General features: G+C 32.0%; 3 protein-coding genes across 3 annotated transcripts; all 3 read left to right on the top strand.

Moving 5' to 3' along the window:
- The first annotated feature begins 982 nt into the window (after nucleotides 1-982).
- LOC110640359 (cyclase-like protein 2) lies at nucleotides 983-3,315 on the top strand. The gene is made up of 6 exons (XM_058151492.1): nucleotides 983-1,459; nucleotides 1,894-1,938; nucleotides 2,232-2,304; nucleotides 2,591-2,688; nucleotides 2,910-2,980; nucleotides 3,062-3,315. Exons 1-6 carry the CDS (start codon nucleotides 1,024-1,026, stop codon nucleotides 3,185-3,187), a joined length of 849 nt encoding a protein of 282 aa, XP_058007475.1. The 5' UTR covers nucleotides 983-1,023; the 3' UTR covers nucleotides 3,188-3,315.
- Nucleotides 3,316-28,476: 25,161 nt separating this feature from the next.
- Nucleotides 28,477-49,449, top strand: LOC110641221 (cyclase-like protein 2). Its single transcript, XM_058151493.1, has 6 exons — nucleotides 28,477-28,937; nucleotides 30,800-30,844; nucleotides 31,015-31,087; nucleotides 31,175-31,272; nucleotides 48,915-48,985; nucleotides 49,068-49,449. Exons 1-6 carry the CDS (start codon nucleotides 28,571-28,573, stop codon nucleotides 49,191-49,193), a joined length of 780 nt encoding a protein of 259 aa, XP_058007476.1. The 5' UTR covers nucleotides 28,477-28,570; the 3' UTR covers nucleotides 49,194-49,449.
- A 7,503-nt stretch (nucleotides 49,450-56,952) lies between these two features.
- Nucleotides 56,953-58,243, top strand: LOC131182105 (uncharacterized). Its single transcript, XM_058150754.1, has 4 exons — nucleotides 56,953-56,999; nucleotides 57,386-57,673; nucleotides 57,806-57,910; nucleotides 58,025-58,243. The coding sequence occupies exons 2-4, from the start codon at nucleotides 57,467-57,469 to the stop codon at nucleotides 58,241-58,243; spliced, it is 531 nt and encodes a 176-aa protein (XP_058006737.1). The 5' UTR covers nucleotides 56,953-56,999; nucleotides 57,386-57,466.
- Nucleotides 58,244-72,089: the final 13,846 nt, after the last annotated feature.

Consider the following 72,089-nt stretch of genomic DNA (forward strand, 5'->3'; position numbering starts at 1 on the left):
ATAAGGAAAATACTATTTTTTTTTCTATTTTAAAAATTTGTAACTCATTAATAAAAATTATAATAATATAATTTTCTCATAAGATAAAACAAATACAGATATAAATAATTAAAATCTTTTATTCAGAAATAATTTAAGTATAATAAAATAATCTTTTAGATAGTAATTAGTATTTTTTCTATTTTGAATGATTAAAGAAAATTTATGTAGTAGTGTTATTTTAGAAATTTATTATCCTTTTAGCTGCAGAGAAATTAAATCATCAAATATAAATGAAAGAATATGTCACTATACTAAACTCCGTTGATAGTAAACTCTATTGATAGAAGATTATTGCTCATACCTGAAGATTTAAAGTTTATAATTAAAAGAAACTAACGATTGATACTGTGCCAAATAACTCATTTAAATACTATAAAAAAAATACTAATAACAAAACTCTACTAGGAGAAAAAATAAAACCATAATAATGGGGATAATGGCATTTAATATTGGGTAGAGAATATTAAATCTATTCTTAAAAATATAAATCTACGGAGAGAAATTTAAATATGTTTTAAATGGATACAAATTTAAATGTTCATTAAAAATAACAATAAAATGAATAAAAAAAATTAATTTAGGAATTGTCACATATGAGAAACTTATTAGTAATAAAAAAAAATATGAAAAGAAAAAAAAATGAGAGAAAAGAGCAAAAGAGGAGAAAGTAGGACAGGAGAGTTTTTCGGAATTTATGTATCTTGTTAATTTTGCTTATTGAGTTGCTTTTCCCTAGGAAAACAGTATTTGTTCGCATACGTTAAAAAGATATTTTTCCTGATAAAAACACATGCATTAATTCTTGTATTTAATTTTTTATGAAAAATAATTTAATTTTGAGGTTTCATTTCATCAATAGAATGGTTAATTCGTTTAAATTAGCGTTAATTTAAAATAATTATGTTTATCAAATTTTATTTTGCTAATAAAAAGCCCTCAATGTAAAGCATACGCATTTGCTTCATTTCTTCATACTAAAGGATGCCATCGATCCTTCCTATGGCTGGAAACAAAAGAGGAGTCCAACTCATGCTTCTATTGCAACTTTGGACGGGGGTGCTAACCATTGCAGTACTTTCTCTGGATGAAGGGGTACTAACTCTGAAACCTCAAGTCCAGCCACCGGTCGATATTCCCAATCCCGACCCGCCGGTCAGAAGAGATGTTTATTATAATGGTAAAATCTTTGATATTACCCACTTGATCTATCCTGGAATGCCAAAATGGGGTGCTCCGGATGGGATGGGCGAAGTGGTAACGGTGACTGAGAGCATGAAAAGTGGTTCAGATTGTTATGTTTCTGAGATGAAGCTTCCTTCCCACACTGGAACACATGTTGATGCACCTTCTCATTTTTTTGAAGAATACTATGAAAAAGGGTATGACACAAGTACTCTTAATCTGAAGACTCTCAATGGTAATTAACAGTTCTTCATCCCCTATTCTCTTTCATTCCTTTCTTGTTTCTATGTTAATGCTTTAACTCAATGCTTTTGAATATACATGCATTCAATTATATATATATATATATATATATATATAAGGGTATGACACAAGTACTCTTAATCTGAAGACTCTCAATGGTAATTAACAGTTCTTCATCCCCTTTTCTCTTTCATTCCTTTCTTGTTTCTATGTTAATGCTTTAACTCAATGCTTTTGAATATAAATGCATTCAATTTTTTATATATATATATATATATATATATATATATATTATTTTAAAAAATTTTATTTATAGAATCTTACTTTCTTTACTTCTTCCAATGGGCTTTACGTGAAATATTTGCATAATCTCTCAATCTAATGATTATTATGTGTATTTATTTCTTCTGTAATTTTGTTAAACAGGTCCGGCGCTGGTAGTTGATGTTCCTAGGAATAGTAACATTACTGGTACGTTTTAATTTGTTCTTATTTGTTCAATTCCTTTTAATTCAATATTAAGGTATTCTCATATTGATTTTCACACATTATCTAATTCTAAACTAGCTGCTATTTATACAATTATTATTAATTATTATTTCTAAACTATTAATTTCAATTAAAATTTAAACTCAAAACTTCTCAGTCTTAAAGAAAACTCTACTAGCACTAAAGCCTCGAATAATCAAGCTGGGTTGCCCTCAGCTCCTGATTAATTCCTACTGAATTATATTAATTCTGATAAATTATGGTTGTTATCACAGCTGAAGTAATGCAGAACTTGCGAATTCCCCAAGGAATAGGTCGTGTTCTTTTCAGAACTTTAAACACTGATAGGTAAATTCTTATTTATATCTATACTCAAATTTTTAGCCCCATTCAGCTGTTTGGGACCTAAAATATTTAACATATCCAGATAATTTTTTTTTTTTAATTATTACTATTATATGATATTTTTTTATTATTTTTAAATGATTGATAAATAATATACATTCACATAGGAAGCCCCCAAACCCAATAATTCTAACTGTGAGATATGGCCTGCTGCTTTACAAAAAGTAACAGTGAATCTAGAATATGGAACAATTTATTTTTCATTTTTTTTTAAATGACTCTTTTTCAGGAAGCTTATGCACCAAAGTGAGTTCCATTCAGACTATGTTGGGATCATGAAGGATGGCGCAGAATGGATTGTAGATAACACAAATATCAAGCTTGTTGGTAAGATTAAATTAGATTGTGTTTTTCATTTCAGTGTTTTGCTTTTATTTTACTAGTCTTGGAAATAATTTCCACTGAGTAGGAAAATTTCCTCAATCCATATATTTAACTTTTTTTATGATAATTATTTCTAACTGGGACTTGAATTTAATATCTCACAATTTTAAAAATCACTACAGCATTCAAATATTTACTGATGAATTTTGTGTTGCAAAATATAGGCATTGATTACTTGTCTATTGCTTCCTACAACGATGCCGTTCCAACGCATCAAGCATTATTGAGAAGCAGAGTATGAATCATAAAGTTTTTTTCTTTTTTTCTTTTTTTACTTGACATAGATATTAATTCTAAAACTGTGAAAAATTTACAGAAAATTGTTGTTGTGGAGGGCCTAAACCTTGACAAGGTTACAGCAGGAATATATGATCTCCATTGCTTGCCCATAAGGGTGCTTGGTGCTGAGGGAACACCAACAAGATGCATTCTTATGAGTTGAAATTTGCAGGCCTGTGATTCTATGTGAAAGCGTAACCTGGACTTTGTGCCTTTGTTATGGAAATAAATCATGGACTTTGTGCTTTTACTATAAAAATAAATTATGGAATTTAAGCCTTTATTATCGAATTGGGTTGAATTGTTGATCAACTCTGTGATAAACATGCAAATCAACAATATTTTGTCCCACTTACCTTAATAATAATGATAATAATAATAATAAAAAAATTTATTATTAATTCTTATATTTTATTATTAATTATTATTTAATTCCTGCATTTTAAAAATTGAATGATTTTGTCGATAACGTTTACTTCCATCAAAATCAAAAGTCGTTCCATCAAATTAAAATCAATTTACTATTAGTCTAGCATGGAAGGAGACAGAAAACCTTTAAATGACTAAATGCCCTCTCCCTCTCTGCCTATTATTTTTCTTTCCCTCCCTCTCTTTTTACTGTTTCTCTCTCCAGATTTCTCTCTTCCCCATATTAATTTCTCCTTTCTCATCTTTATCTCTCCTCTCCCTTGTTCTGTCTCTTCAATTATAATTTCAACTTCAATGCTCATAAGTTCCATAACTTCGATTTCAATTTCCACGTTCACAAATTCATGCCCACAAATTACGTAATTTTAATTTCAATAAACTAATTGAAATTGAAGAGATAAAGGAAACTAATTCAATAGGAAGATACAGTCTCACAAAACTAATGAAACAAGAAAAAGAGAGAATGGCAGTGCTTAACAAAGTTATTGGCTACACAAATACAGATATAATCAACATCATCATCGCTATTTGACATCACAGCCACCATCTCAATTCCACCAAAAACAGGACCACTCTTAACAGCTTCAGTAGTGAAATCCAACACTTAGCTTCAATCAACCATTAGCATTAATCCACATAGACAGACCACTAAACCCGGGTGGAGCTAGAAAATTTTTTTTGATGGGTCTAATACAATAATGAAGCTACATGCTCATAAAGTGGTAAATTATAAAAGAATAAAATTGAGATCAATTTTATATTTCAACTTAATATATTTAAAAAGAATTTAAGTAACTATGTAATTTATTTTTCTAAAAATATATATATATAATTTATTTATCAAATTTTATTTTTAATGTTTTAAATGATATATAAACATTTAAGATATACATAAAAATGATCAATTTTTTTTATTTAAGATATACAAAAAAAAGGATATCAAATTAATATATCTTTTATTTTAAATTATCAAATTTGCCTTTTGCCTTTTTTTTAATTCTTTTCAATTTTAGAAATTTATTTTATAATTAAATAAAAGATATAATTATCTTTTTTTCGCTTCAAACTAATGATAGATTGCTTTTAATTGGACCAAGGACTTTGATGAAAACAATTAGGGACTAAATAGTTTAATATCTAAAATACAAGGATCATTTTGTGATTAGAGGTAAAACCTAGTAACTAGATAGTAAATTCTCTAATAATAATAATAAGCTTTCATTCATTATTAGAGTTATTTTTAAATTATATAATTTTAAATTATAACTCTAATTAAAATCTAATAAAAAATATATTCATACTTAATTATATATAATATGTAATGACCCAGCCAGGGGACCGTTACCAGCACTAGAGATCGGATCAGTTTAATGCTACCAAAATTTGTAGCAAACCTAAAACCTGTGGACGTACCTTTAACATGTGTATTATTAACACTTGAGCATATAAATAAACCATTACATTTTAGTTTTTTTATCCATACATAAACATTTTTAACATAAAAGTAATTCATAATTTGAATCTTAATATACATAGAAAATAATTAAAGCATAATGGTTTCTCATATACACTGCCAAAAGAGTTAACATAAACATCTTTACTCATACTTAATATGTTACATAATTCTAATTTTCTATAATTACCAATACAACACTATCCATTCACATTTTATATGTCCGTCTATCTATACATCATACATAAAGACAAGTGCTAAAACTGTCCTTGATGACCTCTCTTCAAAAAACTCTTCTAATCCTGCAAACTTGCACCCAGGGTTTAGGGGAAAGGGGTCAGCTTAAACAAGATCAGTGAGTAAACTAATCAACATTAATTATATCATTCATTTCATAAATATGTAATACATTATTCGAATTTTCACATCATAAATATTTCACATAGGATGGACTTGTCACTAGTGACTCTCTAAATCTAATGTGCCCGGTCATACAGAGATTCCTCAGGACTTTCACTTAAAATATGACATGCATCATGCACCCAAGACATCGTAAAGATCTCCCCTGACGAGGGATCTTAAAGATCTCCTCATGGAATTTTTGTAGATCCACAATATACATAGCATAACATAGTCATAAACATGGGAGGAGTCAGTGGGTCATTCATCATCTATCAATGCACCAACAACAATTATGTAATTATGCATTATCTTTGTGTTCTAAATACATACATCCTAAATAAATATGACATGATGCATGAGAATGATTATAAATTAAATTTGAAAAGTTCACATTTATTAAAGTTAGAATTACTCACCTCTTATAGCCTATCAACCACCTAACTCCAACGGTTGCTATCCTCGGATCCTTTACCTTCTAAGTCCCTTAAGCCTGATCATATAAAATCATACTCTAGAAAATTATACAAGGCTCTAAAACTCTATACACATAATAAACAATTTATTCTAGGCCCTTAAGAATCATGAAATTAGGTTTTGGAACCTTAGAATCAAAAGAGAATAAAATGGGCAGAATCAAGTTTGACTGCCAGAGTCTTAGGCTTTAACTATTGAACCTTAGAACATTGGGTGCCCATTTTGGGTAGTAGCCACTGCAGCTACCAAAGTCTTTGACTTTGGCTATCGAACCTAAAAAATTTCTAAATTTTCCTGAGAAACTGCATGCTTTGGCTATCAAAACTATGGTTTCCAATAGCTGAATTTGGAAATTTTAAGAATTCCCAAGTTGAAAACCTACAGAATCCTTTTTCCTTTAATACCCAAACTCACTCCAAAGTTTAAAAACTCAAACCAAATATATATACTCATCTAGGGTCTAAAACAACTTGAAGTAATGTTTAATACCCACATACATCAACAAAAAACTCAAATCCTAGGTTTTCACTAAACCCAACATAACATACATGAGGATTCTCTCAAATCTATCAAGTGGAACTCGCTATTTAAGGCCCATAAAACTTAAACATAGCTAACCTAATAACAAAACATGTAATTTCAATATAAATCACAAAATCCTAACCCTAACATGCATAAAATTTTTAAAACTTTACATGAAATTGACGTTATATAAACCTAACCTCTCGTCAACTTTCTTAGATCTACCTATTAGATCAAAAAGAAAAGAATGTTACCTCTTTTCTTGGAGCTTAGAGTTGAGAAAATCAAAGCCCCTAAAGCTTGAATCTACTGTCCCAAACTTCTAAATGGAAGAATCCACATCTAAATTTTGAAAAACTCAAGAAAATCTCTTTAAAGAGCTCATTTTGTACTTCAGCAGTTGAGAGAGAGAGAGGGAGAAGAATAGAAAATGCAAGTATTTTAGGCAGAAATATGAGCCTTGTTTCCTTTTTTACCGTTGATAGTCAAAGGACTTTCGGCTGCTAGAAGCTATGCTTTTGGCTGCCAAAGTCCGTTTTGTCCAATTGGCATTTGAATCATAAAAAGGACTTCGGCTACTAATATTCCTTTTGCCCAAAACAACAACTTATAAACTTAGAGATAAAAACCTTTAAAATATTTTTCATTTTTTAAATACATTTTGAATACCTCAAACACACATATATAAATATATTTTCACATCTTACTACCACTCTCTTATCTGTGAAATTTTAAATTTTTACTAGAATATTCCATCAAGGATAGATATTCTGACATTGAAAATAGAGGTTATTACATTCTCCCCCCTTAAGAACATTCGTCTTCGAATGTTAAAACAAACACATAACAAATATAACTTACATAACATACCTAAAAAAGGTGGGGATATTATTGTATCATGGAGTCACAAGTTTTCCACATGCACTATTCCATGTTATGGGGATTCCATAACACCTTGACCATAGGTATCTTCTTATTCCTCAGCTTCCTTATCTGAGTATCCACGATCCGAATGGGTTGTTTAACATAAGAATGATCTTTTAAAATTTTCATCTCTAGTTCACTTATAATCTTGTTCGGATTTAACACGAACTTTCTCAACATAGAAACATGGAACACCGGATGGATTCTTTCCATTTCTAGTGGCAAAGCTAACTTAGAAGATACATTCTCGACCCTTTGCAGCACTTTATATATTCCAATATATCTCGGAGCTAGTTTGCCTCTCTTTTCAAAGTGGATAACACTCTTTATTGAAGATACCTTCATAAGCACCATGTCTCCTTCCTGGAAAATCACTTCTCTCCTATGGATATTAGCATAGCTCTTCTGTCAACTGGCTACTGTCTTTCACCTTGCCCTGATTAAAGGCATGGCTTAATTGGTGATTTCCACCAACTTTGCTCTTGCTAAAGCTCTTTCACCTACTTCTTCCAAATACACAGGAGACCTATATTTCCTCCCATATAGAGCTTTATGTGGTGCCATTTTGATGTTAGAGTGATAGCTATTGTTGTATGCAATCTCAACTAGGGAAGGTACTTTTTCCACGATCCTACAAAGTTAAGTACACACATCCTCAGTATATCTTCTAAAGTCTGTATTGTCCTTTGTAAATATCCATCTGTCTAAGGATGAAAAGCCATGCTGAAGTCTAACCTAGTGCCTAACTCATTTTGAAGATAGCGCTAAAACCTTGATGTGAACTACAGTCCTGTGTTAGAGATTATTGTCACTGGAGTTCCATGCAACTTTATTATCTCTGCCAGTAAACTTGAGCTAACTTATCCACAGAATAGTTTGCTCTAACAGGTATAAAGTGAGCAGTCTTGGTCAACTTGCCCACTATAACTCATATCGAGTCATTTCTATTGGGGGCTACTAGTAACCCCACAATAAAGTCCATGGCCACATTTTTCCATTTTCACTCTGGAATGGATAGTGGGTTAAGCTTTCCTGATAGCCTCTAATGCTTTAGCTTCACTCTCTGACAGACCTAACAAGCAGATACAAATTGTGCAATCTCTTTTTTTATAGAAGGCCACCAATATATCTTTTTTAAATATTGATACATTTTGGTGGCTCTAGGGTGCATACTATACCTAGCATTATGAGCATCTCTCATAATGTCTCCCTTGAGTTTGATGTCATTTGGTACACACAACTTGATGCCATACTTTAACACTCCTTTCCATTGAAACGAAACTCATTGATCTTATCTTTTTGTACCGCTTTTACTATCTTTACCAGCTCAAGGACTTCAGGTTTTTTCTTTATTATTTACCTTAGGTACACTAGTGTTACCTTCATCTGAGATATCCAAGTACCCTTAATTGATAACTCCAGCTGCAACCCTTCTCCAATTAGCTGGTGCAACTCCTTCAAGATAGGCTGTCTTTCTACTGATATATGAGCCAAACTGTCAAATGATTATTGGCTAAGAGCATCTACAACAACTTTGCCTTTCCTGAATGGTACTAGATTGTATAATCATAATCACTGAGCAGTTCTACCTACCTCCTCTATCTGAGATTTAGCATTTTTTGCTTAAAGATATACTAGAGACTCTTATGGTTTGTGAAAATCTCACATTTCGCTCCATAAAGATAATGCCTCTACATCTTTAGGACAAATACTATGGCTGCCATTTTTAAGCCATGAGTGGGGTAATTAGCTTCATGCTTCTTCAATTATCTTGAAGCATAAGCTATTACTCTTCTATTCTACATAACAACACATCACAAATCCACTCTGGAGGCATCATAGTAAACCATGAAATCTTCATTGCCTGTAGGTAGAGCTAGTATTAATGCTGAAATCAGACACTCCTTAAGCTTCTAAAAGCTCTCCTCACATTCATCACTCCATTCAAACTTCTTATTTTTCTAAGTTAACCTAGTCATTGGAGTAGCTATCTTAACCTAGTCATTGGAGTAGCTATCTTAAAGAAATCAAGTAATCTCCTATAATAGCCTATTAAACCTAGGAAACTTTTGATTAGAGTCACTATAGTCAGCCTTGACCAATTTGCCACTACTTCAACCTTCTTAAGATCCACTGTGTAACCTTTAGCATGAGATTGATCAACTAAGCTTGGCTAGAGGATGCACCTAGTAGTTTATTCTCTGACACTATATGGCCCAAGAAGTATATACTTTTTAGGTAAAACTCACACTTAGAGAACTTGGCATATAATTGATGCTCCCTCAATGTTTGAAGAACCATTGTTAGATGTTGTGCATGCTCTTCAGGACTTATGGCATACATTAGTATGCCATCAATAAAAACGATTACAAAGTGATCTAGATAAGGCTTGAACACCTTGTTCATGAGATCTATGAATGCAACTAGGGCATTTGTTAACCCAAATGGCATCACAAGAAGCTCATAATGCCTGTATCTAATCTGAAAGGCAGTCTTCAAAATTTATGTCTCTTTAATCCTCAATTGGTGATATATATACCTCAAATATATCTTTGAAAAATAACTAGCTCTAGCTAGTTGATCAAACAAGCCATCAATACAGGGCAGAGGATACTTGTTCTTCATAATAACCTTATTCAACTGCCTATAGTCAAAGCACAGCCTCAAGGATCCATCATTCTTATTTATAAATAATAGTAGCACAACCTAAGTAAAAGTACCTGGTCGAATGAATCCCTTATCCACTAATTCCTGCAACTGTTCTAACTCTCTCAACTCTATAAGAGCCATCTTGTAAGGAGGAATAGTTATGGGCATGGTACCTAACACGAGATCAATCTCAAAATCTATCTCTCTTTTAGGTGGCAACCTAGATAGTTCTTCTAGAAACACATCTGAAAACTTTCTTACCACAGGAACTAATCCCAGTCCACTTCTAATATCCACAAGCTTTTTAACATGGGCTAGGAACTCTTTACATTCTTTTCAGAGCATCTTTTGTCACGACCCAACCTATGGGCCGGACCGGCACTAGGACCTGGGCCAGCCTAAAGCCTCCGAGGCCCGTAGTAAGCCTTAACTATTCATTTACCCAACTCTAAGGCCCATTTGGGCCCAATTTCAAGAAACCAACCGGACAGAGTTCGGCCATAAAATGTACCTACCAACGGGGAGTTTTTGACTCACCCGACCTGTAAACACAATAAACAATCCATTGGGGAGCTCAGCTCACCCTCCACATACTCATATCATCATAATGATAAATGGGAGCTCAGCTCCCTCATCCAGTCCATCAAACATGCATATAATAATTTTTACAGGTCCACAATAATAATTTAGTTTACAGACCCAAATCAAATAAACATTTCTAACACATGCGGAAATTCTAGGAGTAAATAAAATTACACAAATATTGATAAACAACCTGCGAGGAAAGGAAGCAGGTTAATCTCAAAAATATCCTCCTGTGGCCTGAAAAAATATTGAACAGGAGTGAGCGTTCGACTCAGAGAGTAAAATATCAATTTTAACCATAATCTCTATAACTATCTAAAACTAATGCACCCTGTAGAGTGAAATGCAACATCAACAACATTTTCACATCATAACATCAAAAAGGTAAATTTGGAGCACTCACGCACCCTGTAACATCAATCATAATATATGGGAGCTGATCCCCTATACAGCTCTCTTAAATCCAACCTGGTGCCAGCGAAGAACTCAGCTCGGACTTCCACTTAATAACCAAATCGGGGTCCCAGCAAAGAACTCAAGCCGTGTCTACCCCGAAGGACCGGGTCCCAGCGAAGATCTCAAGCTGTGTCTACCCGTCCTATCCATAGTCCACACTACATCACACGCACGCCAACGCACGCACACCGCTCCAAATTACCACAACAACATCCATGGCACGCTAACAGTTATGAATGCAACATAAATCGTGCCTAGAGTTTAACTACATAAATATATGCATATAAGTGATGCATGGGCATGCTTGAACATATAATAATATCGAAATTACAATTAAAATTAATATTTTACTCACAGACTTGACAACGGTCACTGTGGCGGCTGGGCGGAGGAAGAAGGTGTCAGCTCACGACAATTTTATTACAATTATTTAATAAATTTGACTCCATACAAACAAAGAAAAAGACCAAATACGTCCTAAGTCGTGCCGAAAATCCGGCAGAGTCTCCCCTATACCTAGGACCTACCCAACCTGCAAAATGGCTCAAAACACACTTCTATATTCACAATCCATATGTCCACAACTCAATCACATCACACAGCCCCTCATGGGCCCATCAAATCAGTCATCCATCACAATATGTAAAATTTCAATTTAGTCCTTATAATTGATCATTTTTGCAAAAACTGCCCAAACAAGCTTTAAAAATTCTAAAACTTTGCCCTGCGGTCCTTAGCAATATTACTTGGCTATTGCAAAAAGAATCATAATTTTCTGAGCTACCACGAATATTTTATGGATTTTTAATCCTATTTAAGCACAAAAAAAATTACGAAAAAGCAAGGTTCGGGTTTACCTTTGCCGATTCCGACTTCGGGAACGCGCTCGGGATGCCTGACAATGGTGGGATAGCCAAAACCTCGATCCAATTCGGAGACTTTTTCGGTAGCTGGTCTGCATGCCGGAAATTCACGCATCCGACAAGCTGAATTTTCGCGAATTGAGGATACCTACACGAAGCCCAATAATAAAATATAAAAAAATCAGGGGTGTTACATTCTTCCCCCCTTACAGAAAATTCGTCCTCGAATTTTACACAAGGCAGAATAAAATACATGATTACACATTGAACAGATAAGGGTACTTGCTACGCATGTCCCGTTCTGACTCCCAGGTGCACTCTTCCACTGACTGGCTCCTCTACAAAACCTTAACCATAGGGATCTGTTTTGATCTTAGCTGTCTCACTTGGCAGTCCACTATGGCTACAGGTTGCTCCTCAAATGTCAAGTTCTCCTTTAGTTCTATTACATTCGATTGTAGTACATGAGAAGGATCGGGAATATATTTCCTTAGCATGGAGATGTGAAACACGGGATGAACGTGAGAAAGGTTGGGTGGTAGCTCTAGCCGGTAGGCAACTGCTCCAACTCTATCAGTAACCTCAAAAGGTCCAATATACCGAGGTGCCAACTTGCCCTTCTTTCCAAATCTCATGACTCCCTTCATTGGAGAAACCTTCAAGAATACATAGTCGCCTACTGCAAACTCCACATCCCTTCGTCTGGGGTCTGCATAACTCTTCTGCCTACTGAAAGCTATTTTCAATCGTTCCCTGATTAAAGGAACTATCTCTGAAGTGTACTGCACTAGGTCTACATCATGCACCTTCGCTTCCCCCATTTCTGTCCAACACAGAGGAGACCTACACCTTCTTCCATATAGTGCCTCATAGGGTGCCATCCCTATGCTGGAATGGTAACTGTTGTTGTAGGCAAACTCCACCAAAGCTAGCTGATCATCCCATTGACCTCCAAAATCCAAGACACTCATGCGAAGCATGTCTTCCAGTGTTTGGATTGTCCTTCAACTGTCCGTCATGCGAGGGTGGAAAGCCGTACTGAAGTTCAACTGTGTGCCAAGTGCCTCCTACAACTTTCTCCAAAACCGAGAAGTGAACTGGGGCTCTTTGTCAAATATTATGGAAGCCGGAACTCCATGCAATCTGACTATTTCTCGAATGTAGAGCCGGGTGTACTGTGCCACAGAATATGTAGTCTTAACAGGCAAGAAGTGAGCTGATTTGGTTAGGCGGTTTACAATTACCCATATCGAATCATATCCTCGCGTGGTACGAGGCAACCCAGTCACAAAATCCATAGAAATCATTTCCCACTTTCATTCTGGGATAGGAAGCTCTTGCAACTTCCCTGACGGTCTCTGGTGTTCAAACTTCACCTTCTGACAAGTCAAGCACTTGGACACAAAGTCTGCTATGTCTCTCTTCATGACATTCCACCAATAGCTATCTTTCACATCATGGTACATCTTGGTGGAACCTGGGTGGACATTGTACAGTGTATAGTGTGCCTCTCGCATGATTTCATCTCTGAGATTGTCCACATCGGGCACACATATCCTAGAACCTTGCACTAGGGCACCATCATTGGCAAATCCAAACTCACCATCTTCACCTTGCTGTACTCTTTCTATGATCTTCATTAATTGTTGGTCTCTGTGTTGGGAAACTCTAACTCTATCTCGCAAGTTTGGCCTCACTGAAAAATGAGCCAACAAGACCCCCTCATCTAAAAGATCTAGGATTAAACCTTGATCCATCAACTCATGTACTTCCTGAATCAACGGTCTCTTCTCTGCTGAAATGTGCGCCAAACCGCTGTAAGATTTTTACGCTAAAGCATCTGCTACTACATTGGCCTTCCCATGGTGGTACTGGATGGTGCAATCATAGTTTTCCAGAAGCTCCATCCATCTCCTCTGTCTCAAGTTTAAATCCCTCTGTTGGAAGATGTACTTCAAACTCTTATGGTCGGTGTATATCTCGCACACTTCACCATACATGTAGTGTCTCCAGATTTTTAGTGCAAAGACTACAGCCGCCATTTCCAAATCATGGGTGTGATAGTTCTGCTCATGCCTCTTCAGCTGCCTTGAAGCATAAACCACTACATTTCCATTCCGCATCAAAACACACCCTAGGCCAACTCTGAAGGTGTCACAGTACACGGTGTATCCTTCACCGCTCATAGGTAGTGTTAACACAGGGGCAGTGGTTAGACACTCCTTATCCTCATCATTATAACTGACTCTATCGAGCTCTCTTTCTGTCATTTGCATCTTATCCACTTCCCTTTTCCTATTTTTGGTATTGTTGGTATCTTTTCAACCTGCTGTACTTATTCCTTAATTTTAGTCCTATCTCATCCTTACACCTTTTCCTTCAAAGATGTCTATCCCATCATCAACTTTAACTTTCTTTTTATTTCTTAGTCTTATCTTGATTACTAGTTTCATTACTGAGAGAATTCTAACCCTATGATTTACTCCTACCAGCACATTCTTCACCTTATGTAACACTTATAATTACCCATAGCTTTCTAAACTTCAACCTCAAATTACCCATCAGCAACAATTTCATCTATTGAAACTCATCCATAAATAGTACTTCATCTAGCTCATAGTTTAAAACAGTCGCAAGCCTTAGTAGCTAACTCAATTTAACTCCTGTCATTACTCTGATCGTCCTTTCATACTTAACACTAGGTATGCACTTACTGTCATTCTCATATCAGGAAATTGTATATGAATTGGTGCCTATCAAAATCTCAAATAACTAGGTCTCCTTGCCTCAGTCTCTGCTCCTTATATAACGCTCTGGAATCAAAAACACGAGTTAAACTTGAAAAGAAAGAAAAATATCCTCTATATTCAACTACGCCTGATTGTCCATATAATAACGTTTAACCTATGTTTCTTAGTCTCTCTTCAAATTTCATCATCTCCTAGCACAATTGTGCTCTACCTATAAGGTATCATCTGCATGAACCCTTTACTGTACCATCGTCCTTCCTGACATAATATTTTATAATTTATTAACTTTACTTATACTCGACCTATGATTCATATCTATCATCATTTATATTGTGCCCTTAACCCTTGTTGAATCCTGAAAGATTTCTCTCGCTAATAGATTCTTTCAACACTAATTCCACCCTTATCTATGGTCATTAATTTGATCCTTAAACTTTCTAGTGATTTATTACCATCCATACTTGTTACTTTTTATTCTACCCCTCATTTGCTCTGTTGTTATTGCTTCACCGCAAAGTGATTACATTGATCACACTAAAAATGTTTGCCTGACATTCATAACGAACCTCTAACTACCTTCTCACTATCTCAAAAGTCTAACCTAAAACCTATGTGTCATTATCTATCATTCTTTTCCTCTCATCATACCTATTTGATCCCTTAGACTGACTTTTATTCAACTTACTGCTTACTAACTTCTCTTTCTCTACCTATTTAGGTAGTCCGCAATACCATCACACACCTTCTAACATTTACTCATTATTATTGTATTCCATACCTCCATCACTTTTCTCACTAATGTGGTCCCATTTTGGGTTTTCCATCCTTGTCATTCTCCTTGCCAAGAATAACACTTAGCCTATCCTATATCTTAACTTTGTTCCTTTTATTATGCGCTCTTTAGGTTGTCCTTTCATTTATTTCCTTTGTCTTACCCAAAATAGAACTTGACTATTCTATCCCTGGTTCCATTCTTCTTCCTAACATAACAGCTGTACTTGCTAACTATATCTTTCAGAGTCTCTATCGCGTTATCATATATATGTGCTACTCAGATTTGGTCCTTTGACCACTCTAGCTAGTACTCCCACTAGCACTTAGATTACATTGCATCTGTAATCAATTATCTCAATTTTCATTCTACACTTTCTCTGTCTACTGGCTTTCTGTGATTTATCTTCGCTAATTTATTACTCTTAACACTATTATAATTAGATTATACTACTGTTTGAACAATATTAAGTCAGAAAGGAACTCAGGAAATTGCAGTCATACCTTTATCGTATGATTTCTATTCTTATCCTTTAGCTTACATAATACCCTTACTACCTCGAGAACTGATTCTACAGTAATTTTATTTATTATTATTTTATTATTATTATTTTCCATGTTTACTCAATTCCAAAACTTAAGATTTCGGGCACCCAAACCCGTCATCCAATTCAAAGGATTTACATCCATCGTGATCTGATTATATATGATTCCTATAATGGAACTTGTATCCTCTCCAGATACCCGAGCCAACTACTCTCTACCACACTCTACAGTCCATCCGTACTATTTTGTGGGTCACCATTATTAGTAATAACTTTGATCCCTACTGAAAAGATAGGACTATACCTAACTTGCTGCAACAAAGGTACTACATTTACCACCTTGCCCAAAACCATGTCCAACTAATGTCTCTCTTATCATATCATAGCTCAGTAAATCATATATTCATAGTTTCACCTTCTCTAGGTAGTAGGGTTGTACTTTATTCCATCTTGATACACACAAGGTATACTATTCTCACTAAGCTCTAAGCAAAATGTTTGTCATCGCAAAAACCATCCAAAATTTCATACCAAGACTAGATGGTCTCACTCTATAGGTGTCACCTTTACTTTGCAACTAGTCCAAACCTGCAGTCCGATAGCAACTCTTCAGAACTCTAGCTCATGCTAGGGTAATCGTCACCGACTCTAGTTACCACCCAACCGTGACCTTCGATATTCTAGCTCTAGATCCCTAACCAAGAGTTCCCAACTCCTTTGCGGATATAGAACTGCTCGCATTCTTGTACCAAAGCAGACCGCCGCAACATCCTCATCATAAGCACTACAGGAAGTACTCTACACAATAATCTCATGTTGGTATCAGAATCTGCACTTACGGACATCGAGAATATTGTATAGTTACTACGATACGTCCTGGCAGACTAGGTCTCTTAATCTCTTATCTCTCTTGAATCTTCTATTATCATAAACTTATTCTGTCTGGGTCATCCACTGATGACTGCCAGCAATGGTATCCTCATCCTTATCTAGGGCAACTGTACTTTCAAGACTCACTTTTATGTACTCGTGCCTTGCACGAAATGGGCACACCAGTTACACCCATACTTGTAAAATATAGTATTTATTGGAGTACGTGTTTCCAAGGTAGATCTCAATAAGTTTCCTAAATCTATTTCATGTTTCTATGTACTCCACGAAAATCAAGACACTAACTGAGGTAATCTTATATTTCCCGAGGTATAACGTAGAATCTAGAAACAAAGAATTACAGGAAAAGACGAAATAGAATCCTATACTCCGCATGTGACTCCTAGTACTTCCCAACACTTTAGATGAACATTCCCTAAGAATCTGGAGCCTAAGCTCTGATACCACATTTGTCACGACCCAACCTATGGGCCGGACCGGCACTAGGACCTGGGCCAGCCTAAAGCCCCCGAGGCCCGTAGTAAGCCTTAACTATTCATTTATCCAACTCTAAGGCCCATTTGGGCCCAATTTCAAGAAACCAACATTACAGAGTCCGGCCATAAAATGTACCTACCAACGGGGAGTTTTTGACTCACCCGACCTGTAAACACAATAAACAATCCATTGGGGAGCTCAGCTCACCCTCCACATACTCATATCATCATAATGATAAATGGGAGCTCAGCTCCCTCATCCAGTCCATCAAACATGCATATAATAATTTTTACAGGTCCACAATAATAATTTAGTTTACAGACCCAAATCAAATAAACATTTCTAACACATGCGGAAATTCTAGGAGTAAATAAAATTACACAAATATTGATAAACAACCTGCGAGGAAAGGAAGCAGGTTAACCTCAAAAATATCCTCCTGTGGCCTGGAAAAATATTGAACAGGAGTGAGCGTTCGACTCAGAGAGTAAAATATCAATTTTAACCATAATCTCTATAACTATCTAAAACTAATGCACCCTGTAGAGTGAAATGCAACATCAACAACATTTTCACATCATAACATCAAAAAGGTAAATTTGGAGCACTCACGCACCCTGTAACATCAATCATAATATATGGGAGCTGATCCCCTATACAGCTCTCTTAAATCCAACCTGGTGCCAGCGAAGAACTCAGCTCGGACTTCCACTTAATAACCAAATCGGGGTCCCAGCGAAGAACTCAAGCCGTGTCTACCCCGAAGGACCGGGTCCCAGCGAAGATCTCAAGCCGTGTCTACCCGTCCTATCCATAGTCCACACTACATCACACGCACGCCAACGCACGCACACTGCTCCAAATTACCACAACAACATCCATGGCACGCTAACAGTTATGAATGCAACATAAATCGTGCCTAGAGTTTAACTACATAAATATATGCATATAAGTGATGCATGGGCATGCTTGAACATATAATAATATCAAAATTACAATTAAAATTAATATTTTACTCACAGACTTGACAACGGTCACTGTGGCGGCTGGGCGGAGGAAGAAGGCTGTCCCGGCTCACCTGACAATTTTATTACAATTATTTAATAAATTTGACTCCATACAAACAAAGAAAAAGACCAAATACGTCCTAAGTCGTGCCGAAAATCCGGCAGAGTCTCCCCTATACCTAGGACCTACCCAACATACAAAATGGCTCAAAACACACTTCTATATTCACAATCCATATGTCCACAGCTCAATCACATCACACAGCCCCTCATGGGCCCATCAAATCAGTCATCCATCACAATATGTAAAATTTCAATTTAGTCCTTATAATTGATCATTTTTGCAAAAACTGCCCAAACAAGCTTTAAAAATTCTAAAACTTTGCCCTGCAGTCCTTAGCAATATTACTAGGCTATTGCAAAAAGAATCATAATTTTCTGAGCTACCACGAATATTTTATGGATTTTTAATCCTATTTAAGCACAAAAAAATTACGAAAAAGCAAGGTTCGGGTTTACCTTTACCGATTCCGACTTCGGGAACGCGCTCGGGATGCCTGACAATGGTGGGATAGCCAAAACCTCGATCCAATTCGGAGACTTTTTCGATAGGAAATTCACGCATCCGGACAAGCCGAATTCCATGAATTGAGGATACCTACACGAAGCCCAATAATAATATATAAAAAAATCAGGGGTGTTACATCTTTCTAGCTTGCATCATAGAAATCATCCCCTTCACTGATGATGTTTGATCTCTCTGAAAAATTACCTCTGATCTATCCTATCCTCTGAACCTTACTACCTTATTCCTACAGTCTAAGGTGGCATAACTGGCTGAGAGCCAATCCATCCCTAGAATGACATTAAAATCCATCAATTCTAAGACCACTAGGTCAGCTAGAAAGCATTTATCCTCCACCATCATTGGACAAGCATAATAGATCATCTCCATCACTGAAGGATCATACTTAGGCCCACTAATAAGCAACAGACATTGTAGACTCCAAACTACAAAACCCAATTTTAGAACTACTTTTAATGAAAGAATGAGATGTATCAGGATCAATCAAAACACGCATATTGAAACTTCCAATTCAAAGGTTACCTGACACCACAATGTTGGAGGTATTGGCTTCCAGTTGTGTCATAGTAAAAATTCGAACTGGTGCCGTCGAACCCCTCCCTTGTGATCCTGTCATAGAGGAAGAAGAACCTCATTCTTTATCTTGTCCCCTTCCTGATTAAAGACCAACATAAGTTTGACTCACTACCACTTGAGCCACACTGCCTGACCTGATTTGTTGAGAAGCCATTCTTTTTATATTAGGACACTCCCTAGACATGTGCCCCTCATAACCACACCTGTAGCATTGGGAGGTTCCAAACTTACAAAGTCCTCGATGAGGCTTCCCACATCTAACACAACTAGAGGTATCCAATCCTAAACTAGATTCGCTTTCCACCGCAAGGCCTGATTTGATTTTACTCTAGAACTTATTCTTCTTTTGCTTCTTGTCAAACTTCGCTCCTTTATCTTTCTTAGTTGCAGATGAGGAAATAATCTTAGTTAAGTGACTAAACCTCCATACATCTATAGCCTTAGGAATTGTTGGATTGCTTGGCTTTTTTACTTTTCAACTCTAGGCTCCCTTCAATGATAGCCCTAGCCTCCATCTTTCTTGTAGCATCAACTATAGAATGGAAATTGTGAGTTTCTGTAGCCAAAATCAATAAAGAGTATTTGGAGTGCAACCTCTGAGTGTACCTCTTCACTTTCTTCTTATCAGTATCATACTCCTGCTCCACATACTACTGAAAATCAACAAACTTATTTGTATACTCATCAACACTCATATTAGTGGTCTGTCTCAACTACTCAAACTCCACCACCTTCAGTTCCCTAGAGCTTTTTGGGAAAGCCCAATTAGTAAATTATGCCACAAATTGAGACTAAGTTTTATTATCGACCTTGTTAACAATATAGGACTTGTACTAATCCATTGCTTTCTTATATTTCAAGGTAAAGTCAGCCATCTAAATGAGTCTACTATCACTGGCGTCTAATTCTTTGGCTATTATTTTGATTGCCTTAATATACTCGAAAGGATAATCTCATTCCTTGTATTTGGGAGCTTCCAACTTTAAGTAGTCTGTCATCTTTACTCTACCTTTAGTACTTATTTCAGTCTCTTGTGTGTGAACTATAAGGGCTATAAGGGTTGGTGGTGGCACTTGCTCTCTTATAACTCCCTCTATAGGATTTTGAGTTCCCATGGTGGTTGAAGAACTTTGGGGGTACTGTTATATAGGGTACATGGGATATGGGTTGAATGGTATGAAGTAAGGTGGGTAAGGCATGAAAGGAGGATATTGGGGATAACCCATAAATCCAAGGTTTCCAAAACTTCCCTATTGAGGATATTGATACTCAAACCCATACTCCAGTCCTGGCAGCAGAGAAGATATAAACTCTGACTCATCTTCTCCTTCCACAAAACTATCTTCTCCCACTCTTCCCATGCCTACAAACTCAGGATTCTCATGCTGTTAGGAAAAGCCATAAGAACTCCTTCGTGCATTTACATGCATTATGGGTGCATATGCAGTCTCCCCACTGACTTTAAAGGACTTTCTAGGACCTCATGAAAATTCTTCCCTTCCATTTATGCTGGCTCTCTCCCTGATAACAAGGTTAGCGGGTCGTGCTCCAATACCCTCATTATCGGGTGGAGCATTGGTCAACTATCTTGAACCTTGCATTTCTGAAAGCAAACAAAAAGTGTTGAGCATATAAAAAGTTCATGTGAATTCGCATGAACACACAACATATAATCAGACATAACATGAAACCTAGCATGCATATAACATTCTTCATATAATATACAAGGACTCAACCTTAATGGACATGTATTTCCCTAACTGTGCTGGTCAAAAAGTTCTTTTCATCTCTATTTTATACTTTTACTAGCATCTAGGTCCACTCATCTAACCTAGAACTCTGATACCAACATTGTAATGGCCCAGCCAGAAGGCCATTACTAGTACTAGGGATCGGGTCAGCTTAAGGCTACTGAAACCTGTAACAAGCCTTAAACTTATGGACATACCTTTAACATGTATACTATTAACACTCAAACATCTAAACAAACCATTAAACTTAGTCTTTTCATCCATACATAAATATTTTTAACATAAAAGTGGTTCATAATTTGAACCTTAACATACATAAAAAAAATCACTAAAGCATAATGGTTTATCATATACACTTTCAAAAGAGTCAACATAAACATAAACATCATCACTCATACTTAATATGTTACATAATTTCAATTTTCTACAATTAATAGCACAGTATTATCCATTCACGGTTTACATGTCCGTCTACCCATACATCATACATAAAGACAAGTGCTAAAACTATCTTTAATTAACTTTCTTTAAAGAACTCTTCTAATCCTACAAACCTGCACCTGGGGATTAGGGGAAAGGGGCAAGCTTAAACAAGTTCAGTGAGTAAACTAGGGTAAGCTTAAACAAGTTCAGTGAGTAAACTAACAACCATTAATTATATCATTCATTTCATACATATGTAATGCATCATTCAAATGGGTTTCCACATTATAAACATTTTACGTACGATGGACTTGTCACTAGTGACTCCTCAAATCCAATGTGCTCAGCTCATATAGAGGCTCCTCAAGATTCTGGCTTAAAATATGACCTGCATCATGCATCTGGAGCATCGTATAGATCCCCCCCGAAAGGGCATCTTAAATATCTCCCCATGGGATTTTTATGGATCCATAACATATATAACCTAACATAGTCATAAACATGGAGGGAAAAAGGGGGGGGGGGGGGGGGGGTTGTTTTTAGTGCGTCATCCATCATCCATTAATGCACTAACAAAAATTACGCAATTGTGCATCTTCTTTGTATTCTAGATACATACATCCTAAATAAATATGACATGATGCATGAGGATGATTATAAATTAAATTTAAAAAGTTTACATTTATTAAAATTAGAATTACTCATCTCTTGTAGCCTATCACCCACCTAACTCAAACGGTAGCTATCCCCAAATCCTTAAACTTTCGAGTCCCTCAAGCTCAATCCTATAAAATCGGACCTTAGAAAATTATACAAGGTTCTAAAACTCTATACACATAATAAGCATCTCATTCTAGGCCCTTAAAAACCATGAAATTAGATTTTGGAACCTTGAAATTGAAGGAGAAATAAAGTGGGTAGAATCAAGTTTGGCTGCCAGAGTCTTGGGTTTTGGTTGTTGAACCTTGGAACATTAGGTGCCCATTTTGTCCAGTAGCCACTACGGCTGCCAAAGTCTTGGACTTCGACTGTTGAACCTGAAAAATTTCTAGATTTTCTCGAGAAACAGCTTGCTTTGGTTGCGAAACTATGGTTTTTGGCAGTCGAACCTAGGAATTTCTAGAATTCTCAAGTCGAAAACCTATAGAATCCTTCCCCCTTCAATACCCAAACTCACTCCAAAGTTCTAAAACTCAAACTAAATACATATACACATCTATAGGGCTTAAAAAAACTTGAAATCATGTTTAATACCCACATACATTGACCAAAAACTTAAATCCTAGGTTTTCCCCAAACCCAACATAACATATATGAGGATTGTCTCAAATCCATCAAGAGGAACTAGCCATTTAAGGCCCATAATACTTAAACATAACCAACTGTCACGACTCAACCTATAGGCCGGACCGGCACCAGGACCTGGGCCAACCTAAAGCCCCCGAGGCCAGTAGTAAGCCTAACTATTCATTAACCCAACTCTAAGGCCCATTTGGGCCCAATTTCAAGAAATCAACCGAACAGAGTCCGGTCATAAAATGGACCTTTCAACGGGGAGTTTCTGACTCACCCGACCTGTAAACACAATAAATAATCAATTGGGGAGCTCAGCTCACCCTCCACATACTCATATCAACATAAAAATAAATGGGAGCTCAGCTCTCTCATCCAGTCCATCAAACATACATGTGATAAAAATTTTACAGGTTCAAAATAACAATTTATATTACAGACCAAAATCAATTAAATATTTTTAACACATGCGGAAACTCTAAAAGTTTATAGAATTACACAAACATGAATAGACGACCTGCGAGGGAGAAAAGCAGGTTAACCTTAAAAATATCCTCCTGTGGCCTGAAAAAATATTGAACAGGAGTGAGCGTTCGACTCAGAGAGTAAAATATCAATTTTAACCATAATCTCTATAACTATTTAAAGCTAATGCACCCTGTAGAGTGAAATGCAACATCAACAATAATTTCACATCATAGCATCAAAAAGGTAATTTGGAGCACTCACACACCCATTAATATCAATCATAATATATGGGAGCTGATCCCCTATATAGCTCTCTTAAATCCAACTTGTGCCAGTGAAGAACTCAAGCCGAACTTTCGCTTAATAAACCAAATTGGGGTCCCAGAGAAGAACTCAAGCCTTGTCTACCCCGAAGGACTGGGTCCCAGCGAAGATCTCAAGCCGTGTCTACCCGTCCTATCCATAGTCAACACCACATCACACGCACGCCAACGCACGCACACTGCTCCAAATTACCACAATAACATCCATGGCACTTTAACAGTTATGAATGCAACATAAAACGTGCCTAGAGTTTAACTACATAGATACATACATATAAGTGATGCATGGACATGTTTGAATATATAATAATAGTAAAATTACAATTAAAATTAATATTTTACTCACAGACTTGACAATGTCATCGTGGCGGTAGGCAGAGGAAGAAGGTCATCGACTCACACGACAATTTTATTACAATCATTTAATAAATTTGACTCAATACAAACTTAAGAAAAGACCAAATACGTCCTAAGTCGTACCGAAAATCCGGCAGAGTCTCCCTTATACCTAGGACCTACCCAACCTGTAAAATGGCTCAAAAAGCACTTCTATATTCACAATCCATATATCCACAACTCAATCACATCACACAGCCCCTCCTGGGCCCATCCAAACAGTCATCAATCATAATTTGTAAATTTACAGTTTAGTCCTTATAATTGATCATTTTGCAAAAACTGCCTAAATAAGCTCTAAAAATTCTAAAACTTTGCCCCGCGGTCCTTAGCAATATTACTAGGCTATTGCAAAAAGAATCATAATTTTCTGAGCTACCACGAATATTTTATGGATTTTTAATCTCATTTAAGCACTAGAAAATTATGAAAAAGTAAGGTTCGGGTTTACCTATGCCGATTCTGACTTCGGGGACGTGATCGGGACGTCTGACAATGGTGGGGTAGCCAAAATCTTGATCCAATTTGGAGACTTTTCCGGTAATCGGTCTGTCTGACCGGAAATTCACAGACCAGGACAACTATCGAATTTCTGCTAATTGAAGATACCTACACGAAGCCCACAACACGGGGGTTAGTATATAAATTTTATGAAATTTTCTAAGCTCATTTAATGCTGGGAAAAACACTACGAAGTTCCGTGGGACCCACCGAAAAACAGTGTCGGAAAAATTTGAAATTTATATCGCCTAGAAGCTCTCGACGAGTGGAGCGCTTTGGTACTCTCGGTTTTCTCGTGGGGTTCACGGTTTGCGAGAAATCTAGCCCAAAAGTCAAAATGGGCTAAAACTTCTCGGACAAAAATTGGACAACCGCTCGATGGATTTCGGTGTTCTTGGTGTTTATGGAAAGCTCTGGACGAGTAGATGGATTTAGACACAAGACCCGGTCCGATTGGTGGCCGGATCGACCGGATTTCGGCCGGGAAGACGAAGCGGCGCGCTTGCGCATCGCATCGCTTCGTGCGCCTTTTTCCGGCGTTCCAGGCAGCGGCCGACGAGGGGAGGTGGCTGGGGAGGCGCGCCGGCGGATTGGGGTGTCTGTGGAGGCGGCGGCGCGGCAAGGGGAGGAGGGAGGAGAGAGAAAATGAGAGAGAAAGAGAGAGGGGTCGGGACGCGCGCGAGGACGAAGAAAAAGGAAGAAGCCGGTCCTATTCGACTTGTTCGATCTGGTCCGGTTCGATTTAGAATACAAAATTTTAAATTTTTACTCTGCCTTGGGACCGAAAACGAAGTCCAAAAATTCCGAAAAAATTTCAGAAAATTCAGAAAAATTTGTAGACTCTAAATATATTTTTAGTTTTGCCACGTGGTTTTTAAATTAATTTTTAAAAATCATCAAAGTTTATATTTTAGGAAAATCGAACCCGATTTCTGAAATTCGAAAAATTTCAAATAATTTTCTAAAATTCAAATAAAATAAAATATCAATATTCACCCAAAAATAATGAATTTAAAAATTAGGAGTGTTACACCAACCTTATAAAAAAAATATATAATTTCAACATAAATCACAAAACCTCAACCCTAACATGCATAAACTTTCCAAAAATCATCTTAAAGACAACTTTATATGAAATTGACGTTAGGGAAACCTAATCCCTCATCAACTTTTTTAGATCTACCTATTAGATTAAGAAGAAAAGAATGTTACCTCTTTGCTTAGAGCTTGGAGGTGAGAAAATCAAAGCCCCCCAAGCTTAAATCTAGTCTCTCAAACTTTTAAATGAAAGAATCCACCTCCAGATCTTGAAAAACTTAAGAAAATCTCTTCAAAGAGCTCCTTTATGCTTTAGCAGTTGAGAGAGAGATAAAAAGGAAAAAAACCCAAGTGTTTTGAGCAGAAACACGGGCCTTGATTCCTTTTGTACCCTTGATAATCGAAGGACTTTCGGTTGCCAAAGTCCGTTCTGTCCAAATAGGCATCTGAACCATAAAAAGAATTTTGACTATCGAAAGTCCAGAATTTGGTGGCAGAAAGTCTATTTTTCGGTTGCCGAAATTCCTTCTGCCCAAAACAACCACTTAAAAACTTTTAGGGATAAAAACCTTTAAAACATTTTTCATTTTTTAAATACATTTTGAATACCTCAAACACATATATATAAGCATATTTTCACATCTTATCGCCACTCCCTTATCAGTGAAATTTTAAATTTTCATTAAAATATTCTATCAATGATAGATATTCTAACATAAAAAAATGACGAACATTACATAATATTTATATATTATTCAAATAATTTCATTCTATAATAAAATTTTATCATCACTAAATCATTAATTAAAATAAAAATATCAAAATTAGGGTTTTCCTTTTGATATATTCAAATTTCCTGATTGTATCTGAATTTTTAAAAATAATTTTTTTTAAAAGATGATGTCAATTCCATATCCTCTAACTCAATAATCTAGTTCTAGATCATTTAAATGTTGACAAATTTTTAGGTAAATTAACATTTAATTTTTAGCCATTATCATTATTTATAGTTTCATCTTTTTATTTTGACAATAATATTAGCACATCTATAAAGTTTGAAAATGTGGTCTAATGAGAGAGAATATCTAAATTGCTCTAAGACAATTTCTATGGGTTGGTTTATTGATCGGGTTTTAGCTATAATTACTTAAATTTTTTTTTTTCTAAATTTTTCATTTGATTAAATCAATTGCTTAAAAAAATTATACTAAAACTATTTAAGAAAATATATTGTTTTATTATTAAACTTACTTTTTATAAGAAATAAAAGAATAAAGATTCAAACCTAAAGTATTAAGTGATCACGCATTATTAGACTTGATATGTAGGCTTATATATAAATCTTTTGGCCGGCCTACGATTTTGTGCGCGTTAATAACAAGGGGATAACATAACGACAAGTGCCAGCTAATTAATTAAGGATTTATTATATATTATTGATGCATCAGATTGAAAGGATGAAATATCATATGTTTTAAAGATTGCGTTTGAAAAGTAAAAAGGAAAAATATATAAAAATTTAATTTTAATTTAATTAATTTTTTTTTTCTTGTTGACATGACATTCATATATTTGCTAAAATTTGAAGCCTTATCCACGGCATTGTACATAATTGGACCGTTGGATAAGAAATTCTATCCCCGCTCAATTTATTTTCTTTGATTAGATTTCATTCTATCCAACGGGGAAGCCATGAAGGGCCCAAAATTTTTCAACTTTTTTTAATGATCCCCTAATGTCCATAATTTCTTTATAATTTCTAATTTTCAAACTTAATACTATTTTCCTATTATATTTTTATAAGTTTCTCATTAAAATAAAATCTTATTATGATTACTTTAAATAAATCTAATATCATATACCTCTATCAAAAAAATTATATAATTAATTATTAATTTAAATAATAAAATTCATTTATTTATTATAATATTTTAAAAAATATGTTATTAATAATATAAAATTTAATATAACTCTAATTAAATAATTTATTAAAAATTACAATAAACATAATTATTTTTATTAAGAAATAGACCTAATCCCATTAAAAATCTAAATATTTTCATCATTTCACAATTTGATCCAATCCATTCATTTTTGGTTTGGCTAATTTTTTAAAATTTGAAGAAATGTTATTTAGATTTAAAATTGAATTTGGTTAGAGATCGATCCTACTTACGTGGCATACTTTTTTATTATTAAATGATAAAACTCATTTATCATATCACTTAAAATTTTTAAAAAATAAATTGTCGAGATGGAGGATTTTTATTTGAGAGTGTGTCCCTTCTCTAAAGTGAGGTTTTTTTGGTTTTTTTTTTTTTAAATTAAGTGATGTGTTATATGGATTTTACCATTTAATAATAAAATATGTAACTTGACATGTTACATGAGTAAGAGCATACTTTCTCTATAAATTTCTTTAAATTATGAAAATTGGTCGATTATACTAAAATTTAAATGATTGGATTAAATCATCAAATGGCAAAAATGTTTGAATTTTTAGTATGATTAAACCTAACAAATATATATTAAAAATTTAGTGATTTTAAATAAAATTTTTAAATAAAAATTTAAGAGTAATTGTTCAATTAATTATCCTTTCAAATAAAATATTCTAGCTCTGCAACTACATTTTCACTCCTTTCTTAAGAAAATTAAAAAAAATAAAAAAAAATAAATACACATGATGGCAAGGAGCTTTGAGCAAAATTTTAATAATAAGATCCTATTTCCTATCTCCCATATAAAATATATGCTTGCTTATAATGAAGGCTAGCCGCCTATATTGAAAAACTAAAACAAAGAAAAAAAAACGACAAATGGAAATCTTCCTTTCTTACCTAACAGCCTTTGTAACATATCATATATGACCAGTCAATGTCTAATAAATCATTAATATATTTATTTCCTTGCTGTTTAATATTGACTCTTTCCGCTAAGGTAAGCATATGCATTTGGTTGATGCTAAAAGAAGCCATTGATATCCTCTCCCAATGGCTAGAACCATGAGAAGAGTCCAAATCTTGCTGCTCTTGCAACTATGCAAATGGGTTATAACTCTTGAAGCTCGCCCACTTGCCGATGTTCCTATTGCGGTGACAAGAGAGTTTTACGGGAATGGCAGAATCTTTGATATCACCCACAGGATCAATCCTGAGATGCCAAGTTGGGACTCCAAGAATGGTGTAGGCCAAGTGGTGAAGTTGGTTGCTAGCATGAAGAATGGTTCCAATGACAATCTTTCTGAGATGAAGTTTTCTTCTCATACAGGCACACATGTTGATGCTCCATCTCATTTTTTTGAAGAATATTATGAAGCTGGGTATGATACTAGCACACTTGATATGAAGACTCTCAATGGTAACACCAATTCTTCTTTTCTTTCTGTCTATGCTTGTTATTTCATTTGTTGTTTTCATGAATATGTGAGTGTTGGGCTTTTGAAGATGTTTGCAAATGGGAAGTTAGCATTTAGACTGAAAACATAGTAGAAGATTAGCGATTTGAAATTTTGACTATCTCATAAATGTTTATTTTATAAAAAGAAAAAAACTTAACAATCACAATGATATCTTAGGATTAGACTGCATGCGTGGATGAATTTTATTTGTAAAGGTGGGAATAATTATCACATGTAACCATTTAATTTTATGAATATTTTTATAAAAATTATTAAAATTTAATTTTTTTATGAAATTTATTAAATTTTTATTTAATTTTATAAAAATTATTATAACAGTAAATTAAAAATTTTTTGATTAATTTATTAATTATTTTATAAATAAAATTATTTAACTAATAATATTATAAAAAAATTAAAAAAAAAGAGAAATTTGACTGTGAGAGGAGATAATTAAATTATTTTATTTATTTTTTTTAAATTAATAAATAAAATAATTTTATTTATAAAATAATTAATTAATAAGTTAATTTAAAAATTTTTTATTTTTTATTATAATAATTTTTATAAAATTAAATTAAATTTTAATATATTTTATAAAAAAAATTTAAATTCTAAATCATAATAAAATAACAATAATATCCTATGATTAGAAGCTAGCAAAATGGGTAGCAGTACTATGGGTTAGGTTCAGCCACTTTATTTGATTGATTGGATTCATTGACTTTATGTTCAATGTAGATATATATATATATATATATATATATATATATATATATATATATATATATATATATATATATATATATATATATATATATATATATATATATATATATATATATATATATATATATTTATGCTAAAAATGTCTTGATGAGTTTCTACTTAGAGTTTTTTATTACATACTTTGTCAAGTAAAATATTTGCCTAATTAGGCCGACCCATGTGGGATTTAAGCCTTCGATGGCAACATAAATAATATATAAACAGTAAAAACTTTGAAATATTCCTTGAGTCATGTGAGGTTATATTTAATATCAGATTTTTTTAATTTAATTTATCATAAATTTAAAATATAAAATATATAATAAATTTTTTTTATTAAATATATAAATTTTATATATTTATATTACATATATATCAATATAAATAATAATTTTTCATGTCTAATATAATGTATTTCTGTTATTTGGATTATCTGATATGCAATTAAACATGTTAATTAATATTAAAAGCCATTAAAATACTTTCAAAAATAAAATTAATATTAACATCCAAAATTTTTATGTCATTTAATTAATTTTTAACTATTTATAAGCTCATATTAATTTTAATTTTTCATAATTAAAAAAATCTCCATAATAGCTTCCCTTTTCCAATTTTATTTTTATAATAGTTTTTTCTTTTCCATTTAAACCTAATTTTCTTCTTCCATTAACTTAATACTTTAAGAAAATAGTTTATTTTCAAAATTATGAATAATTTTATGATACATTTATTTTCGTGGAAATTTTGCCTTGAATCTGCCCCCCAAGTTGACCAAGAATTCAACCACATGTTGTCTCAAATTAAAGAAAATAAAATAACAGTGTTGTTTTCTAATAATATATTTTGAAAAATTTTAAATAAAAATAATTATTAATCAATTCATGCTTTTGATCCCCTACATTACAACTACAAGATATTGGCATAGAGGCATTAAATTATTATGTCTGTCACTCAATAATGAATTAAATGAAATTAATTTCTCGTTTGATGTGGCCAATTAGCTAATGATTGTTATGTGTATTTTTTTTTTTTTTCTAATTTTGTTAAATAGGTCCAGCATTGTTGGTTGATGTTCCAAGGAACAGTAACATAACTGGTACGTATGTTTTCATTCTTTGCTCCTATAATAATAATAATAATAATAATAATAATAATAATAATAAGCTACATGACTTTCAAAATATTAACAATAATAAAAGACATATTTTTGTTTGGATAATTTTTTATTAAGTTATTAATTAATATAAATTATAACTGTTATTACAGCTGAAGTGGTGAAGTCTCTGAAAATTCCTAAAGGAATACATCGTGTGCTTTTCAGAACATTAAATACTGATAGGTAAATTTATTCGTTTTAAGTGATGGACAAATATTTAATTTTTCAACAAAATAAATAAATAAATAAATAAAAAGGGTCCATTTTTAGGAAGCTTATGTTCAAAAAGGAGTTCGATAGCAGCTATGTTGGGTTCCTGAGTGATGGGGCAAAATGGCTGGTACAGAACACAGACATCAAACTTGTTGGTAAGATGACCTTTGTGTTTTTCATTTATTAGAGGTTGATCTCTTACATTTAATTAAAAAGTAACTTGACACCTTTCTCTCTTCTTACTTTTATATTCTCATATTCCATTTGACATCTAACTTTTTATAAAAGTATAGTTATGTTACTTTTGCAATTAATGAATGCGCAGACCTTATTTTGATTTTTCATTACTCTTATAAAATTAAGGTGTTTAATAATTACACTTTTATAAGTTTAGGAATTAATAGTTATACTTTATGAAGTTCAATAATTAAATGAGGAGAATTTTTACCTAAACCTATATATTTAATAAGTGGGCTCCATTATATATTTTGTGTTTTAAATCCATAGTGAATAGAATATAGGCAAGAAAAATCCTTAAATGAGATGCAATGAAGAGAAATTATTATCTAGATTCGGTCTTTTATAGATCTAAGACACAAATTTATGAGATATGTATATTTAATAAGTGAGGATCACTATACATTTTATATCTTGAGTCCATAATTGTTCAAGTTTAAGCACAAAAAATTTTACAATTAAAGATGGATGTGTCTAGTGACTTGTCAATCAAAAAATGCTTTCAACTTTTATTACATTCGTTACTTTTCCATTGCTTAGACTTGTTAAGAAATTACTTAAGCCTAAAATTTTTAATTTATAAATGAAAGCTTTAAAAATGAATTTATATTTGAGTTGTGGTGTAAAGGAGAAAAATTTTATTCAAAGTCTTCTTGAGAGAATATCATACAAGGAGAAGCTAAAGGAAGTGCAGGAGGTAGAGCAATTTCCTGCTTATTTTCCTTTTCTCTTTGTTTTCTCAAAATTTCCAAAGCCATTTCATAAATTGGTAAAGGATTAGGTTGTTGTATTTCTTTGCGGATACCGATCCATGGGCCAGAATCTGGAGAAGAATCTCTTCGTGTTTTGTAGGTTTTGCAAGAAGAGAATCTTTTTAGCACTATTCATCTTTTATGGTGGCACTCATCATATTCTTCAATTTCATGGATGAGTTGCAATATTTATCACACATTCCTGATCCAGGGACATCCCAAACGAAATGTCCAATAATTTTATCAGTGTAAACAGGTGTTCCATTTATCATAAATGCATGCACAAGAATCTTGTCTCTCTTTTTTATGATAGGAGAGATCATCATAGCGTGAAAGACTGCTCATGAAGACTCAAAAGAGCTTCTTGGAGTTTTGAACACCATTTTAATAGTTCCATCAGATTATTTATGGAATGAAGGTTCTGTAGCTGTATAGGATGGAAACTATTATAGAGCTTCCCATAGTTGGTTAGCCCTTCCGTGAGGATTAGCTTCACCAAATCATCTCTAGATAATTGCCATGAAATTTGAACAATTGTGAGAGTGGACTCTATATCTGAAAGGATATACAGAGCGTCTGAAGAGACTCCTGATTAGGACAAATCAATAGCATGATCTTAGAGGAGATAAATGATTTGGTGGAGTAGAGTTACTACCATGGAGGATACTGTCTGTTCATCTCTAGCTAGCTGAACTTGAACTTTTAGGATTGTGGGAAGATTTAGATCTTGTAGAGACATATTGTAATTGGGGAAAAAGACAAGTACCATAGTCCCAACATGGAGAGTGGAGATATAAGTACCAATCACAACATGTTCATACTTGAGGAATCTGGTATCTAGTAAAGAGAGTCTGGCAATAGCTAGTAGTCCTCTGAAAAGAGGCCTATGTAGAATGAACTGAGAACACACTGCTTTGGCTTCCAATGGAGGCTTGAGGTAAAGATTATGGTTCACATTGGCTGTCCTTTAGTTTTTAAGCCACAATAAAGTAGGGGCAAACCATTCAAGAAAGTGTCATATTACTTTCTGTTAATTTTTTATGTCTCCAAAGAAATCGTAGAGCCTTAGGGTAGGAACATCAAAGGTAATGGTGTACAGAGTGACCATGAACTATAAAAACCAAATTTCCTCATAGAGCAAATCTTCTTAGAGGTCTAGACAAAAGGTAGTTAGAAATGGAGCATATGGACGAAACATAGAGTGTGTTTCTTGCTTTTGTCTAAGAACATTGGCAAGGTTTTAGAAATGGATGAGATGGTTTTTTATAAATTCAGTGATCTGGCTTAGTGTCATTGATGCATTGCATCTTAGTAGAAAACTTTCTAGTGCAGAAATTAAGAATGAAGGAGTTTTAGAGCTGGAGGTTTTAAAAGAGTTAGCCATGAAGATGAGAGAAATTAAGTGAAGAGAAGTAAGAAGTTGGATACAAGGTGGTCTACTAAGGAGATTAGGAATCAAGTTGAGGTCTCTTTTTATATGCTGGATAGTAAACTCATATTTGGAAAATTAATTTTTTAATCTCAAAAGATGTGATTCAGGAAGACTCTTATTTTTAAAGTATAGCGCCTTAAGAAAGGATGAGTTGTGATCAGGAAACAACGCCTTATGAAATGAAATTCAAATTTTTTAACTCCATTTTTTATTGTCAATATTTCTTTGTAGATTGTATGGTAGTGCTTTTTAGAATCTTTGAACTGTTCACTTGCATGACCACAGATAAGTCGTTTTTCTTTTAATTCTTTGAGAAGAATAACTCCTCACCATTCATCACTAGCATTAGTTTGTAAGATCCTTTTTTCTGTACTATATATCTTTAAGGGAGGTGGATCTTATGAGATTTTCTTCAATTTTTAAACAGCTGTCATTTACGCAGTGCTCTAAGGGGGGGGGCTTATTTTTTCAGCATTTTTGATAAGAGGGAAGTGTATATGGACACATGTGGAATAGAGTCTCTCAGATAGTTGACAATTTTAAGAAACTGTTAGATTTGTTTGGTAGTCAGATCCTTATCTGGAAACTTTAATAACTCCTGAGTAATGTAGGGTCCAGGATAGTATTTTCCATTTTCAAATTGCATTCCCAGAAATTCAATATTGATCCAAGCCCAGTGACTTTTTTTTTTCTGACAACATGATCCCATATTTTTATACTAGAGCTTGGAACTAGGCCAGAAGTTTCTTATAGGCTGAGACATCTTTTGAGAAGAACAAGATGTCATCAATGCAGATTAAGACACTGTGTAAGATGGGGTTCAAAAATCCAAAGCAAGGCTTTTTGAAACATGGAAGGAGCCACCTTGAGCCAAATGGCATTACAGTTCATTGGTACTGGGCATTTGAAATGCAAAAAGCTATTTTGTATCGATCTTTTGGACTATAAACAATTGCCAAAATCCTGCTTTAAGATTAAACTTTGAAAAGATGTGAGCCTTCTAGAGATGAGTGAACAGGGAGTTGATTTTGGGCAGAGGAAATTTGTTATCTCTCAAAAAATGATTTAAGAGCTTATAATCAATCACAAGCCTTTTCTTTCCTCTGATTTTTTCTGATCTTTTTTCCACATAGAAGGCCTGACATGCCATGCTGAGTTTGTGGGTTCAATGAAACCTTGTTGAAGGAGCTGTTAGCATTCTTGTTAGACCAAAGAGAGATCTGAAGGAGTCATTCCAGGATGGGTTGCCTTTGTGGGATTAATGTCTTCGTTAAGCTTAAAGAGAAGCTTAATAAAGAACTTTTCATTTTTCCATAATGGTGTAGGATGAAAAAAATCTGCGTTAAAGTCCGCACATGAAGGCATTAGAAGATCCCTATACTTTTAAAAGTCTGAAGGATCTTCAGAGAGCGAGAACATCTTCTGAATTGTGGTAAAACGTTTAAAAAACCTTTAATATTTTATCCCAAAGGGTAGAATTTAAAGCTTTTGATCTTGTTGATATACATAAAAAACAATCAGCTTCTTTGTTAGGGAGAGTTTTGCCGATTACTTTGTCCAGGTAATATAGTCAAGGAAAAACTGTATCCCAATGGGTTTTTTTTTTTTTTTTTTTTTTTTTGTAATAAGATCAGTCTTGAATACCTTTCCATCCACTGCATGAAAATATTCGGAATGAGGAACTCAGGCTTTTTTAAGAAGAACTGAAAGATTCATCATGCTTTTAATGAGCACCGATATTAATGAATCCAATGGCAGAAATTAGTTGCACATATTTTAATGGAAGAACATGAATCTAGACTAAAGGAATTATTGTACACTGCGAAAGCATGTAAACTACAAAGAAATAAAGTAAACACACAAAACACCAATATTTACGTAGTTCATCCTCTCAACATAGGGCTACATCAACGGGCATGCCATATTCTACTATCAACAATAAATAAATTATAATTACAAGCTCATAGCTATACTACCCATCAATCTAATTACACCCAAGAGAACCTATACAACATCAAACTGCTCATAGTAAATATATTAGTTAGTCTCTTTCAGTCTCCTCTAGACATAACCCAATATATTTACTATTACAACACTACACCACAAAGGGTGCCTTCAACTATATGGGTAAGAGCCCTCTCACCAATGGACAAGAATTCATTCCTCTTGAATTCTATATCGTTACTCCACCTTAGGCCGAAGCCTCTCTCCATTGCAATGGGCAAGTGCCCCTCATCAATGAGCAGAGCCAAATTCTTAGTAATTGGCAAGGTCCCTCTCTACAATGAGCAACAGCCTCACTCCATGAGCTGAAAGCCAAATAACTTTTTCCACCATTCTCCTATTTATAGTGTTAATTCCCTCAATTCTAATCTAATTAGGAGTCCCACTCAATTAAGGAATAACACTAAAATAAGAATTCTATTCTATATAGGAAATATTCCTCTATCCTATTGAGGAATATTTCTCCTACTCAAATTAGAAAAAGGTCTCTCCAAATCCTACTAGGATTTTGAGTCATAATTCTAACAAACTGCACCTTGAATTAAAATCTATCAACCATTGCATACCTCAAATTTTTTGGTATCATCAAATCATCAAATCTCCATGCTTGAGCTTGAACCCTTCAAATCTCTATTCTTCAATCTTCATCTTGGGTGCAACTTGCTTCTTTCTTTGAAAAATCTTCGCGTTATCAACCATCTTGATTTCGCATCAAGAGCTCCACATAAATTTTATCTCACCTTCACCTTGAACTTACATCACCATTGTTGCATGTGCAACTTTCCATATATCACAATAGCTCCACCTTCTACTCTATATAGGAAATATTCCTCTATCCTATTGAGAAATATTTCTCCTACTCAAATTAGAAAAAGGTCTCTTCAAATCCTACTAGGATTTTAAGTCATAATTTTAACAATCTTATTGCATGTGCTCTAATATCACTTGTTGTGAAAAATCACACCCACATAAAATAAAAAACACAAAATTTAACGTGGTTTGGTGTAAGCCTACTCCACCAAATAAATTCATTATCAAGGAAAAATAATTATAACCACTAATTATTTTTCTCACTCTCAAAATCACTCAAACAAAACTCACAGAATTCAACACACCTTTCCACTTTGTGGGCTCTCTGTAATACATTTCATATAATAGCCAACCAACTATTCGTATCTATGGGCCACTAAAACCTAGTCCTTTTAGGACTCTAATTATTAAACTTTATAATTTAAATTTTACTAAACTTCCTAAACTAATTATACTTTCTAAATTAATTATACTTCCTAATTTCAATTGGACTTGGACTGTAATAGGAATTGGAGTAGCTAGCTGAGCTGAAGAGCATAAAGAAGCAGCATGAATATTTAGAAATTCTATATCAGATATATCCGTATCAGTATCATCAGATGATGGAGACTTTGGTTTAGTAATTTCAAGAGCAAAAATACTCTCTTTCTCAGTTTCATCTTGTTCTAAGAATAGGGATTCAATGTTTGCATCTTTCAGATCTAAATGAGTGCTCTGATAGATTTATTGAATCATTTTTGTTTCTTTCTTCTAATTTTGAGGACATTATTTAGAGAAATGGCCTTCCTTTCCACAGATAAAACATTTGTTTGACTTTGTTTTGCCTCAAACGACTTTCTTCTTAAAGAATCAAAAAGATTTCTATTTGGGGCCTTTCTCTAGCTTGTGCATATACTTCTTCTGATAAAATTTCTTCTTGTTTTTATAGACACAACCTTTCTTTTTGCATTTGATCTGAAGATGAGACTTGCTGCAAGCTTAATGTAAAGACTTGGTCTTGTTTATGACTTCCTTGAATAATTTTATATGATTACTTAATTTGTCAAGAGTGGACAGAGTCATCAGGTAAATTTCTCTAATAGAGATTTTTGTTAGATCTCTTCCAGTTGCTTGAATTGTTCTATATAAATCAGACTGTATCTGTTCAGAGAGAGAGACAATATATATACTTTTGAGGTTAACATCATCTAGTCCACCAATCCTAAAAAAGAGTTGGGACATGCGCTGATAGTGGAACTTAAGATCTTTCCTTTATAAGGAACAACACTTTATTTCGAAAAAGTCTTACCTCTTTTGTTGTTCTGCTAGGTCTATGTTACTAAGGAATTCTGAATAAATAGTTCCTAGTAAGGTTTGAGTGTCTAGGATCTAGTAAAATTAAAGCTGGCTATAATGTCCCAAAGAAGAGAACCAATCTCAAAGTGATCCAGTCATTCTAGTAGCAAATTCTCGAGGAACTGCCGATAAATAGGCATTAAGCCTAGTCATCTGTATATCAATCTAGGCTCCAAATTCAAGCATCTTTTCTCTCTATTTTGATGGATGAACATCATCAAGTGTGAACCAGGGTCCACCAGTTAGATGAGTATAAGATCCTGCCTATGAACTTTAGCTAGGATATATTTCTTCTTCCATAATTTCTTTAGGAATTTCATTTGTATTAACCCAGTGGAAGTAGCTATGAGAAGATGGGTAATGTTTGTCAAGTTTGCTTCAGGGACAAAATCAGAATGTTCTTCCTTTAAAGATTTAAAAGATTCTTCTGTCTCATATTGTAGTATTTGGATGGTCATCTAAGGAGGTGGGTCTTGAGGATGCATAGGATTTTTTTTTTTTTGTGGTCTTTTGGTAAAGGCATTTCTTCTTCCATTGATTCAAAAGAAGAAATGCTTTTTGATGGTCGAGATTATGACCAAAAAGGATGAAAAGATGGTTGTTTAGGCATGGAAGTTTCCTAGAATAGTTTAGTAGGTGTATTAAAAATAAAAGGTCCAAAATACACGAATGGTTTAGGCTGATAAGAAGATAGTTTAGAAGATGAAAATAGAATATCAACAAGTGTATGGGTTTATTTGTGGTAGGCTATGTCTACTTCTATTTGAGCAATCTGAGATTTCAATCTTTTGATTTTTGACTCCTTTTACCTGAAGTATTGTTTGAATCTTTTTTGATGAATCATGGCTCTGAGGTTTTTGTTAAGCTGACTGATATGGGATTGGAGGTTCACATGCAATTGATGAACCTAGGTTGATAGAGTATCAACCTTGATTTCTATCAGTTGAGTTTGAGTAAAAACCAAGTCAATCTTTAAATCAATCTTCTCAAGGAAATTATTTTGGGCCTTAGCATTTAAAGTCTACCAATTCAACACTTCTTCAGCTTGGGATAGAGGTTTTGACTAGCCTTCTAGATCAATAATGGATAACTGGACAAAAGGATGAGAAGCTAACTTTTGGATGGGATCTATGTTGTGGCGTAAAAGAGGAAAATTTTCTTCAAAGTCTTCTTGAGAGAACATCATACAAGGAGAAACTAAAAGAAGTGCAAGATGTAGAGCAATTTTCTGCTTATTCTCCTTTTTTCTTTCTTTCCTCAAAATTTCCAAAGCCATTTCATAAATTGGCAAAGGATTATGCCATTTTGTTTCTTTGCTAATGTCAATCCATGGGCTAAAATCTGGAGAAGAATCTCTTCGTGGTTTGTAAGTTTTGCATGAAAAGAATCTTTTTGGCACAATTTGTCTTTTATGGTGACACTCGTCATATTCTTCAATTTCATGGAGCAGTTGCAACCTTCATCACACATTCTCCATCTAGGGACATCCTAAATGAAATGTCCATTGATTTTATTGGTGTAAACATGTGTTCCATTTATCATAAATGCATGCACAGAAATCTTGTCTCTTTTTTTTGTGACAAGAGAGATCATTATAGTGTGAAAGATTGCTGATAAAGACTCATAAAAGCTTTTTAGAGCTTTAAACACCATTTTAATAGTTTCATTAGATTTTTTATGGAACGAAGGTTTTATGGTCTGTACAGGAGGGGAATTATTATGGAGCTTCTCATAGTTGGTCAGTCATTCCATGGGGATTAGCTTCACCAACTCATCTCTGGATAACTATTATGGAATTTGAACAATTGTGGGAGTGGACTCTGTATCTAAAAGGATATATAAAGCATCTGAAGAGACTCCTGGTTAGAACAAATCAATAGCATAATCTTGGAGGCGATAAATGATTTGGTGGTGCAAAGTTGCTACCATGGAGGATACTATCTGTTTAGCTCCAACTAACTGAACTCAAACCTTTAGGGCTATGGGAAGATTTAAATCTTGTAGAGACATGTTGTAATTAGGAAAAAAGGTAAGTACTATACTCCCAGCATAGAGAGTAGAGATGCAAGTACCAATCACAGCGTTTTCATACTTAAGGAATCTGGTATCTAATAAAGAGAGTCTGGCAATAACTAGTAGTCCTCTTCATTTATGTAGGGTAAAGACTATTTTGATTACTCCAAAGTGCATATGAGAGTACCCATGTCTTTTCCACTGAGGGATAAAAGGAGAAAAAATCTCCAGAGTGACATATTGTTCAACAGTAGTGGATCTAAGAACACAATGGTCAAGGCGAGAAGTCTGTACATATTCTTTGATAACAAATCTTCTTGAAGAGATAAGAGAGCAAATATTTCAGGTAAGGGAATCAGATCTTCTATATAAATTATAAGGGCTTAAAAGGGAAAGAAGAGATTCTTCCACTTGAGCACCTTCAGGGATGTGAGAGATCTCAAAAAGATTATCTATTTTGGAGGACAAAGTTCTTCTACAAGAAGGAGATAGAAAAAGGAAAGAGGTAAGTTTAACTAAGCTAACAGAAGGTGAAGGCTTTGATACTAGAGTTGAAGCTGGCTGAAGTATGACACAAGACATAGCTGAAAGGTTCTCCCTATTCCAATTAGCTAAACTTGAACTTGTAGGGTTGTGAGAAGATTTGGATCTTGTAGAGACATGTTGTAATTAGGGAAAAGTTAAGCACTACCCTCCCAACATAGAGAGTGGAGATGCAAGTACCAATCACAGCGTGTTCGTACTTGAGAAATCTAGTATTTAGTAAAAAGATTCTGGCAGTAACTGATAGTCCTCTTTGTCCATGTAGGGTAAGGACTATTCTGACTGCTCTAAAATGCAGAAGAGAGTACCCTTGTCTTTTTCACTAAGGGATAAAAGGAGAAGGAATCTCCATAGTGACATATTATTCAACAGTAGTGGATCTGAGAGTGCAATGGTCAAGGCAAGAAGTCTGTACATATTCTTTGGTAGTAGATCTTCTTGAAGAGATAAGAGAGTGGATATTTCTGATAAGGGAACTAGATCTTTTATATAAATTATAAGGGCTTAGAAGGGGAAGTAGAGATTCTTCCACTCGAGCACCTTTAGGGATGTGAGATATCTCAACAAGATTATCTATTTTAGAGGACAAAGTTCTTCTATAAAGAGGGGATAGAGAAAGATAAGAGGTAAGATTAACTTAACTAGCAGAAGGTAAAGGATCAGATACTAGAGTTGAAACTGGTTGAGGCATGACACAAGACATAGCTGGAAGGTAATCTCCTTTTATATGTTGGACAATAAACTCATTTAGAAAACCAATTTTTTAATCTCATTACCAAACCACCATGTATCCAACTTCTTACTTCTCTTCGCTCAATTCCTCTCATTTTCATGGTTAGGTCTTTCAAGCTCTGTGGCTCTAAGACTCATTCTTTCTTAATTCCTACACTAGAAAGTTTTTCCACTAGGATGCAATGCATTAATAACACTCAGCCAGATCACTGAATTTGCAAAGAACCATCTCTTTCATTTCCAAAACCTTGTCAATATTCTCGACAAAAGCAAGAAACACACTAAAAAAATGATTTAAAGGCTTTTAATTAATCACGAGCATTTTCTTTCCTCTATGATTTTTTTTTTTTTTTTACATAAAAGGCATGACATGCCCATACAGAGTTTGTGGGTTCAATGAGGCTGGTCTCTTTTTTATATGATGGATAGTAAACTCATATTTGGAAAACTAATTTTTTAATCTCAAAAGATATGATTCAGGAAGACTCTTATTTTTAAAGTTTAGTACCTTGGGAAAGGATGAGTTGTTCATGATGATCAGGAAGTAATGGCCTATGAGATGAAATTAAATTTTTTTTTTCGATTTTCAATTTCCAGGAGGTAGTCAGATCCTTATCTGGAAACTTTAATAACTCCTGAACAATGTGTGGTCCAAGATGGTATTTTCCATTTTCAAATTGCATTCCCAAAAATTCAATATTGGTCCGAGCTAAGTGATTAGTTATACATAAAGACAAGTAACTTATTTGACTAAAAGTAATTATACAGATGTATATTTTTTCAGCTTCAGGGGGACAGTCTATTGCGAATTCACAAGGAGATTTAACTGGACTGTTATAGACTCAAAACCAATTCTATAAATGGAAGATCTATTTTAAAACTGTCAAGATAGGACAGAACCTTACACTGTAAAAAGAAAGTACTACTCATCTCTATGAAATTAATAACTACAGGCCCAATGCTAGACTTGTTGATTAGTTTTAATGTACATCAACAAGCTCAAAAGCTTCAAATTCTACCCACTAGGATAAAATATTAAAGGTTTTTTAAACCTTTTACTATAATTTAAAAGATGTTCTCACTCTACGAAGCTCCTCCAAACTTGTAAAAGAATTTTGTTCTCCAAAATAAATAATCTTGTTGAGATCTCTCATATCCCTGAAGGTGCTCAAGTAGAAGAATCTCTTCTTCCCCTTTTAAGCCCTTATAATATATATAGAAGATCTGGCTCTCTTACTAGAAATATCCACTCTTATCTCTTTAAGAAGATCTATTACCAAAGAATATGTAAAGACTTCTCACCTTAGCTATTGTGCTCCCAGATCTACTATTGCAGAACAATATGTCACTCTAGAGATTCCTTCTCCTCTTATCCATCAGTGAAAAAAACAAAGGTACTCTTATCTGCACTTTGGAGTAGTCAGAATAGTCCTTACCCTATGTGGATGAAGAGGACTATCTACTATTGCCAGACTCTCTTTACTAGACACTGTGATTGGAACTTGCATCTCTACTCTCCATGCTAGGAGTGTGGTACTTACCTTTTTCCCTAATTAAAACATGTCTCTGTAAGATCCAAATCTTCCCATAGCCCTAAAAGTTTAAGTTCATCTAGTTGGAGCTGAATAGACGGTATTCTCCATGGTAGTAACTCTGCACCACTAAATAATTTATCGCCTCTAAGATCATACTGTTGATTTATCCCAATCAAGAGTCTCTTTAGATGCTCTGTATATCCTTTCAGATACAGAGTCCACTCTCACAATTATTCAAATTCCATGATAGTTATCCAGAGATGAGTTAGTGAAGCTAATCCCATGGAATGGTTGACCAACTATGAGAAGCTCCATAACAATTCCCATCCTATACAGGCCACAGAACCTTTGTTCCATAGACAATCTAATGGAACTATTAAAATGGTGTTCAAAGCTCAAAAAGCTCTTCTGAGTTTTCATCAGTAATATTTCACACTATGATGATCTCTCCTATCACAAAAAAATGAGACAAGATTTATGTGCATGTATTTATGACAAATGAAACACCTGTTTACACTAGTAAAATCAATGGACATTTTATTTGGAATGTCCCTAGATCGGGAATGTGTGATAAAGGTTGTAACTGCATCCATGAATTGAAGAATATGATGAGTATCACCACAAAAGATGAATAGTTCCAAAAAGATTGTTTTCATGCAAAACTTACAAACCACGAAGAGATTCTTCTCTAGATTCTAGCCCATGGATCAGCATTAGTAAAGAAACACAATGGCATAATCCTTTGCCAAATTATGAAATGGCTTTGGAAATTTTGAGGAAAGAAAAAGAAAAGGAGAATAAGTAGGAAATTGCTCTATGTCCTGCACTTCCTTTAGTTTTTCCCTGTATGATGTTCTCTTAAGAAGATTTTAAAGAAAATTTTCCTCCATTACACCACAACATGGATCCCATCCAGAAGTTGGCTTCTCGTCCTTTTGTTTAGTTATCCACTATTGATATGGAAGGCCAGTCAAAGCCTCTATCCCAATCAGAAGAAGTGTCGAATTGGCAAACTTTAAATGCCAAGGCCCAAAATAATTTTCTTGAGAAGATTGATTCAAAGATTAACTTGGTGGTTAGTTAAACTCAACTGATGGAAACCAAGATTGATACTCCATCAACCCAAGTTCATCAATTGTATGTGAACATCCAATCCCTGATCAGTCAGCTAGATAAAGAACTCAGAGCCATGATTCATAAAAAAAGATTCAAATAAGACTTCATGCAAAAGGAGTCATAAATCAAAAGATTAAAATCTCAAATTGTTCAAAGAGAAGCAGACCTAGCCTACCACAAACAAACCTATACACCTGTTGATAATATATTTTTATCTTATAGACTATCTTCTTATCAGCTTAACCATCCATGTCTTTTGGACCTTCTATTTTTAATACACCTCCTAAACTATTCCAGGAAACTTTCACACCTAAACAACCATCTTTTCATCCTTTTCAATCATAATCCCAACCATCAAAAAGAATTTCTTCTTCTAAATCAATCAAAGAAGAAAACCATTTGCCAAAAGACCACAAAAATAAAAAGCCTATGTATCCTTAAGACCCTCCTCCTTAGATGACAATCCAAATACCACAATCTGAGATAGAAGAATCTTTTGAATCTTCAAAGGAAGAATATTCTGATTTTGACCCTGAAGCAAACTTGACAGACATTACCAATCTTCTTATGGCTATTTCCACTGGGTCTAATGCAAAATAAAATTCCTGAAGAAACTATGGAAGAAGAAACATATCCTGGCCAAACATCACAAGTAGGATCTTATACTCGTCCAACTGGTGGACCCTGGTTCACACTGGATGATGTTCCTCCATCAAAATGTAGAGAAAAAATGCTTGAATTTGGAGCCTAGATTGATCTAAGATGACCAGGCCTGATGCGCATTTATCGGCAATTCTTCGAGAATTTGATGCTAGAATGACTAGATCACTTTGAGATTGGTTCTCTTTCTTAGGACATTACAGTGAGCTTTGAGTTTACCATATGCCAGACACTCAAACTTTCCTAGGAACTATTCATTCAGAGTTCTTTGGTAACATAGACCTGTAAAACAATAAAAAAGGCAAGACTTTTTTAAAATGAAGTGTTGTTCCTTAAAAAGGAAAGATCTTGAGTTCCACTATCAGTACATGCCCCAACTCTTTTATAGGCTTAGTGGATTGGGTGATGTTAATCTTAAAAGCACATATATTCCCTTTCTCCCTAAGCAGATACAGTATGATTTGTATAGAATAATTCAAGCAATTGGTAAGGATCTAACACGAATCTCTATTAGAGAAATTCACCAGATGACCCTATCCACTCTTGATAAACTATGAAGTATAGAAAGTTGTTCAAAGAAGTCATAAATAAGACCAAGTCTTTACAGAAAGCCTGCAACAAGTCCCATATTCAGATCAATTGCAAACGAAAGTTTGTGTTTGCAAAAACAAGAAGAAATTTTCATCAGAAGAAGTATATGCACAAGCCAGAGAAAGGCCTCAAAAAGAAATCTTTTTAGTTCTTTAAGAAAAAACCCATTCGAGGCAAAACAAAGTCAAACAGATGTTTTATTTGTGGAAAGCGAAACCATTTCTCTAAAGAATATCCTCAAAATTAGAAAAAAACAGTAAAAATGATTCAATAAATCTATCAAAGCATTCATTTAGATCTGGAAGATGCAGACATTGAATCCCTATTCTCAAAACAAGATGAAGCCGACAAAGAGACTATCTTTGCTCTTGAAATTACTGAACCAGAATCTATATCATCTGATGATACTAATACAGATGTCTCTGATATAGAATTTCTAAATATTCATGCTGCTTTTTTATGCTCTTCATTTCAGCCATCTACTCCGATTCCTTTAGTTCAGATTCATGTTCTTCCATTAAAATACAAGAAACTTATTTCTGTCATTGGATTCATTGATACCGACACTCATAAAAGCATGATGAACCTTACAGTTCTTCTTAAAAAAGCCCAAGTTCCTCATTCTGAATATTTTCGTGCAGCGGATGGAAAGGTATTCAGAAATGATCTTATTAAAAAAAAAAAAAAAAAACCCATTGCGATACAGTTTTTTCCTGACTGTATTATCTGGACAAAGGTAATCAGCAAGACCCTTCCTAATAAATAGTTATTAATAGATTTTGATGTGTATCAGCAAGCTCAAAAGCTTTAAATTCTAGCCACTGGGATAAAATATAAAAGGTTTTTTAAACCTTTTACCACAATTCAGAAGATGTTCTCACTCTCTGAAGCTCTTCAAGACTTTCAAAAGTATAGGGATCTTCTAACGCCTTTTTGTACGGACTCTCATGCAGATTTTTTGCATCCTACACCATTATGAAAAAATGAAATGTTCTTTATTAAGCTTCCCTTTAAGCTTAATGAAGACATTAATCCCACAAAGGCAATACATCCTGAAATCACTCCTTCAAATCTCTTTTTGGCCTAATAAGAATGCCAATAGCTCCTTCAACAAAGCCTCATTGAACCCACAAACTCAGCATGGCATGTCAGGCCTTCTTTGTAGAAAAAAGATCGAAAAAAATTAGAGGAAAGAAAAAGCTCGTGATTGATTATAAGCCTTTAAATTATTTTTTGAGAGATGACAAATTTCCTCTACTCAAAATGAACTCCCTGTTCGCTAATCTTTAGGAGGCTCACATCTTTTCAAAGTTTGATCTTAAAGCAGAATTTTAGCAATTGGGTATTGACCCAGAAGATCGATACAAAATAGCTTTTTGCATTCCAAATGCCTAATACCAATAGACTGTTATGCCATTTTGGCTCAAGGTGGCTCCTTCCCTGTTTCAAAAGGCCAACCTTTGGATTTTTGAACCCATCTTACACAGTATCTTAATCTACATTGATGACATCCTGTTATTCTCAAAAGATGTCTCAGCCCATAAAAAAACTTCTGGCCCAGTTCTAAGCTCTAGTCCAGAAGTATAGGATCATGTTGCCTGAAAAAGAGAGTCATTTGGCTCGGACCAATATTGAATTCTAAGAATGCAATTTGAAAATGGAAAATACCATCCTAGACTCCACATTACTCAGGAGTTAATAAAGTTTCCAGATGAGGATCTGACTACCAAACAAGTCTAATAGTTTTTTTAGAATTGTCAACTATCTTAGAGATTTTATTTCACATGTGTCCAGATACACTTCCCTCCTATAAAAAATGCTAAAAAAAAATAGGCCCCTCCTTGGAGCACTACACGAATGATAGTTGTCCAAAAATTGAAGAAAATCACATAAGATCCACCCCCCTTAAAGATCCCTAGCATAGGAAAAAGAATCTTACAGATTGATGCTAGTGATGAATATTGGGAAGCTGTTCTTCTCGAAGAAATAGAAGGAAAATGACATATTTGTATTCATGCAAGTGGACAGTTTAAAGACTCTGAAAAGCACTACCATACAATATACGAAAAAAATCCTAGCAATAAAAAATGGAATAAAAAAATTTGAATTTCATCTCATAGGGCACTGCTTCTTGATCATCATGGACAACTCATCCTTTCCCAAGGTACTAGATTTTAAAAATAAGAGTCTTCCTAAACCACATCTTTTAAGATTAAAAAATTGGTTTCCAAATATGAGTTTACTGCCCAGCATATAAAAGGAGACCTCAACTTGGTTCATAATCCCCTTACCAGACCACCTTGTATCTATCTTCTTACTTCTCTTCGCTCAATTCCTCTTATCTTCATGGCCAGCACTTTCAACCCCTCCGGCTCTAAAACTTCTTCATTCTTAATTTCTGCACTAGAAAGTTTTCCACCAAGATGCAATGCATCAATGACACTCAGCCAGATCATTGAATTTGCAAAGAATCATTTCTTCCATTTCCAAAACCTTGCCAATATTCTCAAACAAAAGCATGAAACACACTTTACATGAAGCACACTCTATGTTCCATCCAGATATACTCTTGATGGCTTCCACTTTTTCTGCCTTGGTAGGGTTTTGAGAATCTTGCCAGATTGGATTAGTATAATTAGGACGGAGATTTAGAACTAAACTGTTGGATTTGTTTGGTAGTCAGATCCTTATCTTGAAACTTTAATAACTCCTAAGCAATGTGGGGTCCAGGATGGTATTTTCCATTTTCAAATTGCATTCCTAATAAGATATTATATATAATCATTAACAATAATATAATAAAATGTTCAATGTGTTAAAAATTTATATATACATGCATTAACTAATTGTAAATAATAAATATTATATTTAAAATATTATTTTTTGAATAATTAAAAGTTAACTAAATTTTGGTGTATGGAACATTAAATGAGCTACAAATTGATAATAATTTCTATTTGTTTCTCATTTCTACTCCTTATTCTCCTTTAGTGGATTTGAACTTATTGTGCATCGCGAAAGCATGAAAATTATAAGGAAATAAATCAAACACACAAAATATCAATATTTATATGGTTTACCCTATCAATATAGGGTTATATTCATGGATATACTATCTTTTACCAACATCAAATAAATAAAACTACCCATCATCCCCATTACATTTAAGAAAACTTTACAATCTAAGTGCTTATAGTAAATATATTACTTTATTCCTCTCATTTTCATCTACATATAACCTAATATATTTACTATTTTAATTACATTATATAACACAAAGGGTATCTTCAGCTACATGATAAGAGCCCCCTCACCAATGGACAATAATCTCTTCCTCTTAAACTATACCCTCTTTTCAAGTTAGACTGAAACCTCTTTCCCTTCATGAGACTATAATGGACAATTGTCTATTTCTCTTAGATTATGCCTTTATTTCTTCGCCTTAAGTCGAAACTTGTCTCCCTCTATAGGACTGCACAACCACTTTACAAGAGCTACATGAAGAAGGAATAACTCTAAAATAGGAAATGTAATGCATCTAGGAAATAATTCTCTATCCTATTAAAGAATATTTCTCCCATTTAAATTAGGATAAAATCTCTCCAAATGCTATTCTGATTTTGAGTTATAAATCAAACAAAACTATTTGATTGTTTTTTATAAGGATTCAAGTCTTTACAAATTGAAAATAAAAAATTTTAAATTATTTATAATGCTATATAATGTCTAGATTTAAATATTCTTACAATTTATAAATAAAAAATAAGTGACAATTTCATATTTTAAATAATTTAAATGGGATAATAAATAAAAAAAATTCATGCGATATGTATTATTTAAAAAAATTTTGAAATTAAGTAGGTCAATTAACTGAATCCAATTATTGATGGCTCTCTTACTGTTTAAAAAGTAAACCAACACAATTTCACCTTGGATTTCATGCTTATAAACGAGAGTTTCAAGGATAGTTTTGTAAAATATGAAAAATTGCTCTTGCTAATGCTCAATCTGATGCATTTGTCTGCTACAAAATATAGGACTTGATTACTTGTCGGTTGCTGCCTATACTGATCTCGTTCAAACACATCGTGTCTTATTGAAAAGCAGGGTAAGCAATCTTCCGAAAGTTTTTGCCCATTTCACTTGATATAGCTATTAATTCTATAAATGCAAAATAAATAAATTTTCAGGAAATTGTTATTGTGGAGGGCTTAAAACTTGACGACATTAAACCAGGACTATATGATCTCCATTGCTTGCCTATGAGGGTTCTTGGTGCTGAAGGTACGCCAACAAGATGCATTCTTATGGGATGATATTTTTCAGGCTTGTGATTTTATGGAAATAAATTATTATGAGTTTAATTATGATAATCAATCAAGGATAATCAATGATTATTTTTTATGGGTTAATTAATCAAGATTAGATGATTGTCTAGTAGTTAGTAGTTGTGGGCTGGTAGATGGTGATGTAACAAGGTGACATGTAGTTGCTACGGTGGCTACAGAATTAATTTGCCAATTTGTGCTAGATTGAATATCCTGAATAAGAATATTTTTTCTTTCTCAGTCATTCTCACTCTTTCTTTCTTTTACAATTAATTCCTTAATTCTTCCGTCATTCTCTCTTTATGTTTCTTTTACAATTAACAATGTCAACATGAATGGAGGATCCAAGGTGAAATCTTCTACTTTTATGGGCTTCACTATTAATTTTGCAATTTATAAGTGAAGGATCGAAGTTGAAATCTTCTACTTTGATGGGTCTCTGAGAAAGATACAATAGCTAAATGATGCAAAAGCTAATAGATAAAATAGTGTGCAGCAGTCAGCTCTAAGTTACTTACGGAAGATGCTCAAAACGGTGGGCAACGTATGAACGAACGTTGCTTTTAGTAGAAGGAAATAAAAAAAGCAAGCTACAGTGAACCGGTCTTTTGCTGAAGCAGAGTACCGCAGCATGTAATTAGTGTCATGAAAAAGAAAATACATAAAAAAGGTGACAATTAAAAAATTAGGAGAATGGAGTGAGTTGAAAATATAGTTTAAAATTAAATTAAAAAAATATTAAAAAAATTTTAATTTTATTTAATTAAAATTTAATTTAATTTTAAATTAAAAATACTTTTTATAATAAAAAATTATAGTATACAATTTTAATTATTATATTATTATTTATTAAAATAATATTTATATTTTTATTTAAAATATAAAATAAAATAATTAAAAAATTAAAAATAAAATTTATATGCTATTATAAATAGCATCCCAATTTTTTGTTTTAATTTTTAATTATTTTAGTATAATAATATTTTATATATTTAATTTTTTTATTTAATTAAAATTTAATTTAATTTTAAATTAAAAAAATAATTTTTTATAATAAAAATATTATAATATATAATATTATTTATTATAATAATATTTATATTTTATTTAAAATATAAAATAAAATATTAAAAAAATTAAACCAAAAGCTGGACGCTACTATAAGTAGCGTCCAGCTTTCTTTTTAGTTTTAAAATTTGGACGTGGATGGTCGCGTCCTCTTAACAGCGTCCCAACTGGTTTGCCTCCACACGCTATCGTTGATAGCGTCCCAACTAAAAATGTTATTTTGACTTGTGTCTGTATTTTCAACTCATGACATTTCCGTAATTTTTAGATTTTCAATCATTTTTTCGTATTTTTCTTCCCATGGCACACTCGTACGATAATTAACCCTTTGCTCTTCGCATTTTGCAAGCTTGCCCTTCACATTTCGCATGCTTGCTCTTCACATTGCAGCAAATCCTGTCTTCCATGAAAGGACCAAACGCTTAGACATTGACTATCATATCGTTCGTGACCAATTGCTCTACAAGTTTGTTAAGCCGATGCATCGCTCTTCCAAGCTTCAATTAGCTGACATTTTCACAAAATGCTTGGGGAGTCCATTTTTTTCTTATTTCGTTTACAAGCTGGCATTGGTCTCTCTTCCTATTCTCCAGCTTGAGGGGGATGAGAAAGATACAACTACTAGTAGGTAAAATAATGCATGGCAGTCAGCTCTAAATTATTTATAGAAGATACTCAAAATAACGTGCAGCATGTTAACGAAACACACAGTTTAGTAAAAGGAAATTAAAGAAGCAAGCTCTAGGATTCACGGTAATGAAGAAGGAAGAAAATGGCAAGAGAGTAAGAGAGCTTGTCATGAAGTTTGCCGTCATAGATGCTTTTAGAAGTAGTTTCACATGTGTGTATATATATATATATATATATTCTCCGTGCCCTGTATTTCAGTTTTTTTTTTTTCTAGATAAATGAATTCAATTTTTCTCTCTAAAGATCTCTGCTATGATTTGAGCTTTTCTTAGATTTGTTCAGTCTCACTATTAATTTTGTAATTTTTAGGTGGTTTTGAACTCACTAAAAAAAAATTATAGGATCGAATTGGATAGTTTTTTTAATTAATTGTTATAAGGTCTTAAAATAAAAAATAAAAAATAAAATTTACATTGAATTTGAAATAAATTTAAAATAAATAAAAAATAGTCTAAAATAAAATTAAAATAAAAAAAATTATATTAAACCAAATCAAATTTATTCATTTTTTTCTAATTTTATTTTATTTGATATAATTTACAAAAAAATTTAATCTACTCGATTTTCAGTCTGACTTGAATTGATTGATGTACACCCTTACATACATATATATATATATATATATATATATATATATATATATATATATATATATATATATATATATATATATATATCTAAAAACAAAATTTTCTACAAAGAGACAATTAAATTTCATTATTAAGAATAGGACTTGTTCTTTGCATCAGAATGCAAATGGAGCTATACCAATAACGGTATATTGTAAGATTTTTCTTAAAAATAGATCGTAAACATCAATGATTGAAAATAACTATGGATCTTAAAACTTCATAATTTTTTATAATTAAAAACAATTAATCAAAAGGAAGCGTAACTTGATGCATGATGAGTTCTTGAGAAATATAGAATATAATTCTTCTATAGATTAAGAAAAGCCGAATTTCTCTTCCTCAACCCTTCTCACTTCTTATTACTTCTTTATGTTATGTATGTTCACTGACGGCATAAATGCACCTTTTATAGGGTAGGAGTGATTTTCTAAGAGGCATTAGCATTATTATCCCTTTTTGATTTCCAAATAAATAATAACATTTATTATCCCCTTCCATCAAATGGATCAATATCAAAAACCACTTCTCATTATTCATCAATAGGATTTTAGCATTTGATATTTATTTAAACCAATTATGATAACAACCATTTAACAATATTCTATGCACGTGGACCTTACTTTATACATATATTATGGGAAAAAACTTATGTAAATACAATCTATTATGATTTAAGATATAAATATATAAGTCTAACTTATTTTATATGTAAATCCTGCCATAAAAGTTGTATTTTAAATTTAAAATGAATTTTTCATATATCATATATTGCCACGTGTTATATTTTGCAAGGCTATTAAATGATATCCACTTGACATTTAAATATCGATTACTTTACTATTTAGATTATCATTATTAATTTTAATATTCAAATCTTCATTTTCTTTTGCTTTTTTTTTTTTTGCAAAATCATTTTATTCATTTCAAAGGTCGTAAAACTTTTATTTTACTTTTTTTTTCTTTTATATCTTTTGATTGGTATATATGAACTAATTTAAAAAATAATACAAATAATTTACACTACAAGAAAATATCAGAATAGAAACCGAATTTAGAAACGGATTTATATCGGTTTATAATTTGAAACGGATTTTGAAACGGAAATCTGGTGGAACAACTTAAATACATTAAAAACCAAATAGCAACTGATTAGAAACCGAAATTAGAAACGGAAACTCGTCGGTTTCTAAATTATGAAGAACATTTTGATGGCAAATTTAGCAACTGTTTATAAACCGATTACAAACCGATTTTTGAAACCGAATAATTTTCCGTTTCTAATATTTGTCATATTAGAAACCGAATATATCGGTTCCTAATCACTTTAATTTAGAAACCGATTTCATTCGGTTTCAAAATAAAAGTATTATCTATTTATATTTAGAAACCGATTCGTATCGGTTTCAACATTCATATAATTTCCATTTTATTTACTAAAAATTAAATTCTGTATAGAAACCGATTCCTATCGGTTTCAATTTTCCTTTGTTATATTTAGAAACCGATTTATTTCGGTTTCAAAATAAATCTAATCATTAATTTTATTTATTAAATTTTAAGGATAAATTAGGAACCGATTCATATCGGTTTCTAATTACTTAACAATTTAGAAACCGATTTATATCGGTTTCAAAAGTAATGTAATTTCTATTTTATTTACTAAATTTTAAAATAAAATAGAAACCGATTCCTTTCGGTTTCTAATTACTCAATAAATTTAGAAACCGATTGCTTTCGGTTTCAAATTTTACTTAAAACGTTAGAAACCGATTCCTATCGGTTTCTATTTTCTTTTATTATATTTAGAAACCGATTTATGTCGGTTTCTAATTGAAAGTAATTTAGAAACCGATTGCTTTCGGTTTCAAATATTAAATTATATTTATAATTTCTATATTATTTACTAAATTTTCAAAATAGAAACCGATTATTATCGGTTTCTAATTTTTTCACTGATGCTTAGAAACTGATAACTTTCGGTTTCAAAATTTATCGATTATATATTTGATTTAATAAATTTTAAAGTAAAGTTAGAAACCGATTTCTGTCGGTTTCAAAATCAATGAAATTTTAAAATAAATTAGGAACCGATTTATATCGGTTTCTAATTCTTTTAGTTATATTTAGAAACCGATAGCTTTCGGTTTCAAAAATTAAAGTGTTATCTAATTATTTTTATTTAATTTTAATTTTAATTATATAGAATTATATTAATTTTATTTTCATAAAACTATAGGGGATAATTTAATTTCAAATATATATATTATATTAATTTTTTTTCAACTATATTAATTTTTTATACCATTCTAGAGAAATGTCTTTCATAAACTTACGCTATTAAAATAATTTAAATCAATAATTAATTATATTTATAAAAATAAAAAAATATTTACAAGTAAATACTAATTTAATACTAGCTCCATTCTATGTCAATAATTTTTAAAATTTTTTATAAGAATTAAAAAATTATTGGATAAATATTTTTATAAAAATAATATTAAAAATTAATTAAAATTTCTTTATAATATCATTGAAATGTAAAAATATGTGAAAAAAATAAATATATTGAGAATAATAATAATTAAAGTAAAGTTAAAAAATAATTAATATTTTCATAATTTTATAAAATAACAAATAAAATAGAAATTTTTTTTTTAAATGAGAGTGCTAAATTACATAAAACTACGTAGTTTTAAGGATAGGTGACCTTAACAAACCTATCCCCCTTCCCCAAAGCCCCAGCTCCCTCTTACCTCTTTCTTCCCATTCCCTCATCACTTTGTCTTGAGCCGCATCATCAAGCAATTCGGTGCTTTTCGCAGTGAGTACTTGAATTTTCACTTTTCAGTTAACATACCTTTGCGTCTTCTCTTCCATCTTTTCCTAAACCAAGGGTTCATTCCACACGGATGATCTGCTTTTTTTTTTTTTTGTTTCCATGTGAAGCGCTGTACCGTGGGTTTTGAATTTTTGGTTTAATAGTACAGAGTATCTGCGGTTACATTTACTGTTCCGTTGATTAGGGTTTTGGTTTTAATTCCTTAGAAACTTCCATTGGCGGTTTAAGATTTGTGCCACAACTCTAACACTGACAACCCATTCCCGGTTTCTTTCCTCTGCTTCCTTTCTAAAACTCAACCAGCAATCACTTCTCCTTCCGAAATTTCGACTTCTCAAGCCCACACCTCGCAATTCTAGGTGCGCTCCCGTCGTCTTCGCCGCCGCTTTGATTTCTTTAAAGGTCTGCCATTGTCTTCCTTTTATTTTATCTGTCATTGGACGTTGAGTTTAATATTACTGTTTTGAATTCATTTGTTTTAACATAATCTCACTTTCTGCTTGAACTGTTTTGGTAGTATTGGCATGGATAAATTTGTTATTTGGTGAGGCGTCCTTATTTTCATCACAATTTTATTAGTTAATGATTTTATTAGCAAGATGAACCAGATTCATATGTTATTGAACAATAATTAATTCAATAAGCCTGCTTTAAATATTTTGTATATGGGTTGATTTCATAGGTTTTTCTGATCAATTGTTAGGTAATGAGCTACATGGTTCTTCTGAAAAGGTCAAATTACTCCACCAATTAGTGGCATATTATCTTTGTTTAGAAGTTCCTAATTTTTCTAGATCGATTTGTGTTTACGATGTGCTACTAATTTAAGCAAACTACAAGAAAGCTTCAATTTTTGCATTGTTAATGGGCATTTTTGGTTACGCAAAATAGTTATTCAAAGCAAGATGGAAGGTTGGGAAGGATGGTGTTGAAGCGAGGAACTAATCTGTGCTGTAAGTTTAATTTGTCTCCTTTACTCAGTTCTTTCTTAGGATAGTGTTTTGCAGTTTAATTTAATAAATATACGGTTTTTATTGTTTGGTTAAAGGACTCGTACCAAGACCAATTGCAAGGATTTGATAGATTGTAATCGCCATTTCACTTTTATCTTGAAGTCATTTCTATCTACGGCTTTCTTTGCTCTGGTATGTTGTCTGTTTCTATTTCTAACTGCAAGAATTAATCTGAAATGGTTCAAAATTATCAATCATAACCTATTCGTAAGTAAGATGTATGAATGGAGAATTTATCAAGAGTTTCCTACTGAAAATTACCACACATCATTACTCATTTGCATGTTGAATCAAAGTTCGGTGGTGTGAAGAATGAAATATAATAAAATATGTACGCAATTTTGGATTATTTACCAGGTATGAAAGCGAGACATTAGAATTTTCTTCTCAGTCTTGCTTTAGATTCTGATCAGAAATCTATAGTACAATAAGCTGATTAGGAAACAAAATTCAATGTGATGAGTGCCTGCCTTCTAATGCTAGTGTTCAGTGGTTTAATGTGCTATCTAGCTGCCTTAAGATACTTGGGCAATTGTATAATGCATGTATGTTTATGCAAGTTACACAGATGTGTTTGTATATATGTACATTCATACAGTGTGCTTGTGAATCTATAGAACATATTTTATGTTATTATTTTTTATTATCCTGCCTTTCTTTGTGGGAATTTACTTCTCTCAATACATCTAATATCCTTTATTCCCTTGTGTTAAAGTTAACATCTCTCTCTCTCTTTATATTAAATAATTTTTTTTTATTATATAACTTTATTTAAAAAAAAAAAAAAAAAAAAAAAAAACATTCTGTTACTAATTTTAATGAAAACTTTTGGAGAGAATATTAATGACAAGTGTTGGTCCAGTTTATGGTTTTTGAGTGTAATTTATCTAACTAATTTCATCTGTATTATGTATCATAAGTTGAATGAAGCTAACTAATTAATACAATTATTTATGCGGGATGCGAGGCAATCGCGGGGAGGTTTGTTGGGTCATTCACGGTCAAGCGATTACATGCGGGATGAGCCCAATGATCAACTAGACCAATCTACACAGGTCACCTCGGGTTCCTTCACGATCCACGGAGGTCGGCACGGATCCAGAGGGTCTCTTTGCTTCAACCACGAGATCGAGCTATACCTCCACCTCCACCGCCACCACCTATTACCCCATCTTACGAGCACGCAATTGGATCAACCTCGGTCATGAAGGTCATTCAGTTGGGGCAGCACCAATATCATCGATGGATGGCCTATCACTCACTACATTTGGAAGAAAGAAAAGAATAAAGCTCATTAATGGCACGTAAGTATTTAAAATTAATTAACTTTATCTATGATTTGGTATTTCATATCATTGGGAATTGAAATCGTGTTTCTACATTTACATAAAATCAATATATTTGCTGTCTTTCTTTTGTACAAAGTTACATCCATCCGAGGAATGTGCTAAGAAGATGAAGAATATCTTCAAGGAGAGGATGGACCCAGGAGGGCCTTTGTTGGAAAACTATCACGCCTGAAACAAAAGAGTTTTACTGGGATGAATTTCAAGTAATAAAATAAATATTTAAATATTAGCTATCAGATAACTAATTTGCATAGTTTATGAAACCTCAAAAAAGAATGTTATGAACAAATATCATTTAAGTGATGAGAATTTGTGAATTAATGTAAAAGAACACAATTGAAGTATATTAATGCTTAAATGATCTATATGTACAGCTTGTGTGATATTGAAAATATATATTGTTGTGAGTTGTTGTAGTTGGGGTGGATGTTATTTATTGTTGAGAATATATGAAGTGTTTTTAACAGGTGCAATTAATACCTAATAACTAGGTTGGATTGTCCAAAATTTAGGGGAAATGCTGTCAATTTTTTTCTAAAATATTATCATACTAATACAACTGTCTTAATTTTTATTTATTTTATACCAGAAATACTTTGATTGGCAAGAGGTGACTCCACTAGTAAAGGAAGCTTGGAGGCGTAAGTCTGCAGAGCGCTATAAGGCCCTAATGTGCAATGTCAGGAAAGGAAAATCCAAGGTCATCGTGCCTAATAGTACAATGCAAAAATGGAAGGAGGCATGGAGTAGCCCAGAGTTTAAAGCCAAGAGCCATCAATTCACTGCTAACCGTTGTAGTGAGATAGGGGGAGTTGGGGCAGGCATCTCTAGACACACAGGGGGTTCAGTTTCACATGCTACTCACGCAGATAGAATGGTAATGATTTCATATTTACTATAGGATGGTAATGATTTCATATTTACTAGTTTTGTTATTGTCTGTCTACATATTAGTAGCAAATAATCGAACATTATTATAAACATCACTAAAATCATTATATCTTTTCAGGAAGCCCAGCTTGGCCGAAGACCTTTTCCTTATGAACTTTTCCATAAGACCCACACTAGGAAAGGCACCTCCGATATGGTTGATTCACGAGCGCAATCAATTAAGGTAAGTGAACAAGTATTTTATGTCTTTCAATTATATGAAAAAAATGAATAAGTGAGTTTGTTTATTCAATTGCCAAGAAAAATAAATTTAAAATATGTGTATTGACTTATGCAGGATGCATTTTTGGCGCTTAAGGAGCAGTCGTCTCAACCACAAGAGGGGTGCAGTGACCCTCCTATTGTAGATGAGGTCGCACTATATTATCAAGTTGTGGGGGGGGAGAAGAAGAACAGGGTTTATGGCATTGGATCTCAAGCATCAATTTTTTACCCTAGCTCATCACATGGATCATCTTCTCGCATCCTATTGTGCTCGATCGGAGGCAATTCATGAAGAGATTCAACAATTGCATCAGACTATTGCAACGCTCAAGGATAGTTTGGTTGCAATGGAGGAGAGAGATCGACAACGCGAGTTGATGCTAGAGGAGAGATATAGACAACGTGAGCAGACATTGGAGGAGCGCATGCAACAAATGATGCAAAACATGATGTCACAAATGATGCAGTAGCGGTTCTGACCCCAACTCCACATGCGACTCATCAAGATGATGGTAGAGAGGCTGATAGTGGTGATGAGTGATTATCTTGTTGATGACAAGTAGCTTGTTTTTTTGTTATTATGATATTTTATTTTTCCATACAGTATATTATTGTCATAACCCTTCACTGTCATATTTATATATAATATTGACTGATATTTGATATTTGATAGCCTGATATTATAAATATTATGATATTGAGCATTTAAAATTAATATTATATTATATGCTTCAATACAGGAAATAATATATTAAATAAAAAAATAAAAATTTTCTACTAGTAATTTGAAACGGATTAAAAACGAATTTTTCCGTTTCTAATCCAACAACTCGGTTTCAGAATTTAGAAACCGATTTGCAACGGAATTTCTGTTTCAAAAAAATTGAAACCGAAATATCAGTTTTTAAATTAAAACGGAATTTGAAACCGAATATATGCGGTTTCTAAATTTGAAACGGAATAGTGGTTTGAAAATAGATTCAGAATTTGAAACGGACGCCATTTTCCGTTTCAAATTCATTTAGAAACTTGCGGATTTAAAACTGAATATTTCGGTTTCAAATCGGTTTCTAAATGTATTTAGAAACCGATTTTAACTGATTTGAAACCGAATATTCGGTTTCAAATCTCCTTTTTTCTTGTAGTGTTATTAACAATTAAATTTTAAAAGTTAAAATTAAATGGTATTCATATACTTATTCTTAAATAATTCACCTATTAACATTTGACAATAAATTCATTTCTCACTTTCATTGAATATATATATATATATATATATATATATATATATATATATATATATATATATATATATATATATATATATATATATATATATATATATATCTTATTAAAATATCTCTATTTTTCACCTGTTTATAGTTGTAATTTTTTTTTTACCTACTTATATTAGTAATTTAATTATTCTCTATTTTTTAAATTTGTGCACTCATTTTTTAATTATTTGTTATGTTCTGTTTTTCAAATCTTTTCTGTTTATGTGATAATTATAGACTATACTTCAAAAAATAAATGTTCATATAAAAGATATATAGTTTGAAAATAAATGATGAAAACGAAGGGATAATAAGCTATTAATTGTATAACTTTTTAATAATTTATATAGTTAAATGAATGTTGTTTTAAAAAATGTAAAATATTGCATAGGAAAACAATGAAAATTTTCAACTACTGATTGTTATAAATAACTTATATGTTAGATAATAGAGAGAGAAATAATTCCCACATTGTTAAAATACATGAAAAGGAACAAGTAAAAAATATATATAGAATCACACACACACACACACATATATTATTCTATTATGGCACTTGGCACGTATGTGTGTGAAATAAAATAATTATCTTATTTTAATTCTCATAAATAAATTACAAATAGATGTATTTGTTAATAAATAGATGTGTCTATTAATAAATAGATATATCTATTACACACACAAACAGTTATAACTGTTAGAAGATGTGTCTTTTAATAAATGAATGTAATTACATCTGTTAGAAGATATACCGATTTGAATAAACAGTCATATCTGTTAAAAATAGACAGATATATTTGTCTAGAATAGGTGTCATGACTTTTTATCATCTATAAATGTGAATGAATTTTCAATTCAGATATATACTACTTCTATTTTTTCTTCTTCTTCTCTTCTAATCTCTCTAAATTCGGTTTGTATAAAGAGTTCTTAAAGGAAATTTTCAGAAGTTACTGTCTGCAGATTTCAGGCTTTATTATATCCTGGAGGTATATTGCCATAACCTTGTAGCAATTTAATAGAGGCAATTAATACCTTAAAAATAGTGATTCATCACATTTCAAAACATATTCTACACCCACTAACTCAACAATTTTAAGGTATTAATTGCAATGGAGTCCAAGGTTGTTTCTGTGATGAATCAAGAGTTCATGAAACTTAATCATTCTGATGGGACAAACTATGTTCGCTGGAAAGAAAAGATGCTATTCTTACTAACCACATTGAAGATTTCTTATATACTTGATCCAAGTCTACCTGCCATTTTGCCACTAACACCAAAAGAAACTAAACAAGTGAAAGTAGATCAAGAAAAATGAGAAGAAGATGAATTGCTATGCAGAGGTCATATTCTTAACAACTTGTCAAATAGGCTATATGATCTATTTACTTCTGTCAAGTCTCTAATGGAAATATAGAAATCACTGAAGTTTAAATACAACTCAGAAAAATAAGGTGTGAATAAATTTATCATCATGAAATATTTTAAATTCCAAATGGTTGATAGTATATTTGTTATGGATCAAGTCCATGAGTTGCATGTCCTTGTTTCAAAACTTAAAGATTTGAAAGTGATAGTTCCTGAATCATTGCAAGTAGGAGGAATAATAGCAAAACTTTCTCCTAGTTGGAATTATTATAGGAAGAAATTACTGAATACTTCAGAAGATTTTTCTCTTGAACAGATTTAGAAATACTTACACATTAAAGAAGAGACAATAAATCATGATAAGAAATTTGTATCTGAATTTACTACAAAAGTTAATTTTGTGCAAGGAAGTCAAAATTTTCAAAAGAAAAATTCTAAAAATAAGAAAAAGTTTTCTAAAGCAGTAGGCAACAGTACTAGTTATGGTAGTAATAGCAAATCAAAGAAAGGAAGAACTTGTTATAATTGTGGCAAGAAAGGGCATTACAAACATGAATGTAGGTTTTTGAGGAAACATAAGAAAGAAGATATGAACAATAGTGCTTAGAATTCTAATGAAGTAAATATAGTTGTACAAACTACTAAATTGATTGGAATGAAATCAGATTTGCATATTGGAATGGTAACAGAACTCAATATGGCTACAACAATCAAATCTAATGACTAGTGGTATGATTCTGGGCTACTGTTCATATTTGCAGTAATAAGACTCAATTTAAAAGTTATGAAGAAGTTGTAAATGGGTAGAAAGTTCTAATGGGCAATCATGATTCCACTAAAGTGGTGGGAAAATGAAGTGTTGAATTAAACTTTACTTCTGGAGAGAAGCTATTATTAGTAATGTACTTTATGTGCTAGAAATGAGGAAAAATCTTGTATCTACTAGTCTATTGTGTAAGAAAGATTATAAGGCTATTCTAGAGTCTAATAAAATAATTGTATCCATAAATGGACTATTTGTAGAAAAATGTTACTCATGTGATGGAATGTTTAAACTCAGTATTTATAATACTATGAATATTTCTATTTATACTATTTAGTTATCTTTATCTTTATTGCATTATTGTTTAGCAAATATTAGTTTTAGATCTTTAAAATTTATAGCTAAACATGGTTTAATTTCATATATAGATGACAATAAAAAATCTTGTGAAATATGTATACAAGCAAAAATGATTAAGAAATATTTTTCAAAAGTTTAAAGATCTTCTAAGTTGTTAAAACTTCTGCATTTTGATATTTGTGAATTAAATAGAATATTGACTAAAGGAGAAAATAGGTATTTTATAATTTTCATAGATGATTTCTCCAAATATACTTATGTTTATTTAATGAAAAATAAAGATCAAGCATTCCAAATGTTTTAGATTTATAAATTTGAAGTTGAGAATCAAAAAGGAAAAGAGATTAAAATTTTGAGAAGTGACAGAGGTGGTGAGTATTTTTCCATTGAAATTTCTTCATTTTGTGAAGAAAATGGAATTATGCATCAAATTAGTATAACATATACACCACAACAAAATGGGTTGGCAGAAAGAAAGAATAGAACCTTAGTGGATATGCTTAATTCAATGTTTGTGAATTCTAATTTGCCAACAAACTTATGGAGAGAAGCTTTACTTATCGCTTGTCACTTACATAATATTATTCTTTCTAGAAAATTTAAGGTTTCTTCATATGAATTATGGAAAAATAAAAAACCTAACTTGAACTATCTAAGAGTATGGAGTTGTTTAGCATATTATAGAGTTTCAGATCCTAAAAGGACTAAATTAGGTCCTAGAGCTTTGAAAGGATTTTTTGTTGGTTACGCCAAAAATTCCAAAGCTTATAGAATTTTGAATTTAAACTCTAATTTTAGAATCTAAAGATGTTGAATTTATTAAAAATAAATTTCATAATGACTCTGTACATAAGCCTATTAATAGTTCAAGTCAAGGCAATGATTCTAGTATTGATATTAATTTTGAATCAGCTTCTAGCAACAAATTAAAAAAGTTAGATTCTTCTAATGAAATTAGAAGGAGTCAACGTGTTAGAAAAGAAAAGAAAAGAATTTACATCCAGATTTTATATCATCTCAAACTATTGTCTTTCTAGTAGAAGGCAATAGGTCAGTTGTCCTTAACAAAATACCAATTGTTTTAAATGTAGAAGATGATCCTAAAATGTTTTAAGAGGCAATAACTTCAAGAGATATGGCTTTTTGGAAAGAGGCAATCAATGATGAAATAGATTCATTATTATTAAATTATACATGGGTTCTAGTTGATTTGCCACCTGGTTCCAAACCAATAGGATGTAAATGAGTTTTCAGAAGAAAATATAGCACAGATGGATCGATTCAAACTTTTAAAGCTAGATTAGTTGCAAAGGGTTTTAAACAAAAAGAGAGAATTGACTATTTTGACACATATGCACCAGTTGCTAGAATAACATCTATTATAGTACTTTTGTCTTTAGCATCAATTTATAATTTATATATACATCAAATGGATGTTAAGACAACATTTCTAAATGGTGATTTAGAAGAGGAAGTATATATAGAGCAACCTAAAGGTTTTGTTCTACAAGAGAATGAAAGAAAAGTTTATAAATTAATTAAATCTTCGTATGGTTTAAGACAAGCACCTAAGCAATGACATGAGAAGTTTGATTGTGCAATTTTGGAATATGGCTTTAAACATAATAGTGCTGATAAATGTATTTATTCCAAGTTTTTAGATGATTTTGGTATGATAATTTGTCTTTATATTGATGACATGTTTATAATTGAAACAAATATGGAAGGTGTGAATGATACAAAGAAGTATCTATTTAAAATGAAAGATTTAAAGGAGATAGATACAATCTTAGGTATCAAAGTAAAGAAATATAGTGAGGGCTTCACTCTTTGGCAATCTCATTATATTGAGAAAATATTAAATAAATTTAATCATTTAAAAGTAAAAGAAGTAAAAACTCCATATGATATTTCTTCCAAATTAACTAAAAATTCCTGTAGCGCAATTGCTCAAATTGAGTATGCTAATGCTATTGGTAGTTTGATGTATGCTATGCATTACATTTGACCTAATATTACTTTTGCAGTATGTAAATTATCAAGATACACTAGTAAGCCTAGTATTGAACATTGGAAAGCAATTTCAAGAGTTCTTGGTTATTTAAAAAGAACTATAAACTTTAGTTTATTTTATAATAAATTTACAATTGTATTAGAAGGTTATACAGATGTTAGTTAGATAACTAGTATTAATGATAATCAATCAACTTCTGGTTGGATTTTTACCATAGGATAATGTGCTATTTCTTGAGTATCAAATAGACAAACTTGTATAACTCATTCTACAATGGAATCAGAATTTATAACTCTAGCAGCAGCTGGTAAGGAGGCAGAATAGTTGAAAAATATTTTACTGGATATCAAGTTGTGGTCACGACTGATGCCTGCCGTTTACTTACATTGTGATAGTCAAGCAACAATGTCTAAGGCTTATAGTAAAATTTATAATAGAAAGTCTAGACATATTAGCTTAAGACATGAGCATGTGAGACATTTAATCTCTGATGGAATTATTACTATTATTTATGTCAAGTCTTATAATAATCTAACAGATTTGTTTATAAAAAAGCTCTTGAGAGATATGATAAAAAAAATCTCTATCTCAACACTGTCTCAACACTGATAAGTATAAAAGATTCAATTTTACAAGAACAAATTGAAGACTTAAAAAGAAAAAGAAAAAAAATAAAAATCATAAATTAGGAAATTATTTCGACTTTTAATTTTATTATTATTGTTATTAATTTATTATTATTATTCTATATTGACATAATATCTAAGATTTTATTTTTAGCATATTTATTATTATATTTGTTATCATGGATAAATTCTTTTTTAATAATAAATGATCTATTTTAAATGTAATTATATTATAAAAATATTACATTGTTATATTTTTATGAAAAAATATTTAAAATAAAATAATTAATAAAATATTATAAATAAATTTAATTTTAATAGACAGGTAATTATTTAAAATTTTAATATAAATTTAAATTGTATTTAACATTATTAATTAAGAATTTTATTATAACAAAATTTTATAATATAATTTTGATTTATAAAATTTTAAAATATAAATATTAAATTATATTATTAAAATAATAAATAAATAGCTAGACTGTGCAACATGCGATAACACCACTAGTCATCTCTGTAACCTCGAAGCACTGAATAAATCCAATAAATTCACTAATATATTGGCGTTTTTTATATGCACAGAGCTCAACAAAAATTATAAAAATCAGATTGAAAGACACCCATTCAAGCATTAATTTGTAACAAGATGGACATATTTGAACATCAAAAGAGCTATGGGGTCCATTTGTACGCTACTTCCAAATGTTAATATTTTCATTTTTCGCAAATATTCATTTGATATATAATTTCCAATTTTTATTATTGGACAAAATGAGTAAGATTAAGCTGCTATAGTCTTATGTACTTTGTGACAGAAAACTGTTGCTTCTCCTAATAGCATCATCTAGGTTATTTCCTTAATATGGATGATCTTAATGAAGTAATTTGATTTCACCATCATTGGTTAATTAGTCCTTTTAAAAAAAAAAAAAAAAGATATAAAAAACTTTAATTTTAGTGATTAATTTTATTAATTTATTTTTAAAAATTTCTTTACAAATTTAAAAATAGTAATTTTATCAAATTTAATGTTTAAAGTTAGTTTTACCATAACTGGAGAAAAGAAAATTCTACTTTTTTAGGAGAAAAATGTCTCTATTATTTTATCCCTATAAATTAAAGTTAAAAGTTATTATAAATTATTATTTAAAACATTATTTTGAGAACTTTGTATCAGTTTTTTTTTTAAAACATTTTATGTCTTAAATTAGGTGTATGATCGTTCAGTTTTTTTTTTAATTATTTAAAATTAATACAGTATATGATTTATATAAAAAAAAAATCAAAGTTGATTATTGTTTGATAAAATTGTAATTTATAAATTTTTATTAGTTATAATAACTATATGATTATTGAAATTTTAATCTCTTCATAATTAGCTAGAATATTTATTAATTTATTGACATGCCTCAGCGCTGGGCCAAATCACGGAGTTTGACATTGGGTTTACCTTTGCTGATTTTGTTACTTAAAATGCGTTTGAATTGTCCAAGGGGGTTGAAATCAGTGTGCCCAACAATAATCTTGACCACCTTCCGAGATGGTTTGTCAAATCTACTTGAAAACACAATCTTGACTGCTAATGGAATTTCATCATTTTGAAACATACCTGAAGTTTTCGAAGTTGTTCTTAGGGGGTTTGGAGTCTCGTTATGTAGCCGTTACATTTTTTGGTCGTTAGAGGGCTCGCAGAAGCATCACCACCCAAAGAAAATTGATCCAAACCACCAAGAGTTGCACCATGGCTCAGGAAACTTATCAGGGGTGGTGGTTGGAGCTAGATGGTTGAGTCTGAGTAGCTTACCAATATCGATTCTGCTCCTTGGAACGTATCCAGAGTGTTTGTAAATGCTAGGATTGATTGAAAGCATGACTATGTTTCAAGTCGATCTATTGGACATTCAAATTGGGCTGAAAACTTGATCCTAGGTGTCAAAAGGCTATCATAGATCCAAATATACCTATAAAAAATCCAAAACGTGTTAATAATTATCAGACAATTATTTATTTGAATTGCGATCGAAATAGCTAAAAAATGTCACCAATCAATTTGGTTCGTTCAATTTGGTTCGTCTGATGATTGCCATCTCAAGTGATGTCTGATCAAAGTGGGTTTAGTCCCACATGGAAGGTATCGTCCATGTGGATCCATTGGTAGTATCAAATCACCCATTTGACATCGGGTTGTTATGAATCGACTTGAAAATTAAAGTTTCGGGAACCTACACATCCTCCCTCTTATTTCCAGTGGCTATAGGTAGCGTACGACGTTAGGGAAGGTCAAGAAATGAAGCTAGGACTTTAAGGAGTCCAACGCCAATGGTCTAGGCGCCAAAGGCCATCGGACGTGGCCAAAAGTAACTGGAGAAGGTACTGCCTTACGCGCCTCCACTCAGGAGCAAGGGTCTCCAGCCATCTTTCACTCCTGCCTGCCGTCATTTGAGTCTCACCATCGCCTGGAGGGAGGAGTAACGCCAGCACTGGGGAGAGTTTGCCGAGCAAGAGGGGATGCGGGGGAAGAGATCCATCACCTGATTGGCCAGCTTTTCATTTTCAAAATTTTGATTTCTTCCCTTTTTTTATTAATCAATATTAAATCTGTAAAAACAATGATTTATTACAAAATTACCAATAAAATAATATTAACAAAATAATAATATTATTAACAATAATAAAAACATTAGGTTACAATTTTTTATTCTTTAAATAACAACAAAATCACATACAACTAAATAATAATTAATATAACCTAATTAACTCTAAATTAAATTCATTTATCAGTAAATCATCTCAAAACCATAATTATCATTTCAAATCCACTAAAAATAATATTAAATAATATTAATATTTAAGAGAATTATATTTTAGAAATTTAGGGTGTTATATCTGCATTGGATTTAGACTGACTGGTTATATCTGCATTGGATTTAGACTGACTGGTGAAGCAAAAGAAAGGGAAGGGAAGGAGGAGAGGTCGGTGTTGTGGTAAGGCAGTCTATGCTTTTTTGCAAAATGTGGCTCTGTACATTTTTTTTTTCTTGAATTTGTATTTAACATCTTTGTAAGCTATTTTTTTCATAAAAAAAGAAAAAAAAATCTTTGTAAGCTATTTGATCAATGAACTAGAATCGATTTCTCTTAACTATAATTGCTTCTGGTCTTCGAAACTTCAAATCCTTAATTGGTTTAGTGCAATACATTGGGTGTAGTTAAAATGATAAGTATTCAAATTTGAAATTTTAAATAGGTAATCCTAACTAAGTGATGTTGTCTATAATTCTTGGGTCAATAAGTAATTTTCTGTGTATCCTATAATAAAGAAAGATATGAGATCGGTGGCCTGAGCAAGGTCACTCCAATGTTTAAGTTGATAAATACTCTAAAAAGAAGTGAATATTGAAAAAATGAACGGAATATTACCAACTCATATACACAGTTCATTATTAAACGGCATTTTCAGCATGAAAATAGTGCACCCTACAACATATATCCAACTTGTCAACTTCCAATGTTTTATCCAAGCACCTCGTGTTTTATCCGAACACCTCATGTTTTATCCAAACACCTTATATCTTATCTGAACACATTGTGTTTTGTCTGAACACCTCACTTAAATATCCTAAACAACAAAAACGAATCCCAACCAATCCAAAGGATTCGGACTCTCTGAAAACTTATTTGGATTTTTGAAGCATACTATATCACTAAACCAAATTTTATTTTTCAAAAATAAATAAAGTAAAAATAAAATTAAATAAAAAGAGAGGAGTGATTCAACTTCTACCATTACTATTAGATATTTACAATGGATTGAATGCTAGTAAAAATAAATGGATTTGAGATTTAATTTTTCAATGAAATAAAGAGATAATAATTAAAAAATATTCTTTTTTTATGCCAGTAAATTTCTTTAACTGATCCATTTTTGTCCAATTTAAATATTAAAATTAGATTCTTTTAATTATTCTTATTTCGAATACAAAGATAATAACAACTTGGTATAAAAACATATAATTAATTGAACACATTTGATCAAATAATAAAATGCCAAGTTTTCACATATAAAATACAAGTAAAAAAGATGGATACGAGGGCAATATAAAATTATGTATAATGAAGTTCGTGCATAGAGTAGAGTGAGCTCTTAAAATAATTTATCTTTATTTTAACAATATCATTTTTTTTTAAAGAATATTCATCTTAATGCTTACAATAATTGGATGTAAATTAATATCAGAATCATTTTTTCTATTCAATTGATGTGATAAGTATAGCATAAGAATTTTAGTTTAGATGATAGGCCAGCATAAGCATAGCTGGTCTATGCTTAATAATATATATAAATATATATTATAACTTTAATTGGACACTGATATTATAACATAACTTACATTTTGATTTATAAGTCACTTTTTTATATAATTTAATTATTTTTCTTTCAAAATCAAGATAAAATTCATAACTTTTATAAGCAATTACTTATAGAGCTTCCGCGCACGCGTGCACACACACACACACACACACACACATATATATATATATATATATATAATACGTTTATTTTGATTTTATTTTTATCATAGAATTAGCAAATGTCTCATTTCTAATAGTTGAAGTTATTTTATTTTGCATTATTTTGAGCTACAGGTTATCTTAAGTCCTTTTAAAAAATTTAAATAGAGTTATTTTAAATTATAAGTTTAATCGGATTACTTATCAAATTGCTGTATAGAAAAGATTTCGAGTTAAATTTGAATTTTTAAATCGAAATATTTTCATTTTAAAATGTTAATTTTCTTAAAAAATTAATTTTATTTATTTAATTTTGAATTAAAAGCTTAATTAATCAAGTCAACCCAAATAAATCATTTCGAGTCGAGTCATACAAATCATTGGATTGACCCATAATTTTGCGAGTTATTTAGATTTGAATTATTTTAATTGAGTGCAAATTTAAATAGATTATAAATCCAGTGAAAATGTCATTTTCCTAAAAAAAAATCGTGGTTAATGAAATATGATATAGAAAAATTAGTTGGAAAGAGAATTTTAATTAATAACATTTTCGTTGGAGTTAAGGTTATTTGTTATTAATTCATGATTAATTTATTTTGCATGAATAAAATTCTTTCAAACGAAACGCTTGATTTAGAAATCAAAATATGTAACATATTATTAACGACTCCATAATCTTAGGGGTAATTAAGAATAACAAATCATTTTACAAAACTAAATTAGTTTTCATTGTATAAATGCTCCTACCCATCACCATTAGCCATATCTCAAGCCATTAGAAAAGAAAAAGGATTTTCTAGAATGAAGCATTTCTCAATTTCTACACTATTGGTGGTTCTACTGATCATTATTGCAGGTAATTTTTTAAACATTTTTAATTAGAAAGCCAAAGATATTGCGAGAATTTTCAACATTGTATTTTAATTTATATTTCTTATATGCTTGAATTTTATTAGACTTAATATATAAATTAGTATATAAACTATTTGAGAAAAGTTTAATACATCTCATTTTTTTTTATTTGAACCTATTATAATTCTTTTTTTTTTTTAATTTTATGATGAATAAGCACAATTTTTATAACTTAATAATAAATAATCAATAAATAAATTATCAAATTTAATTCATAACAATGTAAAAAAGAAGTTATAAGTGATATATTTGATATTTTTATTAATAAATTTAATATTATATACATGAATTATAAAAATAAAAATTATAGAATATAATAGATAAAACTACAAAAATTATAAATATAATATATCAAAATTAAAAAAAAAATTAAACTTTTCAAATAATTTAAATGCTGATTTATGTATTCGATCATTTTATTATATCAAGCATGTCTGCTTGTGCATGCAGGAAATGAAGTGATAATGGTTGATGCTGATAGTTTGTGCATGAGGCCACGAAATATGTATTTTAGAGACTTAAATTGTGAAAATAAAGAATGCAATAGTGAATGTAAAAGCAAGGTGTATGCTAAATATGGTGTATGCTGGGAAGGTATCGGATGCATGTGTGCTGTCAAATATTGCTAACTCAAAATAAAGGAATTAATAGTAAGTAAAATGAAGGCTGAAAAAACTAATCTCATGTAGTCATGACTAATATGTGCACATGTCTACCATACCCTATTTGTATATAATTTTATTTTGAATGCAATACTTATATTTTTTTAGCATAAATATACAGTTGATAAAAGTGAAATTATTTAAATTTTTTATTTTATATGTCTTCTAATATGGAATATATATATATATATATATAAATTAATTGTATATGTAAAAAAATTTGTAAATAAACTTTTTTCTTTTAAATAAGATTATTTATTTTACTGTTGATTGTTTTAAAACTATATGTAAAATATATATAGATACAAATTTATGTATAAAACCATCCTTAATTTCATATTCACATATTTATTTGCATTAATTATAACCAAAATATAGTATTGAAAATCTGTTTATCATTATGACAAAACATTACATCATTTTCCTATTTTGTCAATAAGGATACATGGATTGGATCATACAAATGTATACAAATTTTGTAAAGCATCCAAAGGTTCCCACAATCTTTTTGATAAATATGGAGATGTGAAGTCTAGATGCTCTAAAAACTCATAAATGGCGAATTCGAATGTAGGGCAAAAAATTGTTAGCCTTTCTTTCACAATGAATTCTAAAAGGGTTGATTGGTTAAATAGGAGTGTTGTTGGTGTTGCGAATGACCCTAGTCTCATCCTTACTCTCCAAAATCAATTTATTCATGAGGAGTTTTATAACAACCCAAATCGAAACTGCTACTAGCACTAGAACGCTTAAAGGTATAAGATCATTAGAGCCTATAGAAAGCCTTATTTACATCAAAGTCTTATTTAAAACTCATACAATTCATATAAGTAGTTTACTTAATGTATATAGTAATTACAATTTACTTTATATTATAAAATATTAAATGGCAAAGTACAATATAAATGTAACATCCAACATTTTCTGATGTCAAAATTTATGTCATGGATAGGAAATGTAACACCTCTATGTTCGGTAGTGTGTTCTACTGTTCTGGTAACCAGTGTTATCCGGACAGCTAGGATGCCTAGAACTATACTTTGATATGAGTGAGGAGACATAAAATAATGAAATACAAGAAAAGAAAATACAAGAAAAACAAAGGAAAAATAATAGCAAAGAAATGTAACCAAGTTAAGCGAGCCGAGAACCCTAGTGATAGGTGACCGCACCGGGAAGTCACGGCGTGGACCGTTGACTAGCCCTGGACCGCGGGGAACCCTGAAAAATATTTTTAGGACTTAAATAGACACCTATTGAAGTATAAATACCATAAGAAATATTAAATGAAAATTAAATAATTAGTACAAAGAAAAGGGAGAAATCGAAAAAAACGGACAAAACCCGGTGTTATCGAAAAATCGGGAATGCAACCCGAACAGGGGCATTGTGGTCATTTGACACCCCGAGTTGTCTTTTGACCTAAATGTCCATTAAAAATAAATAATATTACACTTGAAAAATTGAATGAAAAATGAGATTAAAGATAAAATATGATTAAGAGAAATTAAGTGGAAAAATATGGGAATAATTAAAAGTTTAATTATAATATTGTTTATTTAAGGATAGTGGAGTACTAAGTGGACTATATAAGCCACATGAGGACCAAAAAATCTGCATTCAACTTCATCTTCTTCCCA

The sequence above is a fragment of the Hevea brasiliensis genome, chromosome 8 (assembly GCF_030052815.1).
Source record: "Hevea brasiliensis isolate MT/VB/25A 57/8 chromosome 8, ASM3005281v1, whole genome shotgun sequence".
Classification (NCBI taxonomy): domain Eukaryota; kingdom Viridiplantae; phylum Streptophyta; class Magnoliopsida; order Malpighiales; family Euphorbiaceae; genus Hevea; species Hevea brasiliensis.

Excerpts from the sequence above, each read along its gene's own strand:
- LOC110640359 (XM_058151492.1), top strand. The coding sequence starts at position 1,024 with ATGCCATCGATCCTTCCTATGGCTGGAAACAAAAGAGGAGTCCAACTC. Across the intron at positions 1,460-1,893 it reads TAATCTGAAGACTCTCAATG|GTCCGGCGCTGGTAGTTGAT; the intron begins GTAATTAACAGT and ends TTTGTTAAACAG. Across the intron at positions 2,689-2,909 it reads CACAAATATCAAGCTTGTTG|GCATTGATTACTTGTCTATT; the intron begins GTAAGATTAAAT and ends TGCAAAATATAG.
- LOC110641221 (XM_058151493.1), top strand. The coding sequence starts at position 28,571 with ATGGCTAGAACCATGAGAAGAGTCCAAATCTTGCTGCTCTTGCAACTA. Across the intron at positions 31,088-31,174 it reads AGAACATTAAATACTGATAG|GAAGCTTATGTTCAAAAAGG; the intron begins GTAAATTTATTC and ends GTCCATTTTTAG. Across the intron at positions 31,273-48,914 it reads CACAGACATCAAACTTGTTG|GACTTGATTACTTGTCGGTT; the intron begins GTAAGATGACCT and ends TACAAAATATAG.
- LOC131182105 (XM_058150754.1), top strand. The coding sequence starts at position 57,467 with ATGTGCAATGTCAGGAAAGGAAAATCCAAGGTCATCGTGCCTAATAGT. Across the intron at positions 57,674-57,805 it reads CTACTCACGCAGATAGAATG|GAAGCCCAGCTTGGCCGAAG; the intron begins GTAATGATTTCA and ends ATATCTTTTCAG. Across the intron at positions 57,911-58,024 it reads CACGAGCGCAATCAATTAAG|GATGCATTTTTGGCGCTTAA; the intron begins GTAAGTGAACAA and ends TGACTTATGCAG.